This window comes from Sturnira hondurensis, unplaced genomic scaffold (assembly GCF_014824575.4).
Source record: "Sturnira hondurensis isolate 20B ecotype Veracruz unplaced genomic scaffold, ASM1482457v3 Scaffold0004136, whole genome shotgun sequence".
NCBI classification, from domain to species: Eukaryota; Metazoa; Chordata; class Mammalia; order Chiroptera; family Phyllostomidae; genus Sturnira; species Sturnira hondurensis.
Genome location: NW_028076767.1, coordinates 38,855,945 through 38,927,282, shown reverse-complemented (window position 1 = coordinate 38,927,282; position 71,338 = coordinate 38,855,945). Strand labels below are relative to the sequence as shown.

At 42.5% G+C, this 71,338-nt stretch overlaps 2 protein-coding genes and 1 long non-coding RNA gene across 7 annotated transcripts in view; 1 reads left to right on the top strand and 2 right to left on the bottom strand.

Moving 5' to 3' along the window:
• Positions 1-9,299, top strand: part of HNRNPA3 (heterogeneous nuclear ribonucleoprotein A3) — a 9,762-nt gene extending 463 nt beyond the window's left edge. For 2 of the 3 annotated variants that reach the window (XM_037044390.1, XM_037044388.1), the window contains exons 2-11: positions 1,973-2,095; positions 2,187-2,333; positions 2,436-2,646; positions 2,960-3,049; positions 3,133-3,228; positions 3,323-3,397; positions 3,872-4,006; positions 5,035-5,163; positions 5,259-5,328; positions 5,423-7,388. In XM_037044390.1, the coding sequence (XP_036900285.1) occupies positions 1,973-2,095; positions 2,187-2,333; positions 2,436-2,646; positions 2,960-3,049; positions 3,133-3,228; positions 3,323-3,397; positions 3,872-4,006; positions 5,035-5,163; positions 5,259-5,311 (1,059 nt within the window). In that variant the 3' untranslated portion in view covers positions 5,312-5,328; positions 5,423-7,388. Of the gene's footprint in view, positions 1-1,972; positions 2,096-2,186; positions 2,334-2,435; positions 2,647-2,959; positions 3,050-3,132; positions 3,229-3,322; positions 3,398-3,871; positions 4,007-5,034; positions 5,164-5,258; positions 5,329-5,422; positions 7,389-8,124 lie in introns of those variants that run through there. The other variant, XM_037044389.1, reaches the window with a different exon arrangement.
• Positions 9,300-14,696: 5,397 nt separating this feature from the next.
• NFE2L2 (NFE2 like bZIP transcription factor 2) lies at positions 14,697-46,556 on the bottom strand. 3 transcript variants are annotated; one of them, XM_037044385.1, is made up of 5 exons: positions 46,326-46,556; positions 18,573-18,839; positions 17,857-17,946; positions 16,798-16,986; positions 14,697-16,408 (listed from the first exon to the last, which is right to left on the bottom strand). In XM_037044385.1, exons 1-5 carry the CDS (start codon positions 46,368-46,370, stop codon positions 15,179-15,181), a joined length of 1,821 nt encoding a protein of 606 aa, XP_036900280.1. In that variant the 5' UTR covers positions 46,371-46,556; the 3' UTR covers positions 14,697-15,178. The 3 variants fall into 3 exon arrangements, with proteins under 3 accessions (XP_036900280.1, XP_036900281.1, XP_036900282.1); XM_037044386.1 differs by lacking the exon at positions 46,326-46,556 and adding an exon at positions 44,779-44,871; XM_037044387.1 differs by lacking the exon at positions 46,326-46,556 and adding an exon at positions 22,824-22,847.
• Positions 46,557-63,444: 16,888 nt separating this feature from the next.
• On the bottom strand, positions 63,445-64,226 carry LOC118985933 (uncharacterized). The gene is made up of 2 exons (XR_005066236.1): positions 63,865-64,226; positions 63,445-63,609 (listed from the first exon to the last, which is right to left on the bottom strand). It is a non-coding gene; the product is annotated as an uncharacterized LOC118985933 (long non-coding RNA).
• Positions 64,227-71,338: the final 7,112 nt, after the last annotated feature.

Sequence of the window (71,338 nt, the reverse complement as noted above, 5' to 3'; positions counted from 1 at the left end):
ATGGCGGGCCTGGGCGGGAGCGGTTAGGAGGAGGAGGTGGGGGAGGGGAGGGGACGAGCAGGCACATCCGGGAGAGCGCGCTGGCGGGCGGCGGCCACATTGACATTGATCCGCTGCCGCGTTACGAAATGGCGCATTGGCCCGCAATGGCCGCCGCCTAGCTCTGCCGCTGGGGAAGAGCGCGGGATTGGAAGGGAGGAGGAGGAGGTGGCCTGGCAGAAAGTGCCGCAAATGGCTTGGAATCTTAGGGCGCGGTGCTTTTCCTGCAGTTCTCTTCGTGCCTGCGTAGGCCTTAGAGACTTACGACGAAATTTTTTTGGTCAACATTCAGTTAAAATAAAAAAAATTTTTAAGTTTGCTGCTTTGTAATACTTCCTGATCTGTTCTTGCTGAAGTAATTAGAATGAAACATGTCTTTTCCCCATGGTAAAATGGGAGCTTGAAAAAATTTTTATGGGTTTTAGAGAGGAAGGAGAGAGATCGATTTGTTCCATTTATTTAGGCAATTCATTGGTTGAGTCTCTGTGCGTTGGGTCCAGCGCTGGAGCCCACAATCGTGGTTTGGCGTGTAGGGAGAATGCTCTTACGGAGCTACCTAGCGAGGATTGAATTTTGTTTTTTGATTTGAGGGAGAAAAACAACAATTTGTTGTTCCATTTACTGCTGCTTTTATTGGTTGATTGTAGTACGGGCCCTGACCGGTGATTGGAACCTGAAACCTTGGCGTATGGGGAGGTATACTCTAACCAACTGAGTTTCCTGGTCAAGGCTGAACATTTTAAATTTCCTCATGGGTCTGGCTGTAGGTTCTTGTGTGTTTATTTTAGACTACTGCAACCACAGATGAAGTTTTCATGTGCTCGAGATCATTTTATGTGGGGTATAATTGGGTGTTACTTGGTTTTGGTTTTTTGTTTTGTCAATTTGGTGTCCCTGATTAAATTCATTTAACCAGAATTTGAAAAGATAAAAAGTAAGAGAATTAATGCTTTAGGCTATTCATCTTTTAACATTTTTTTCTAGCAGGGGACAGTCTCTTCATAGTAAGTGCCTTAAGCTCTGTACCTTTAGAAGATACAAGAAGACGTTAGAATGTAAATGTGAGCCCCTTTATGTAAAGACTTCTGATGAATGCTATGTAAATAGATGGATTAAATGGGAATTTATGTAATTTATTTAAAAGCTGGCTAAATTGTATAACTGTTAAGTCCACATCTAAAAGGGTCTAAATTTAGATTCCGCATGAAATTCTTTTCATGCATAAATTTTAACTGCAGTTTGCCCTTTTTTGTAAACCTATACAATGTATGTGGAAATTTTGCCAAGTGATACAAGTGCACTTAAGTAATTATGCTGCACATAATTGGTTACAGGAAATCATCAAGAACCATGGATTTTTTGTCATGTTTTTTTTTTTTTTTTTTTTTTTTTTTTTTTTTTTTTTTTTTGCCGGGGAGATTAGTTTTTAAAAAAACAGGAATACTTATTTTAATATTGTCTTGATTTGCTTGTAACTGGTGGGTTTCTTTAAATTTGCCACTGAAGACTTAGGTTGCATCTTACACAGCTTTGTGGTTTAAAGTTAAATGGTGGACAGGAAAAGAAGTGGCATGGATGAAACACTGCTTCTACAGCACTTTGGTTTCTTATAAAGCAGTTTCTCAGCATCATCTGAAATCCGTCCTCGGCCACTCTTGTAGCTTGAAATTAAGGGACTTTTCATTCTAGGATTCCCTTGGACCTCATTTTAGTTGAAGTGGTGCTGATATTTGAAAGGCTGGTTATAGGTAGTCTTGGTATTTTGCTTCCTTTAATAAACGGATGAGATTTGTATGATCCTTTTTCAATTTTTAACTGAACAAAATATTAATGGTATAGAATTTGGTACTTTATATTTGTATGGAGTAAAGGCTTGTGCATCTTAACAATTTACCTCCTAAAATAAATAAAATACATTGGTTTGTTTTTTTAGGGCCACGATCCAAAGGAACCAGAGCAGTTGAGAAAACTGTTTATTGGTGGTTTGAGCTTTGAAACTACAGATGATAGTTTAAGAGAACATTTTGAGAAATGGGGCACTCTCACAGATTGTGTGGTAAGTAACTAAAGAAACAAAGATTCTAGAAAGGGGTATAGGACTTGTGGAGGTGTGTGTTGGTTAATGCTTTAAATTTTTTATTTTGTAGGTGATGAGAGACCCCCAAACAAAACGTTCCCGGGGCTTTGGTTTTGTCACTTACTCTTGTGTTGAGGAGGTGGATGCAGCCATGTGCGCTCGACCACACAAGGTTGATGGGCGTGTAGTGGAACCAAAGAGAGCTGTTTCTAGAGAGGTATTTTAAGTCCACGTTAAAATGTAAAAAATTGTTTTGTGGGGGGTTTTGTTGGTTTTGGGTTTTGGTTTTTGTTTTTACTTACATGTTTTGTACTGACAGGATTCTGTTAAGCCTGGTGCCCATCTAACAGTGAAGAAAATTTTTGTTGGTGGTATTAAAGAAGATACAGAAGAGTATAATTTGAGAGACTACTTTGAAAAGTATGGCAAAATTGAAACCATAGAAGTTATGGAAGATAGGCAGAGTGGGAAAAAAAGAGGATTTGCTTTTGTAACTTTTGATGATCATGATACAGTTGATAAGATTGTTGGTAAGTAGGAACTTTAATAAGAAAGTGAAAGTGGCTTTTTCTACTTCAAATTTGCTTTTTCTACTCTAATATTACATTGCATAGTGGCATATTAAAGTATATAGTTCAGTTTTCGTGAAGTGAGAGTACAATTTTGTGTAGCCAGCCTGCAGATCAAAAATAAACATGAACATCCTAGAGCATTCCCTCATCCCCACTTGAGTCACTACCTTCTTGATACTATTTTAATGGTGCATGGTGCTGAAGGGTATCGTTTATATGTGCTTTTTCAAACATCAAATAACTTTTGTTTGTTTGATTTAAAAAAATTTAGTTCAGAAATACCACACTATTAATGGGCATAATTGTGAAGTGAAAAAGGCCCTTTCTAAACAAGAAATGCAGTCTGCTGGATCGCAAAGAGGTGAGTAGTACCATATGTACTTAAATAGTAAATGTGAGTGGTGTTTATAATATTATTAAAGATTTACCTTGCCTGTGTTAAAGGACGTGGAGGTGGATCTGGAAACTTTATGGGTCGTGGAGGAAACTTTGGAGGTGGTGGAGGCAACTTTGGCCGTGGTGGGAACTTTGGTGGAAGAGGTAGGATGGTTATCTTAGTTCTAAGTGTGTGTCTACCTGAAATGTATTATAAGTTGAATGTTACACTTGTGACTCATACCTTGATTTTCCTCAGGAGGTTATGGCGGAGGTGGCAGCAGAGGTAGTTATGGAGGAGGTGATGGTGGATATAATGGATTTGGAGGTGATGGTAAGTTTTTGAAAAAAACTGATACTTTGACTTTGTTTCCTGTGTTCTGTGGAAAATTAGGTATTTTAATTTTTCTAGTTTTAGTCAAAACTTTGAATGGCTTAATGATTAAAGTACTCTGAGCTAATATAGTAGATGACTTTTTTCCTGTTAAGATTAACATGAGCTAATTATTTTTGGCTAGTTAGTTTATTATACTAATTAATGGAGCTGCCGTTATATCTCAGGAGACTTTACTATTTTCCTTAGTGAACTGAAAAAGAATTCAATATCAAAATATATTTTAGCGTTTAAATTCTTACTAGCTCAGATTTTTGATTCTGTTAACCAGGCTTTAAGTGCTAAATCAATTCATGGGCTTACTTTCCAGTGACTTACATGTAATATAGACCGTAGTTTAATAAACTGACTTTCTACACGTTTGTTTTGTGTGTATGATCCTCTTTTTCTTTTCTTTCTCTCTCTTTTTTTTAGGTGGCAACTATGGCAGTGGACCTGGTTATAGTAGTAGAGGAGGCTATGGTGGTGGACCAGGATATGGAAACCAAGGTGGTGGATATGGTGGTGGTGGAGGATATGATGGTTACAATGAAGGGGGAAATTTTGGTGGTAAGTTTTCACTTGTTTATATAGTTATATTACAAATGTTTAAAAGTGTTAAAATGTAGCATTTGGTGGGATTTCATGTTGTGTAAAATTAGAGAAAGCTCAATTGATAGGTAGTTAAACCGAATTTTTTTTCTTTCTTTTTTTAAAGATTTTATTTATCTTTAGAGAGGAAGAAGAGAGAAGTATCAATGTATGGTTGCCTCTCATGAGTCCCCTGCTGGGAACTAGCCTGCAACCCAGGCATGTGCTCTGACTGGGAATGGAACCCAATTGTGTGGTTTGCAGGCCCGAGCTCAATCCACTGAGCTACACCAGCCAGGGACTAAACCAAATTTTCTTAATGTGCTTGTTATATAGTAAATTGGTAGAATGTATTCAACTATTTATTTTGTACTTGGAATGGCCGTTTATTAGTAATATACTTATTGCCAGAATTTTACCTAACTTTTAGGCACTTCTAAACTGGACAAATGGGAACAAAATTGTTAAAATGAATAGGATGTCATCTGGAGTCTAACCGACGAGAGTGCTTTTAATCTGAATGTGTCATACTTATAAGGAAGACTGCATCATTACTCTGATACTCAATGATGAGTTTTGTTACGAATGCACTGAGTTTTGGACTGTATTAATGTAGCAATAGTAGGTTTTTCTTAACAGTTAACTTAGAATACTTTCACTGATTTAATGTTGCATCAGAATTAAAGTGAATTAAACTGACAATTTTGATGATGTTAGTGGTATGAAGGAGAGAACACATAGTAGAATGTAGAATCAAACAAAATTTGACAGCCGTCTAGATAAATGCTTTTGGGACCACCTTCCACTCTTTTTTTCTTACCAAGTCAGGTTTACTAGAGGACTTCCTCTGGTGAGGAGTTCGGTAACTCTGTAAAATCTCTTTTCAAAGGGTTGCATGTAAGTGTTGTAGAGTATGCTGCAATAATTGTTAAGATGGTGTACGTGTATTAGAAGAAGGAAATAATTATTGTATTAGTTAATCACAATTTAAAACTTTGTAATTTCAGGTAACTACGGTGGTGGTGGTGGTGGGAACTATAATGATTTTGGAAATTATAGTGGACAACAGCAGTCAAATTATGGACCCATGAAGGGGGGCAGTTTTGGTGGAAGAAGCTCGGGCAGCCCCTATGGTGGTAAATGATTTTTTCCATCAAAATTCATTGTAACTCTTTCAAATTTACAAACTCCCGTATATTTCTTTTAAAATTCTCTACATGTATATTTCCAGGTGGTTATGGATCTGGTGGTGGAAGTGGTGGATATGGTAGCAGAAGGTTCTAAAAACTCAGCAGAAAAGGGTAGGTATCTTTTAAATTTTTATTATGATGATAAAAACATATGTGGAACTGTTCACTGAGTGTAATAATTTTTTTATCCTGTATTATTCAACAGGCTACAGTTCTTAGCAGGAGAGAGAGCGAGGAGTTGTCAGGAAAGCTGCAGGTTACTTTGAGACAGTCGTCCCAAATGCATTAGAGGAACTGTAAAAATCTGCCACAGAAGGAGCGATGATCCATAGTCAGAAAAGTTACTGCAGCTTAAACAGGAAACCCTTCTTGTTCAGGACTGTCATAGCCACAGTTTGCAAAAAGTGCAGCTATTGATTAATGCAATGTAGTGTCAATTAGATGTACATTCCTGAGGTCTTTTATCTGTTGTAGCTTTGTCTTTTTCTTTTTCTTTTCATTACATCAGGTATATTGCCCTGTAAATTGTGGTAGTGGTACCAGGAATAAAAAATTAAGGAATTTTTAACTTTTCAATATTTGTGTAGTTCAGTTTTTCTACATTTTAGTACAGAAACTTTAACAAAATGCAGTTTTGAAGGTGTTTCCTTGTGAGTTAACAAGTAAAGAAGACCATTGTTAATCACTATTTTGTATGAATTTTGCTAAAGTTAACTGTAAAGAAACACCTGCTGACTTGCAGTTTAAGGGGAATCTATTCTCCCCATTTCCAAACCATGAAATGAATGGGCTCTGACATGTGGAGAGAATAGATATTTGTATGTTTGCATTGTGTGTTTTAGATAAATAGAATTGGGTATTTAAATTAGCATATTTGTGACTTTAATAGCATTAAGATTTACCTTCAAATGAAAAAATCTCAAAATTCCTATTTGGTTTTGTGCATTCCCCCCTCCCCCCCCAAAATGTAATCATGATTTTAGTGTGTTAGCTTTGCTGAGAGTCCTAGCCGTGTTTAGAACGTCTCCATTCTACATTCACCTTGGTCACATGTGAACTGCTGCCATAGTTTTATTTGGGTGTAAAGAGTGTCTACTGCCTTCTGTTTTAATTCTGCAAAGAGGTAGTGGATGTTTTTCCTTTCCTCGATTAAAAGTCATTCTTAAAAACTTATAAAAATACAGGACCACTAAGCCTCTGCTGTATCTGAGCAAATTGGTGGCTACCATTTTTTTTTTTTTAAAGCACAAGAGGCCCATAAATCTTCAGTTATTTTCTTTGGTTTAATATATATTTTTTTGATATAAACTCAAAGCAAGAGAATAAAAATCACACATTGTTGAACCCTTAACTGGCTGGCATGCTTTCCTGTTTGTACCCTCTACATTTTACTGGTTGGAACAAAGGACAGTCTAGATCAAACTGACACACATGACTTAATGTAGAAGTGTAACCACAGTTGCTTTAGTATAAACTTTCTACTTCCCAAAGACCTGAATTTAAATTTGGATCGTCTTGAGTTCTATTCGAAATCCCAAAGAACACACTGTTATTCTATGTGTATGCTTGAACCTAAACCATGTTGATATAAGGTCGTTTGTTTGGAAAACCGTGGGAGAGAAGATCTTTAGATGATAAGGTCGTATATATATATATTAAACATCAATGTCTACTGTTTGCGCCAGCCTAGTGCTTAAAATTTCATTCAAGCCTTCAGTATGTGCCCTGCTGTTATTATTTCTTTGGTAGTTGAACATTGAATTCAAGGTTCTTATTTTTGTTTTGAGAAGTACCAAGCAAAAGAAGCAATAAAAAGGGGAATGGGGCGTGCTAGTGTTTGCATATGCTCTCTTGTTGCTCTAATCTGTGCCTCTGTGCATTAATATCTGGATGCATGCAATGCCAGCATGGAAATCGGTTTTCACAGATACTACAGTTTTCCAGAAAACACTCACAAACCAATAAATGTAACAGACAACATGCCATTTGTTAATGGATGAATGTGAATAAGCAGCATAGAAAATAGGCAATAATAGAAAATGGTTAAGTCTTCAACAACTGCAAGTGTGGTTATTATATAAATGGACACTGTCAATGTTTATAACTTAAACCTGGGTACCTGGTCAAAATAATGCTTGGGAAAGATTTTATTAAAATTGAGCTAAATTGTCTCAAGTTCTTTTATTCATATAATACAGGTTGAAGGAATGGGGGGGAGGAGGTTAACATTTCCTGTTTCTGTGTTTGTGGAATTGTTTGACACAACCTTGACAGTATCCTTGAATGGCATATGAAGTCAATTGTACTGTTAACGAACTTTCTGTGTTCTGGAACTAGTTTAATAGTGAAAATATTTTCAGTAAGTTGATGTTTGCAACCTATAAGCAGGTGAAATTGTGTATGTAACCTGTTTATAAGTTGTATTAGGTTAGTTCTTGTGAACAGTGTGGAAAAGTAAGCCATGAGGAGAGCGATTTAACCAGCTTTAAAGGACCTAAGATGTGCTTTTTAAGCACAGTGTGGATCAAAGGAGAATCACTAAGACAGGACTTCAGCAGCCTTTGAGTATGGACAAGTCAGCATAAATAAAGAATGACAAGGCAGCAGCAAGAGCTTCAACTACAGAGAAGTGAAGGCATAAGATACTATGGTGATAGTGAGCAGCAACTTTTCAAAAGCTAGTTAAATCTGCTTATTACAACTGAAATATGGAAGAAAGTCTAGCAGGAAGGAGCTCTTCGCCTTTTGGAACATCAATGAGAGATAGTTGCCACAGTCACTAGGTCTAGCATTTAGACCTGCAAGGAAGGGCAATAAGCATTAGGTAAGGCTTGAATTTGAATTTTTTCACTAATTAAAGAGTAATTTTTTGTAAAGCAAGGTAAGAGTAATCTTTTTGATTTGCAGGTTGAATGAGAACCCTACTTGCCTAAAAGAGGAATGTCTTTCCTACCATCTTAAATACGAAGGTTTCTGGCTGGGTAAGGTTTGTAGCTCACAGTAAAACCTGATGACACCATTTGTTTCCCTACAAATTTCCATTATACACTTAAAACTGTTAGGTACATTAGCAAAGCTGTTCAGTTCAAACTTCATTTTGGAACCACATCCTAAATGATTTTAAACAGTTTTAAATTTTTCCCTGCAATAACCATGAGTGTTCATGTCGAGTGAGATGCGGCCCCATGTACAGAATCCATCATTGGTGTCTTTAGGTAGGGTAAAGTCAGTTTTTGACGAGAAAGGACGGGAATAACCAGATTTTGCAGGATTTTTGTAATGAGCGTGACTTAGTTGCAACAAACACAGAGCTGCCAATCCTTATTCTAGGAAAAACACCTTGGAGTGAACTTTTAAAATTGCCAGATGATGTAATACCAAAATAGTCTTCATTAAGGGATTTCATACATAAGTTCTCTTGAATATCAAATCGGGGAATTATTTGGACTAAAGGATAAATTGGTCTTTTTCTGTTTTGTTTTTTAATGTCATTTAACCTGATCAGCAGAAGCAGTGGGGACCTAATTATACTAACACTCATTTTTAAAAGACAATTTCCCAAAGAACAATTAAACTTTTACTGTTCAAATTAGATTCTGATTTCATAAGGGCTATTGCTGTCCCAAAAAGGCTTGACAAAAAATACTTGAGGGGTGTTTAAAATTAGTTTCTAAATTATACATAAATGAGATTCTTACATAAACAGGAGTAAGTTTGCCAGAGTTTTTTCTCACAGAATGACTGGTTGTGTCTGTTTATCTAAATTGGGACTAAATTTCTACACGTCACTGTAGAATTGAAGTGTTGAACAAGGTAATTTACTTAACAAATTTTCTTTATACCAGTTTTAGTGGAGCAAATTTCCTAAGGAAACATTTTTAAAGGCATTGTTTTCTGTCCATCTCATTTCTTAATGAAATAAAGTGATTTAATTTAAATGTAGTTACACTGTCGTTTATGAAAAATATGGTTCTCTTTAGTCACGGTACTGGTAAACAAAATTCATAAGGGAAGTGGTCAAGGCAAACTTCACTGGTTTTGTCAAAGCAGCTCACAGGTTACTGCCTTCTACACTATATTTTTTTTAAAAAAACATTTCTACCCGTCCTAAAGGTAATAGAGATCATTTGTTGAGGAACTGTTAAACAATTGAGATAACCTTGGTTTTAAGAGTTTGGCTATAGAAGTCACAATTTGATGTCATGATATAAGGAATAAGCATGCTAATGTACAGGGGTAATATAAGGATTGTTAGCTAAAAATACAAGTATTCACAGTTTTAAATTTCAATGTTTTCTGATTTTTAAGACGTAAGAGGTGGTCTGTAATGGATTCAAATGTTTCATTTGTAGGATACTGAAATGTTTACAGAAAGATAACTTTTTCATTAAAATATTTTTAGAAATGTGTGTGTTGTTTTGTCACTTCACATTGTTCATTTGACTTGAATGCTGTAGGTGAATATGATACAGTTTACTAGTAATAAAATAACAAAACTTGGAAGGAAGGAGCCTTTATGTGTCAATTTTAAAAGGGTTCTCCAGTAGAAAACATTGATCTGGGAAATTAGCATGGAAAAGAATCTTTAAAAGCTTACTGCCAATTAAGGAAGCCTTTTTAAAGAGATGCTGGGGGAAACATGTAGTTAAGGATAACTGCAATGTCAAATTTTAAAGACAGTTGAGCAAGTGGAAAACAATTTGGGAGAAGGATGAAGGGATTCGCTCCAGGTGCTGGAAGTACTGGGTTTAAGGCAGTGAATTTTTGTGCTTCATGCTTTTTAAATAAATGGCTATTAAAATTTGGTAAGTTTGTGAGGTGGGTTTTTGATAAATGAGAAACAACACATGGATTCTTAGCATTAATGGCTGTTAAGATCATGATAAGTGAAATAATTTGAACTGCGGCCATGTGGAGACTGCTGTTAACAGGATTGCAACACGTGACGTATTGAAATGTCAGTGCAGGCAGGGATTTCACATAGCTGTACCTTACAATTCCAGCAATACTTGAATTCCAAAAACTCAGGATTTGACTTCTAGCAAAATAAGTATTTTTTCAAGTGGAAATACATTTGTTGCGTGAAGCTAAACTATTTGGACAAAATAGATTAGAATTATACGTGTACTCATCACAGACCAATTTTTTTGAAGATTAGGGTTACTTTTGCAAAAGTGGGGTCCTGGTAGTTGACATGTAGAATTGAAAGTGCCAAGGGTTAGGGGAATAAGGTAATAGTTAAAATACATCATATTTGCGTGTCATTTTCAAGTAATGGCAAAGGTGTGTTGAGGCTCATACAAGTTAAATGGGTATGGTACTGAAAAGGAAATATGAACTTACCTATATTTGATTTCTAATACTGGTAAATAATGGATGTGTAATGGCTTTATTGCATTTTTCCATTGCCATTAATCCCCTCCCCATATCCTTCAGTTTCCACCCATGCCTCTCAAAATCACGTGTTTTGGTGTGTTTTTTTTCCTTCCTGTTCAATTCCTCCACCTTGGAAAGCAATTCTATGTATAAGGGTATTGAGAGCTTTAAAATATTTTAAAAGATGGTTAGATTTCACTAAAGTCATTACAAAGCATAGTTAAAGGGCTTATCAGGGATAGATTTGTGCAAATGTTAGCCATATCTGAAGATTACAAGGTAATTTATAGAAGTGCTAGTCCATGCAGTCAAATGTTGAATAAACCCAATTCTTTACAGGGGTGTCCAACCTTTTGGTGTCTGTGCCACATTACATTGCAGTACATGATCACAGAAAATCATAAATGTTTTAAATACATGATTTTGGGTGGCGTATTTGGGTTTGATCTGTTACCCTCTTTTACACCTTCATTTAGTAGGTACTGGGGGAAATGCTGCTAGGTTTTGCCCATCTGAAAAATTTAAAAGCATGACTTACGTAGTTCTGTGAGCTTGAGCAAGTTATTTGGGGCTTAAAATTTTTTTCTATGGCATGCTACCCTTCGGCAGTTTGATGATGCCAACCGAGCCCTTAGAATGTTGATTTTATATGTATTAAGTATGTAGATTTAAACATTGAACATCTAAAAACATTTGACTTAGGTGTGCCTTAAAACATGAAAGGAGGCTAGTGGTGAGTGGAATAACTTGGATACATACGTGGTATTTTGAGGTGTTTAGCAACAGTAATATGAATTGACAGTCACAAGTGCTGTGTATACTAGTGTGATTTGCTACCCATATGGAGAATGTTGACTTTCACTGATGTTATCAAAAGTAATTTAGTCCCCATCCAATTTCTCGGCCCTAAGTTCTGTCCAGGTAAAAAATGTTTCTAACTTTTTGTGTGTGTAAATGGACATAATACTCTCCCTCATTGAGTCTGTTGGTTAAATGTAAGAATGGACCAAAGAACTGAACTTAGTTCCTGGTCCATGAACTCTAAACATATTTTTGGTAATCATGGGTACTGTCTTATGTCCTGAAGCATTCATACACAACGTTTTAAAGGGTGACAAATGTAATTATGCCAGTGTCGTCTCCACCAATGATTCAAAAGTTTTTCCAGTTCTGAAAGTGAAAGCTGAAACAGGCCTGCAAGTAGCCTTCAGATAGGAAAGATAATTGTGTATGTTGGAGGATTAAAAGCAAAATGGGTATGGGAAGTACTACAGGATATGTTTACGCAGCCATACCATCCCTTGGAAGCAGGCTTGAGAAATCTTGGCAACAGAATGGTTTATATGAAATGCACTATCATTCAATTAAGGTTTCTAATAAAATGCTTGATATATATCAATGTAAAACGCATGGGTACATATTTTTGAATTAGAAACAGTTTAAGGTTTAGCAGTTAGCCAGATTTAATCTGAAGACACAAAACTCAAATATTTCAAATCAGGTCAAGAGGTGAGAGCTTTATTTTTTTTAGTCATGGGTAAATTAGGATTTGTTGCACACACGCAGACCTCAAATTTTGTGGGTTGGTTCCCCAGCACAGCAGTGAACTGCAAGCTCTGGTGGTGGAGGGTCTTGCTTTAGATTTGTAAAATATCAAGTACAATAAAGCAAAGCATGATAAACAAGGTGTGCCTATATTTAAGAGGCTTAGTTTGTAATACACAGTATGTCTAGTTGTTAAAAGTATATTTTAATTACATGAACTTGACAGAATATTTTGAAATTTGGTTAATTTTTTTTTAAATGGTGTGTTATGACCAAAGGAATCTGCCCTCAGGCTAGTGAAGTCTGTTCTGGTCTGTCCAGTGGTGCTCTTCCTTGAAGTAGGTGACAGCCAATTCCAGGTCCTCCAGACGGGGCTGCTGGGATGGCCAGCATCCCCCAGCCCCCTCCCACAGTTTTGTTTAGCGTACTTTATTCAAGATTTGAAATTTTTGTCTCTGGAGGTTGGAAAAGTTGTCTGCAGGGATCTCATCACCACCATTACAGGAAGAAACTCTTCTTATTCCCTCGTTCTGTTGCTTTTGGGGCAGAAATTCTTAACCATACAAGGAAAGGCAGCACAATTTTCACATTTGAATGCCTAGAGCCATTACCTTTAAGTCACTTTAAGCTTGAGCTTTCCAGTGATCAAAACCAACCTCAGTTAAGCTTCACTTTTTTCACTTGCAGCCAGAAAGCATCCTCATACAAGGCTAAAGGAAATGAGAACATGCTTATTTGTAAAGTGCGTAGGCTCAATAGTATCCTCTACAATCCTGGGGATCCAACCTTTTGGCATTTCTGGGCCACACTGAAAGAAGAGTTGTCTTGGACCACACATTAAATACATTGTGATACAGTCACCAAAAAAAAATCATATGCTTTTATGTGAATTTAGGAATTTGTTGGGCTGCGTTCATAGCCATCCTGGGCCATGGGTTGGACACACCTGCTTACAGATGAGGAAACAAGCCTGACTGCTTTGAGGTTCTGGAGGTCATTTTTACAGCAGCAACAAGTTTGGGTCATCTGGCTCTAGAGCCTGTGGACCTCTGCACTACATTTTTACTAATGGGTAGATAGCGGGCTCTGAATAGTTTGCACATAGTGCTTATTCTAAACTTGCTTAACCCTTGAATCATTTCTCCACTTGAAAACAAAACCAACCTAGACACATTGGTTTAGGTGAGGAAATAATGAATCAATGCCGTGAATGGTTTATTTGGCAGCAGAAAGAATTTCAGAGTTTTAAGGGAGTCTTGATTTTGTACTTGATATTTTTCAGTTTGCAAGCTGATGCTGAATCCACTGAGGTAGACCAGCCAGGGCAAGATTAAATGGATTTTGAGTGAGCTGACTTTTCTCACCTAGACCTCCCTCTAACTAGTCTCCATCGCTGGGCAACTCAGTTCTTGAAGATATTCAAGTCTTCGATTCCATTTTCACCCCACATAGAATCTGTCAGGAAATCCATTTAGTTACCTTTGAAATGTAGGATTCAATGCCGTACTATCACCCTGGACCTAGACACTATATTTCATATTTTCAACTAAATATTTCATGTGAGTATTGCAGAGCCTCTCCATTGGTCTCCCTGCGCCTACATTTAACCTCTAGACCAGGGGCGTCAAACTCATTTTCACTGGGGGCCACATCAGTCTCTTGGTTCTTCCAAAGGGCCAAATGTAATTTTAGGACTGCATAAATGTAACTACCCTTAACAGTTAAGCAAGAGCTCAGTGCTGCCGCCAGGTAACAAGGTGGAGAGCCTGCTTTATCGGCCCTCAGGCCTTGTTTGCGCCACCTGTGCTCTAGACTGTTCTCAAAACACAAGGCAGGATAGACTCTTAAATCAGATGTTATTCTATTTGACACCTTTTCTTCCCCTCTGTTGTCAGCCATATATAGAATATTTTTCTCAGGCCTCAGAGACTTTGGACTTGCTGTGTCTTGGGTAAAATATTCTTTTTAGCTAATAGCATGGGCTTCCCACACCTTCAAGGTTTTTCCTATTTACAGTAAGATCTTTCCTATTTACAACCCTATTGTAAGTCTCAATGACTTTTTTGCTGATCTTCCCAGACCTTTATGGCATAGTATAGTACATTTGCTGTCTTTGTCCACTAGTTCCAGGAGGACAGGGTTTCCATTTTGTCTTTTCCTTTATTTTTAACATTTTAGGAGGAGGGAAGGAAGGATAAGGAGAGAAACAGCAATCTGTGGAAGATTACATTGACTGGTTGCCTCTCACATGCTGCCAATTGGGGATCTGGCCTGCTGGGAATTGAACCTGTGACTTTCTGGTTCACAGGCCAGCACTCAACCCACTGAGCCACACCAGCCAGGGCTGTCCTCTGTACTTTAAACAATGCCTAGCACATAGTTTTCATGTCAAGATAGACCATTTTCCTTGGTTGAAATGTGCCTGTCAAAAAGATATTTTATTACATTTCAGTTTTCTGTATCTCTGAGAAAACATTCTGAAAATGCAAAACACCTAAATGTATTAAATATATTGTCATTAAAAATACTGTGAATAAACTCGAATGAATTACAAGCAATTTAACAATCATAATATTTATTAGTACAGCTTTTCAACTAACTTTTTTGCCAGAGCTAAACAATTTAATATAAAAAAGGCCATTTCTTTGTTCATATAATATTTATAAAAAAGTACATAGTGGTTAGTTTTGCAACAATTTGCTTTTAGCCAGATGTCAAAACATATAAATCTACGAATGTAACAAATGAGATAAGAACAGTATGAATAAGTTTTTGTAGTATTTACACGTGTACAGAAACTATCTCAAATGGTGCTCTAAGAAATTAAGTTTGCAGTTAAAACTGATTTCAGCATACTGATAACATTTAATGCTTTTAAAATTTTATATTCTACTTTAGTTTTGACTATAATTTTGCATAGAATTATAAAGTATTTCTGCATTTCACATCACAGTAGGAGCTTTTAGTATACATAACAGTACACACACACACACACACACACACACACAACTAGCTCAGAAAAGGTCAGATCTTCCCACACCTAGTTTTTCTTAACATCTGGCCTCTTGCTCTTGGGAACAAGGAATACATTGCCATCTCTCGTTTGCTGCAGGGAATATTCACTGGGAGAGTAAGGTTTTCCGTCTTCATCTCGTAGCATGCTGAAGACTTCAAGATACAAGGTGCTGAGTTGTTTTTTCAGTAGATGGAGGTTCTTGTCATTTTCTCCTTTTTCTTTGAGCAATTTTTCTTTTTCATCTTTTAAATGATCCAAATCTTGCTCCAGTTCCACTATATTCTCCAGTTTTCTTTTTCTGCAATTCTGAGCCGCCACTTTATTCTTACCCCGCCTACGTATATCTCGAATTAATGCAAGTTGAGCCTCGTTGAATTGCTCCTTGGACATCATTTCATTGAAGTCATCAACAGGAAGGTTAATGATTTTTTCTACAGGGAATGGGATATGGAGAGCCTTTGCCCTTAGCTCATCTCTTGTGAGATGAGCCTCCAAGCGGTTCGAGTGTTTGTCTTTTGTGAAAGGGTTTTTGCGATGACCAGGACTCACAGTCAATTCTTTCTTTTGTGTGTTTTCACACTGGGCATCACGCGTTGGAGCACTGTGCCCCCGAGATGGTGATAGGGGTTGAACTATATCCCCAGAAGGCTGTACTGGCTGTGTTTTAGGACCACTGTGTTTGACACTCGAGGGGGCACTATCTATCTCTTCCATTTCAGAATCACTGAAACCAAGTGGTGTGTCTCCATAGATCGAAGACTCCACTGAGTGTTCTGGTGATGCCAAGCTGGGGCTGGTGTTCAGTGAAATGCCAGAGTCAGAATCATTGAATTCTGTGCTTTCAGGGTGGTTTTGATTGAAGGCTTTACAAAGTAATAGATCAGAAACATCAATGGGCCCGTTGAGCAGTTCAGAGAGTGACTGGTTGAAAGTAGCAGAGGGGGGCATGCTGTTGCCGTTACTGGGCTCTGCTATGAAGGCAGAATAAAATTCATCACCAAAATCTGTGTTTACTGTGACGTTTGAATTTAATGAGTTCACTGCCAACTGACTGGGGTCTTCTGTGGTGAGGATGCTGCTGCTGAAGGAATCCTCAAAAGCACTGAGAAAATGTGGACCACAGTTACTTACTTCTTTCTCCAGTGAAGGGGTCAATGAGTAGAAATGGTAACTGCTGTCAGCATCTGCCTGTTTGGTTTCTGGACTTGGAACCGTGCTAGGCTCAACCAGTTTGTCATTTTGAATATTAAGACACTGCGTGGAAAAGAAGTTTATACTATGTAAATCAAGGTTAAATATTTTCCATAACTGATAATCTATAGCTGAGTAAAACTCCCCACTCCCATTTCCCTCCAAGCTGCTTTCTTCTCCAATTCAGAGAGAACTCCATTTCCAACAGATATTTATATGCTTAAGCATCCGCATTATTTTCAGAGTTTCTAGACCAACTTCAAGCCATCTGGCCCCTTTCACAGAATAGCATTTTAATGAGCATGGGCAGCTCTCCTGACTGGTTTGAAAGCACCCTCTAACCCTTCCTACGAATAGGTGGCATGTGAATAATAAATAACCGGAATGACTAATTTCAAGGCACTGAATATAAAATAGCATCTTTGGCATTTACTTTATTAGATCTTAGTTACCTGTAATTCTGGAATGGATAATAATTCCTCCCAGACTTGCTCAGTGTCCTGCTGCATGTTATCTAAATCGCTGATCAGGTGAAGGATAAGAGGTTCGGGTGACTGATTCTGATTAGGAGTAATAAAGACTGGGTTCTCCACATGGCTGGGAACTTCCGGAACAAGTGATTGAAACGCAGCCGAAGAAACCTAAAATTGACAAGGCATTGCTCTGCACGAGTCTGCCGCCAGCAGTGGGTGAGTGCCCCCCCCCCCCGACGCAGGCCCCACCACAGCTCCNAGTGGTCCCCCCCCCCCCCCCCCCCCCGACGCAGGCCCCACCACAGCTCCTGACGCTGACCTGGCTGCAGCTCTGCGTTCTACTTTTTTAAAAAATATATTTTATTTATTTACTTTTAGAGAGGGAGAAGGGAAGGAGAAAGCGGGAAAGAAACATCAATGTGTGCTTGCCTCTCATGTGTCCCCTACTGGGGACCTGGCCTGCAACCTAGGCATGTGCCCTGACTGGGAATTGAACCAGCAACCCTTTGCTTCACAGGCCCATGCTCAATCCACTGAACTACACCAGCCAGGGCTGCGTTCTTCTACTTTTGATTACTAAACGGCCCCCTATGTCTACATAAGGAAACATCTTTTTTTTCTTACCCAACTGACTCAAAATTTACTTCTTACTGTTTTGTTGTATCCTATATATTTGAAGGCAAACTTGAAACGGGTAAGAATAATCTTTAGGATTTAATCTGTATCTTTTAATAGAATATTAATAGAGCTTCAAACACAACAGGTTTACCAAAATTGTTACTCGAACAAGTTCTGGTGTAGAGCCCTGCTTGCTCTGCTCATCAGCAACTGCTTGTCGTGCTCCCAGCTCCACAGCAGTAAACATCCTCAGTTTTGTACTATGTTGGATCTGTGAAGTTATGTTTAGGCTAAGGTTCCATTAACAAATTCCCTTCTAAAATGCTTTCATTCTTTCTTTTAATGGAGCGACATTAAGGGGACGCACGTAGGATGTATTAGATGGAGCTGTGGAGTTCTGTTGTGAACTGAGTTCAGTACCTCATTGTCGTCTACGAACGGGAATGTCTCTGCCAAGAGCTGCATGCAGTCATCGAAGCACAGGGCGTCTGGTTTGGGAATGTGCGCAGCCTGGATGAAGGGAGACACAGAAAGGAGAAAAACTGTTTAATGTTCCACTCCCGAGCTAAAGGTTCATGGATGAGGTTCCTAAAATGTGTACAATCCTGTTAAACATTTCTTAGTTCAGAAACTAGTTTAATGTCATAGTTAAGCGCACAATTGAACCAAACTGGATGCAAATTGGCTCCCCCCATTTCTTAAATGCTCTGGGCAAGTTATTTAACCTCACTGAGCTCCAATTGCTCATCTGTAGGTAAAACGGGGGGTAATGACGCCTAATTCACATCATCGCTGCCTTGATTGACCAGTCTGTGTCACAGAACAGTCACAGTGCCCGTCACAGTCAGTGCCAACGCAATCCCTACCACTGGTCCCACTGCTCTGACCACCACTGCTGCTGTCTGATCCTCCCGTGTTGTTTCTATAGCTCACAAAGCCCTTTCCTGTGATTTTGTTCTCCTGATCCTTGTAACCAACGTAGGTCAGTCAGGTATCGAACGCATCAGGAGGCTGCGGTTGGGAGTGACCGGACATGGTCATGACGCCACAGTAAAAGGCAAAGCTGGAACTCAACTCCAGATGTTCCAGCTCCTGGGTCAGTGTTCTTTCCTTCCCAGGAGCTGAGTACTCCGCACCTGGGAGTAGTTGGCAGACCCACTGGTTTCTGACGGGATGTGCTGGGCTGGCTGAATTGGGAGGAATTCACCCGTCTCTTCATCTAGTTGTAACTGAGCGAAAAAGGCTTTCTCTTGCTCCTTTTGCAGTTGTTCTTGTCTTTCCTTTTCAAGTTTCTTCTGCTTTTCAAGCTCATGCTCCTTCTGTCGTTGACTGAAGTCAAACACTTCCCGGCTCACCCCCAGATCAATATCTTGCCTCCAAAGTATGTCAATCAAATCCATATCCTGTGTTCCAAAGAAAAAAGGAAGGACAGAGACCATGTTAAGATGGTTTTACATTGGCAGATACCACAGAATTCACCTTATGCCGTTGTTGCTGGGGGCGGGGTAGGGAGTTAAAAACAAAATCCAAATGGGACCCACTGTTCTGGAAGGGCACAGTTAACCACTCAATGAACCTATTCATTTAAAAGACAACAAATAACCTACAAACACAGCCATCCATTCTAATAATTTATTATTTGCATTACTAATGGTGGTAGAGGTCATGAAAGAGCATAGTTAACAGATGTTGCACATTAAAGTTCCTGAATTAAAAGAAATCCCACACTTGTTTAATGAAGTACAAAAAATTAGAGCAAGCACTCCAGGCCAATGGTTCATTATGAGAAATGGGATTTGGAAATCATGATTGAATACATAGAATTTTTTTCTGAACCTGCTCAGCAAATCCAGTTTACAGAGGAGGGGGAAAAACCCCAAGTTAAACCATCAGTCTAGTAGTTGTGAAAAAGCACCAATTTTCTGGGTTTTCCTACATTGGCTTCTCTTCCGCATTTCTTGCTACACTGTGGCTCACTTATTAAAACAATTTCACCTTGACCTGAGTTTTATCTTCTGAAGCATGAACAAATCAGTAAAGTCTTAGCTGATGGTCATCTTGTGACATGAGCCAAGTGAGGGGTTGCCTGTTGTCTACCCAAACAGCAGGGGAAGGGACAGTGCCCACTGGGTTCGCTCCCCAGAATTCATAAATAGCCCTTAAAGACGCACACACATGGCTCCAGGGAAGGACAAACGGTACTAAGTTTTGAGCTACTGGGAGAACCCCACAGTGAGTGAACAGTTATTTTGGTTCACTCGTATATGAGGCTAGACCTGCTTTACAACTTGTGCACAGCATCACACTTTGCATTTCAGTTCTGCTGATGGCTGGAAGCACCAGGCTGGCTCAGTAGGCCTAGAGCTCTCCGAATTTGCGCCTTCCAAGGACAAAAATAACATACTTGTGGCTGCAATGAGTAGCCAGGCTATTTTTACCCAACGAAGGAGGAGCAGGCCACCCAGTCTTGAGCAACACAGCCAGCTCAGTGGTAGAGGCCACCCCTCACTCACTGTGACTGGAAGTTGGCGCTGGAATCTTATGAAAGCTGCTCAGGGGAGGTCCTCGTCATTCTAGCCCTGAACAGTATGATGCGTGGTACAAAGTACACAGGGCAGGTAGGGTTAAAGCGGCACCTGGGGCTCTTCAGAACTGGCTAGAGTAAGCCTGTGTTTAAACCACCGCCTATTAAGAGCTTTCTATATGGCAGGCATTGTTCAAAATACTCTGCGTGTACAAACTAATCCTCAAAACAACCATATAAAGATCATGTATATCCCTACTTTACATGTAAGAACAATGAGGGTTAGAGAGAAGGGAGATCACTAAGAAGGAAGTGGCTGGTCATGGACATGTACCTGGGCAGCCTCAACCAGGGACCGACTCAAGCTTTTTTAACCACTAGCACACTCTAAACACAAAATCTGATCACTGACCACTGTTTCCTAAGTCAGGCAGGAAGTAAAATCAATCCACTCTCCCGAATACCTTGCCTTGACATGTTGGTGGTATGGTGTGAAGAAGCCAGTTTAGAGAAGGCTGGATTAAGCACATGTCACCTGGGTCATTTGCCTGGCCACAAGCAACAAAACAAGCAATGAAGCAGCATTCACAGCTATCTTTTCGGGGGTGCCCTGTTAAAATAAATCAAGAGAATAACTTCCATTTTTAAATGATTTGTTTCCGTTGTAATGGGCATGTTTACAAAAAGGTCATGTGAAAGACAAAGGCCCAGGTATAGAGAAATCTAGTTTAACATTGAGATTAGGTCGGGCCATATCTTCTTGGTGAATGTAGATGCAGCAGAGCATCTTTCCTAGACATTTTTCCAAACTGGAGTTCTCTGACCAAGGCATCAAGGAGGCGGGCGTTCAGTATACTCACATTTACCAAATGCTAGCACTAAAAATCAAAGGAATGAGTGGTTCTGCCATCTCAACTGAACTGTAGTCGCTGTAAAACAGGCAGTACCTCTCCTACCCATCTCAACAACTAATGCACAACGTGCAATGAGCTATTCAGAAGATCAATAAAAGAGAAACGCAAATACTTGTCCCAGACCCTGGGGACCACTCTGACACATGCCTCCCCTCACCCCAGAATGCCTAGGCCTGGGGCTTCTCCTGGTTAAGAGACTCCAGGATAAGAACTAGTGTCCAGTTTTGACTTTTTCATAGAAGAACTGAAACAGCACTGAAGGAGTTTACGCTGGAAACTACTGCTCACAAATCCAACCATTCCAGAGTTTCCCTACCTGACCAGTAGGGTCAGTTGGTTAGGTGTCGTCCCACAAAATGAAAGGTTGCTGGTTCGGATCCCACTCAGGGCACATGCCTGGGTTGCAGGTTCAATCCCCGGTCAGGGTGCATGTGAAGGGCAACCCATTGATGTGTCTCTCTTACATCAGGTTTCTCTCCCTCTCTTTCTCCCTCCCTTCCCCTCTCTCTAAAAATAGATAAATAAAATCAAAAAGAAAACAAGAACAGTTTGTCCCACCCAACACTCAGAGCTGGGGAAGCCCCACAGGCTCAGGGCTGCATTTGTCCTGTGCTAACCTAACACTAGCAGACAGTGAGTGTTTCCCGTCAGGAGCCCTGTGACTGGGCGCATGACTTGTTCCACAGATGACCCATCCCTGCAAGGCTGAGCACCAGCTAGGAGGAAATGGTCCGGGTGGAGTGCCCAGCAAACACCACAACAGTGGTCAGCGGGGAGAGGAAGTGCGTAAGGAAGAACTAAAACTGCTCTGCTGCGCACAAATCCCAGGCGGTGAGGAAGTACAGCCGCCTCACCCCCTCCGAGGCCCCAAGGAGGAAGGCTGCTCTGCACACTTGCAAAAAGGGTGGGACAGGTTGCACAGCATCCTGGCGGGTACTTCCTTAAGATGTTAAAGTTTTCAGAGGGCAAGGCGGGCACTGGCTGGGAGCCTTCACGTGCCACATGGAGCAAATGCCGCGGCGACTTAGCATCTGAGTCCTTGTTGTTGTTGTCCCTTTGTGATTCCTTGACTGTGTTTCAAATTATGTTACTGGCTTGGCTTAGACAAAAGACAATTTAATAAGAAACATAAATGTTAGACAATTTGCATTAAATCACCATCTGGCCCAAAGGAAATACTCATATTTAAAATGTATGTATCATCATTTGCCATCTGGGTAATCTGTTACATGTTTTATGGGAACTCGGAATTTGGACAAACCATTTTGAAACAAACACCTTTGTTCCAGGATAAACAAAGAAGAAAAGGCCTTGCACAGAGAATCCCATATTAAATATGTTTTCTTGCAAGCTAATTTCAGTGCCTAAACAAACCAGCATTATCATACTCAGAAGATAAGAAAAAAACAGAACATACAAAGCAAAAGTGAAGATACCAGACATCACAATCTTTTCCTAAATTAAAGCAATTCAGTAAACTGAGGCTTTGACAAAGTATGTGAAATGGAAAATAAAATGCCTACTATCATAAATTCCAATGTGTGAATGAGGGCTGCGCCCTCCAATACCCTTTCCTTCTCCTCTCCCTCTCCCATCCTCTGCTTTGTCCAAAGAATGGCAGGAAGGTGGTGGAAGGTTTCCTTCTAAAAGTAATTTCACCAATAAACTGCTAGAAAAAAATAAACTGCAGATTACTAACTTTGTAAACAGAATGAAAACTGATCTTCACTTCTAATTTAACAGCATATGAATTTAGACAATATCTCAAGTTACTCCTTCTTAAAATCAAGTATTTTCATTAAGCAAATAAATCTTAAAATTTACTCCTCTGACATTTTGCCATCTCAATATTAATTAACTAGCACTGAGGCTAAGTTACACCTGGGTAAGGTTTTTCTTCTATACGTTTCAGTCTTTATATTATGCCCAGGTGATTTTATATTACTTACCTAAAAAGTTAAATCTGATTGCATATTTTTTCCATAGAAGCTGCTCAAATATTTTTGAGCAGTCCTGACCAATGTGGCTCAGCTGGTTGGGCACTATCCTTAAAGCGAAAGGTCGCGGGTTCGATTCCCAGTCACAGCACATGCTTGGGCTGGGGCACATACAAAAGGTAACCAATAGATAGTTTTCTCTGACAGTAATGTTTTTCTCCCTCTCTTCTCCCTCCCTTCCCCTCTCTCCAAAAAAGTAAGATATTTAAAAATATATTTTTGAGCAAAACCGATGGAACATGAATCACATGCTACCTACCATGTCAGGGTATAAACCAAATGAAGAGCAACAGACTACAGAAACAACTGAGGGCGTGCCTGAATTCTGAAGAACTAACAAAACAACGAAAAAGATCTCTTGGATCCACAAGGCTGGTCTTTACAGTTACAATCCTTACTGAAAAGTAAAGAAAATGACACTAAGCAAGTATGTTTTTAAATGTCTCATTTACAGCCATTATGTTTCATAAATATTTATCAGCTGGTTTACTTCTCTTTGCGTCTCTCCTACTTCTTCATTACAAGATACTCAACACGATGCCTGTTGTTTTCTCAGTGAGAAGGCAGATGACAGGTTCTTATTCTTTATAGTTTTCCCATATTCACATACTTTTGATTCTACTGAAGTGATCTGCTAATTTAGCATACATTCTACCATAACTGGGAAGTGGGTGATTAAAAACAAAGAAATCATGATGGGGAGGAGGGTATAAGGGAGGTAAGTGGCGATGGAAGGAGACTTGACTTGGGGTGGTGAACACACAATACAGTGTACAGATGGGTTTTGGAATTGTGCACCTGAAACCTGTATGATTGTTAACCAGTGTCATCCCAATAAATTAAAAATAACAACAAAGATACCCCTCAAGACCAATATACAGAATCATAAAATGTTATTGATGGTTAAGGGCCTTCCAACGACCTACGCCACATGTAAATGGCATGGGGTTCATTTCTGTGTAACAACAGCTCCATTTTAAAAATAACTGACCTATGCTGTGGATGGTGTGGCTCAGCGGATTGAGCAACGGCCTGCAAAGCAAAGGGCTGCAAGTGGGATTCCCTGTTTGGGCACATTCCTGGGTTGTGGGCTAGGTCCCCAGTAGGGGGTATGCAAGGAGCAATCAATTCTTTCTCACCGATGTTTCTCTTCCTCTCCTCCTCCTCCTCCCTCCTCACACTCTGAAAATAAAGAAAGAAAGAACTGGCCTAGCAACTAGTTATACATGTCAGCAGAAACTCCTAAAGGTAGTAACAGTTACCACTAATCCAAGTTTTCCTTCTAGAGAAATCTCACTAAAGATTACTTCCCTAATCTTCAACAACTAGTGATTTTAAACAGCATAAAAATGGTCAAACACATACCAAAAGAGGAATTAAGCAAAAACCCTAGATGACAAATTTGCTATTCCCTGTCTACAGAACCATCCTTCTGCCCTTTTGTTTCTCGGTGAGAAAGTGGTCCAGTTTCCTGAGGCTGACATGTTACTTTGTACAGACACTTTTTTCGTGGGCTGCTTCCTGTTCACAAACAAGTTTCTTAGCAATGACTCAATCTATGAAATATGATACCGCCAGCTTACTGGAACTCACCCATTACGCTAGTCTGCAAACTGCAAAGCATGATGAAAAGATAAAGCAAGACTGGAAAGTGACTAGAACAGGAACTTGGATTTTTTATTTTCACAAGAGACACACAGGTATTGGGCAAAAAGGAAATCAGAAAGTTATTTTCCAAAATAGTTGGTAATCCCACCCACTACCAGAAGTTCAGGGATCCAACTTCTCCATGAAAGGGTTCACACCTGGCTCCCAACCGAGCAGCGATTTGCAACGCCTTTCATCTCAGGGCACACATAAACTAATTATTAAAACTGTAGCACACTGAAAAAAAAATTTTGCCAATCTGACAAAATTAGGTATAATTTGATTTATTCACACCGGACAGCTACTGGTGCGTTGGCTGTTGTCATTTTTTATTTTATTTTTTATTTTTTTAACTTTTTTAAATATATATTTTATTGATTATACCATTACAGTTGTTCTATTCCCCCTTCATTCCCCTCCACCCGCACCCTCCCTCCCCCACCATTCTGCCCCCCCTTAGTTTATAACCACGTGTCTCTAGTTCTTTAGATTCTATATTTCCCCCACTATTCTTGCCCTCCCCCCTATCTATTTTCTACCTACTGTCTCTGCTACTTTCTGTACCTTCTCCCCTCTTCTCCTCCTCCCACTCCCCTGTTGCTAACCCTCCATGTGTTCTTCATTTCTATGGTTCCACTCCTGATCTAGCTGTCCTCTTGGTTTGCTTTTGTTTTAGGCGTGGTTGTTAATAACTGTGAGTTTGCTGTCCTTTCACTGTTCATATTTTTCATCTTCTTTTTCTTATATAAGTCCCTTTAGCATTTCATATAATAAGGGCTTGGTGATGATGCACTCCTTGAACTTGACCTTATCTGAGAAGCACTTTATCTGTCCTTCCATTCTAAATGAAAGTTTTGCTGGATAAAGCAATCTTGGCTGTAGGTCTTTGGATTTCATGACTTGGAATACTTCTTTCCAGCCCCTTCTTGCCTGGAAGGTCTCTTTTGAGAAATCCGCTGACAGTCTGATGGGTACTCCTTTGTAGGTGACTGTCCCCTTATCTCTTGCTGCTTCTAGGATTCTCTCCTTCATTTTAGTCTTGGCTAATGTAATGATGATGTGCCTTGGTGTGTTCCTTCTTGGGTCCAACTTCTTTGGCACTCTCTGAGCTTCCTGGATTTCCTGGAAGTCTATTTCCTTTGCCAGACTGGGGAAGTTCTCCTTTATTATTTGTTCAAATAAGTTTTCCACTGGTGGCTGTTTCTTTCCCCTTCTGGTACCCCTATAATCCGGATGTTGGAACGTTTAAAGATGTCCTGGAGGTTCCTAAGCCTCTCCTCAGTTCTTTGAATTCTCATTTCTTCATTCCTTTCTGGTTGGATGTTTTGTTCTTCCTTCTGGTCCATTCCATTGATTTGAGCCCCAGTTTCCTTTCCATCGCTATTGGTTTCCTGGACATCTCCCTTCATTTCAATTAGTTTAGCCTTCATATGTTCCTCTAATTTGTGACTATAATCAGCCAGTTCTGTGAGCATCCTGATAAACAGTGGCTTGAACTGTGCAACTGAGAGGCTGGCAATCTCTTGGTCGCTTAGAGTTATGGGCTCTGGGGCTTTGAGTTCTTCTTAAGCCATCTTTTGAACTGTTTGCACCTGTTACATATCAGGATCGGAGCCCTAGGTGTTCACTAGAGCAGGGCAACTCAGTTGCTGGGTTGTGACACTGTATGTGGGGGCGGGGTCAGAGAGGAGCAATGGCGGTCCCATCTGCCTCCTCTCATCGCCGCCACGGCCACTGGTGCCGAAGCTGCCACCGTCACCGGGGCCCGCGCGTTTCATCCCACTGCACGCGAATGTGCCACCACTGTCAGCCCTCCACCACTGGGTTTGCTGCTGGGGACTTCACGGTCCGTCTCACTGTGCGTGAATGTGCGACCGCAGTCAGTCTGCCCCACACCCAGACTGGGTCCCGGCTACTTGGGCGCCTAGGTCGGGGGATCTTTTCTGCCCAACCCTGCTCCGCTGCTGGCTCCGCCTCTCTTACCGTCCTGGTTGAAGGGTTCATTGTTGTCGGACTTCCATGTAATTCAATTTTCTGTTCTTTGGCTGTGTCTTAATTCTCCAAACCTTTGTTGTATTCAAACTTGGTTATGGGAGAAGGCACAGTGTTTCCACCTATGCCTCCATCTTGGCGGAAGTCTGCTGTCATTTTTTAAATTGGACAATCTCAGGGCAAAGAGCTCAGTGCCCTGCATGTTTTAAACATCCTGGCAGCACACCAGCTGAAAAGTGCTGCAATGGAGTTATTTCCTGGTGGTTTGTGTCCGTCTCAGCAGGATGCTGCTGCTGGCCCTCAAGGGATTTATGTGAGGGACATCACTGCTTTGCCAGGAGAACAGCTGGGTTTAATAAGCAAACAGTCATTTTTCTAATGTTTTCTCCATGTTTAAACAAGCTATGTATGTATTCAGTTCTGAGTGCTATCCTCCACATATGAAAAGAACTTCTCACCCTTGTGAGTCGGTCTTCCATCACTGTAAGAACTGACTCTACAAGGAAGCACACACACAGGCTCGCACCATAATTAGCAACAGAACCTTCAGGAGCATTGGATCTAACTCAACTCCCTAACCTGCTTTACCTTGTGTGAATCTAAAATCATTGGGTGGACTAACGAGGTGGCTCAGATATCCACTTGAGGTGAAAGAGCCCTGCCTACCCACCCTCCTGAACCCTACTCCTACAGGGCACCCAGGGAGGGAAGGCAGGGCTCAGGCACTCTCAGACACTTCTGAACTCCCTGAGTGATCCTTTCCCCACTTTGGGTCCTGGGCTTGTAAAAAGCAATTATTTATTTCAATCTTCAAGGTCATTTTTCAGATTTAACTGCCTAGAATTAGCTTTCAAAATTAAAGAACAGGACAGTCATCCAGGTAGGGGGCCAGGTAAGCCCCACGTGCTGTCTGCTGCTGTCAGCCAAAGACCTCTGCACCCATGGTGGTGGCAAGCACTGGCAATGATGACGATTGTTAGGTAAGAATATCATACACTGTGAGGTAGAGAGAGCCTATTTAAAGTACATAGCTTCCTTTTTTAAAAGGAAAACTTCCTTTCCTTTTGCAGTTCCCATTAAAATATATCCCAAGGGATCTGTTTAATTTTCTTAGAGTGAACTTTTTAAAGTATGAGTTATTTTTTAAAATAATAAGCTACCAATGGTTATAACTTAATTTTTCCAGAATGGCGGTAATTACAATAAAGATGGTGGTCAAGATCAGCAAGATTAGTGTGCATACCACCCTAAAGGGACCATTAGTCCACCCTTCCATCTAAAGCACATATCACCTCTCCCGTGCCATGGGCTGTGCCAGGTGCCAGGCACACGAAGACAAAAAACAGTCTCTGATCTTAGTCTTGACATGTGATCAGAAACATGTAGGAGCCCAGGCATCACTAAACTGCACAGGAAGACTTCATACAGGAGCAACAACTGACATAAAGGACAGTCACAACTATATGAGCATCCTACCCAGTAAACAAAGGGTTAAACCTGGTTTCCAAGGGAACACAAAACAATGAGTACCATCCACCCCATGCATTCCTGGTCTCCCCTTCCAGTGGGGGCAGTGTTTTCCCCACAGAGGCTCAGATGTCCAGTGTGAGGAAAATTCTCAGATGCAGGGACCTCCTCCTCCCATTTGAACTTTCAGTCCGTATGACTCATCCCCACCAAGATGGGAATTACAGCTAATGCAACACTGTCACGGAATGCTACAGCTGGAGGGGTCACAAGACTGACACGGAGAACTCCTTTCATTTTTCAAACAGGGAGACAAGTCTGGAGGATGAAATGAGTTGCCCCAAGAGGTCTGAGGTCAGGGACTTCTAAAGTACCTTCGGTCTACTTTCCTACTTTTACGTCTCTTGCCAAGTTATTTGGAAGAGGGAAGATTTAGCTTCACTTTAATTTCTGAATTAGCGTCTGTTGCTCCCACTTGCCAGCCCCTAGGCACCTAACAGCTTTATGATGGCTGGCGTCTGCATGGTGTACAGTGTGCCTGGGCAGTCCCTGTCTCCTCTGAGTCTCACGGCAGTGGCACAAGGGAAGGTGCTTCATCATTATTGACTGGGGAACACGTTTAGGCTCTGGGCATGGAGCAACCCTGCCCCAAACCACATGCCCAGCAACCAGCAGAGCCAGGACTTGAACCCAAAACTGTGTCTGAGCCTGGCAGGCCTTTCCCACGCCGTGCTGCTGCTCCTTGGTATTCATTCACACAACAGCACAAGGTCTGGAAATTGCTTTGGTGCCAGTGCCCTCTCCCCAGGCAGGACACGAAGACTTAGCAGGACGCCCTCTTGACACTCAGACCTGCCTGCCCTGAAGACTCACGGGTAAATCAGGCCAATGCAACTGCTCGAGGAGAGCTGAGCAGTGAAACTAATCCTTTCACAAAGACAGTGTTTTATGCTTTGAGTGTCTTATCGGGGCTTTCTTACAAGGGGCTGATTAAAGTGTAAACTCCTGACCAGGTCTTCTGTATATACGTAACACAGGTATGCGGTACAAAACTTTAAAACTGCAGAAGTTACAGGTGATATCTTATAGACTTGTATGCCTGAAAACTACATATTTTATTAACCAGTGTCACTTCAATAAATTCAATGAGTAAAATTTTAAAAAAATGAAGTTTGAAGAAATAACCTCCCAGTTACCTTCCTCAGAGCAACCACTGCATCAGTTTATTTTCTTGGGAAGATATTCTGTTAAACCCGCACACACACACACACACACACACACACAGTAGCACGCATTCACCGTGTCCCACACTTACTCCTCCTTATTTAGTATATTTTAGAGGTTCTACTTCAGGGCAAAGTCATCCCGCTATTTTTAATGGCTGAGTAGTATTTCATTATAAAGAGGTCTATAATACTATTACTTAATAATATAAATACGTAATCAGTCTCTTGTTGGATTTTAAGTTCTTTTGAATCTCTGCAATTACAAATAATTCTATAATGAGTGTCCTGTACATAAATCATTTCCTCAGTGTGTGAGGACACCTGTAGGGCAAAAATGTGGAAGTGGAACGGCTGGGTCAAAGAGTATATGCCTTTTTAATTCTGACTGTCACCGCCAAGCAGTCTGCACAGGGGCTGCACCTTTCCCACCAGCCCTGGGTGAGGGCACCCGTTTCCCTGCTCTCTTCCCAAGTTATGTGTCCTTCACACCTTGCATCATATGGGTACACGGTGCCCACTCAATAAATACATATTAACTGTTTGTACGAGGTCTCCTACATTAATTCCAGAATCGTCTCAAAATTGGCCTTTCCCACTAGCTTTTCACAATACAATTAAGGCTAATGAAGACAAAAAGCTTCACATACAGAAAGGTCAGCTGGCCAGGGAACAGCATCATTGTTTAATGCACCATTTGATGCCCAGCCTCGGGCATCAAGCGAAGCTCCAGCGAAGCGAAGCTTGGTTGGTGCCTCGGGAGCAGGTAGAACAGTGGCAAAGGCAAGGCATGTAGAGGCCGTAGCACACCCAGATAGGACACCAGCTGGGCAAAGTCTCAATGAGTGAAATACTGAATCAGCAACCTCAGCCTTTCTAACAGATAAGGTGAACTTCAAAGGAAAAGCAAGTTCAGCCAGGCTGACCTATTGACCAACTCCTTAAAGAGACATTCTTTCTAGGCATGTGTCTCTCGGGAACAGATGTGTGTTAGCCATTAAATTGCATTTAGAAGACACAACTGACTAAGCAGAGCTAGCAGGGATCTTGCACAGTCCAAACCCCAGGCTGGTAAGTGGGGATCCTGAGGTGCAGAGATGCTAAAGGGAAACTTGCCCTAGGTCTCATCTGATGGAGCAGAACCCAGGAGGGGTCAACTGGTCAACACCTTCAAATTAGATTTTAAACCAGACTTTCCTGTTGCAATTTCCATTACTTAAAAATTCATGAACTATTAGGAATTACTTTGAAAACAGACTTTTACAAAATTAAATCCTATACAACAGCCAAATTAATGGCCTATGAAACTGTTCTTAGGAGAAAGTAACCATTCTGACCTGCACTTTTCTGCAGAAAACTTTCCTTCCCCCACTCCAAGCTCCATGCAATCTGACTAAGAGCCTCCTGGTTCCGAGCCCCTTCAGACAGATCGTTTCTGCTACCAAGCATAATCCAAAAGGACTCATCCAAAGGCTCACTAAGACAAGTGCAACCCAAGAAATAGTTCTACAGCTCCTCGGAGAAAGACAGCCCTTGGAGACACCAGCCCTTACATTTCTGGCTGCGAGAACACAGAACACTTGTGCCTGCATCGTGATGTGGCGTCCGCAGCAGAAGCAGCCCTCCTCGACCTCTGATGGACAAACCCACGAATCAATCACCACTTACTGAGTTGTCACGCCCCCCTTTCCTCCTCTACTCAAAATGCAAGTACGATTCTGCTTTGCTCTAAGGGTGTTCACTGTAGTTGTTGGTGGCTGTTTCCTTTACATCAGTTTTGATACACTCCCAAGGAAACAAGAGAATAAAACAGGCCTGAACTTTTACCAAATGTTCTCAGGCAACCTGACTGAACAACAAGCACATGAAGGCAAGCTTGCAGTCTTCTCAAGGACAAAAGCTGTGGGTCTGTCTGCTTTAAAGTCTAAAGCTTAAGAGGAAAAAAATGCCTGAAGTTAAAATCTGAAAGCCAGCTGTATGGCGTTTGCTAAAGCCAGTGCTCACACAAAGCGCGGGGATTTTTACCCTGTTTACTATTCCCTGTGAAGGCACCATCACGCCACCCAACAAAAACACACAGCAGATACATAAACTGGTCACGCCGTCCACTGGTCGGCACAGCACAAAACGTTCTTTTCATTTACCATCTAAAATAATGTCTTTAGTCTGGATCTGGGCAAGTTTACGTTCTTTGCAGCCCTGATGCCCACCACATTTCTAATGCCAAGTAAACCCGGGAGAAAGAGCAACAGCCTAGAAAGAACAGCGGGTCCCAGTCCCTGTCTGGGGCGAGGTCATGACAGGAACAGTTAGCCTTGGTTCCTTCATCTGCCAAAGGACAGGGTTGGGTTAGGTGACCCCGAAGATCCTTTCCTCTAAGTGTCTTTGACTCTACGAAGTCCAAAATATAAGTTTGAAAACTAATTCTGAAATTAAAACAGGTTAATTGCAGCTGCCTGTAACAGGTGCTCAGCAACAGCGCTATCCAACAGAAATATAATGCAAGCCCCTGTAATGTAAAAATTAGTAGTAGCCTTACTTAAAAAATTAGTTCTAACAATATTTTTAACTCAATATATTAAAATTGTTTTAACATATAACCAAAATTCAAATTCATTAATGATATTAGAAATGATGAACACATTCAACATATGCTACAACAAATCTCACCCGACACCCGGAAATGCCGTGCTACCAACACAAAAGTTACACTTAACAGAAAAATCTCTTATACCGCTGTTCTTACATTTAGATCAAAATTCACTGCATGTAGAATTTTCAGGTCCTCAGTTGCACTTGTCCATTTTGAGCACTCAAAGTGACCAGTGGCTGGCCAATTCTGAGGCTGGACTGAGCACCTCTGCCCGAGCCTATGTAGAGTGAGCCCTCCACACTCCGTGGACGGGGCGGAGTGTATTGAACTCCAACTCTCCTGCTCTGCAAACTACTTCCTGAAGACACACTGGGAGCGTTGACCCTTCCGAACTGCACTAGGTAGCATTTATCCTTTCAGCAATCATTTGTAAAAAGCTACATCAATGACCTGGAAGTGCTGCTACGAATCTGAGTTATTAAGAGGACGCAGAATGACTAAATGGGACATCCTGACATTATTCAGCAAAGTTACCGTCCAGATGCCACAGAATCACCACGGTCGTTGCAAAAGCCATCTGAAAAAATGGGTAGAAATAAGGGGCCTCAGGCGATGGGAAAGTGTTATCTCTTCCAACTAAGAACATGAATAATCCTGATTTGGGAAATACTTTAGCTGCTTACAGATGTCCACATTTGAAAACGCACAGTGCCCACTATTGGTGCCAATTGGCCAGCATCAACTTGGACCTCTTAAAAAAAGAAATTATAATTAGTGTATATATCCTATCACATTCTCTTCCAATCAGTATAGGAATCTTTTTTCCCTTAATGTAAATCTTTTCAAGCAACCTACTAAATAATTATGTAAGGACAGTGGTCACTACCTGGGGAGCCCTGACATGGAGAGTTGAGAATGAAAGATCCCAGGCAGACATGGCACGGTCTCCGTTGTAACAATGGCCACCACGTATCGTGTATGTTCTACGCACTCAGCACTTGTGTTCGTTATCTGTTTGTGCTCACAGCAATCTGTGAGGTGGGTAGGAGTAGTATCACCACTCTTTGGGAGCAAGGGAACCGAAGAATGGTGAGGTTACGTAATTTGGCTTGAAGACCTCTATATAATAAACGGCGACAAAGAGTTCCAACCCAGGATTATATTACAGGAGCACTCAAATAACACAGTCTCTTATTTCAGAATAACCTAGGCCTCTCAAAGGGAGGCTGCTCAAAGAACACTGCGAGGCGCCGGTTGGGGCTCTGCCGCCAGCCAGCTGTGTGGGGTGGCTGCGGCCTAGCCCCCCAACCTCACTCTGCTGTTCCCGTGAGGGAAATTCCAGGCAGAACACCCATCCTTGCAGGATCCTTTTTCATTCGAAAAAACAGTATGTGAATGCCCCTATGAAATACAGGACAACTCAGGGGTGTGGTATTAATGTTCTTAATAAACTCAACTCCTATTGCAGATGTTGGATAAACAGGAGAAGCAGCTAATTTCAGGCTTCTGAGTCTAACCACCACACAGAAAACAGAAGGCGAGTTCCTAAGCTGCAGGTGTAGGGATCAGACATCTGCATGGCGACAGCACAGGGTGGCAAACAGGAAACGTTCTCCCAGGTCATCTCCCGAGGGTATTAGAAGGTTCTTTTCCTTTGCCACTCTGTCTTTTTATTTTTTCAAGGCCAGTTACTTTTAGGTAGTTATCACTAAAGAAATATTTTCATCTTTAAAGACTAAAAGGAGGGTGTGGGCTTTGGAAGAAGACAAGGCCACGGGAGTCAGTTGGTCATGTTTGGATTTGGTCTTGCGCTAACGCACTTCCACTCCCCAAGCTCCCTCTGTGCCTGTGGACATGGCTTGTGTCCAGGCCCAGAGCCCCAGAGTAAGAGAGTCTGCTACAAGTGAAGGAATGCATTGGGGAAGGAGTGTAGTGAGGTGGCCGATCAGTCCATAGACGTACAGGGGATCCAGCAGACAGGCCAGGAGGTCCCACAGAGAAGGTGGGCAGGCCGTGGCCTCTGCTGTCCTAGGCACAGCACACATTAAGGCCTCGCTGTGGATCAGTTTTCAGTCCCAGGAAGCGTCACTCGTCACAACAATAAGGCCCTTACACATGAGCAGGGATGCACACGAAGACCACAGGAGAGTGAGCTGGTAACCAATGGCAACGAGAGGCCTGGCGTCTATGCTGTGAAACAGCTAGAATGCAAGGTGATTTTCAAGCGGGTGATGGACACCTCAGATCCCCACACACTCACACATCCCTGACAAAGAACAAATGTAAGGATGATCATGACCAGAGCCACAACTTGCTGAATGTGTACTGCGTGCTCCACCTTGTGCTCAGTTCTTTTCTTAATTTAGGAACACTGTGATGTGGGTATCAGCCGTGTCTAGGAGAGGATGAAGCGAAGGCACCACCAGCCTCTCAAGGCCTGTGAAACAGGGACAATGCTCCTCACCTCAGAGGGCAGGACAGGAGTGCACGTGGCAAAGCCAGCTCCTTTATCCACTTAGCACCAGCCCAGCCTTGGGAAGAGCCTGAGGGCCGGCAGCTGCCATCACCAGCATTGCCGGATGCCCACCTCTGTGAGCTCTGACTCACAGGAAAAGAGAAGATACTGCCTGTTTTTTCTTGTCTTGGGTGAATGCTGCCAATCACTGAAACTGGCAGTCTAGGATGGGCCTGATCCAGGTGACTGAATATAGTCAGAGTAAATTGATCTTAGAAAGGGAGAGAAACTCCTCTTGTACCATCTTGATGAAAACAATCCATCCTTACAGCAAGACAGCAGCTTCTGGCTCATTTTCCTCTCCTGGTATCAATGGAATTAATACACTGGCAGATGAGTTCTATTAAAACACTGGAATAACAGGGCATACAAACTTGAGCACAAATGGTTGCATCCTGGGGCCAAAATTAGGAGAAAGTCTACCCATCTCCAAACTAAAAAAATTCTTTTGAAATAGTTAACAAAGGTACAGTTGAGAGTTACAACTACAGATCCCCAATACACATGCTGATGCCAAACCAACTCCATCACACTCACGCTCACACACACACACGCCCCCTCACCAGCTCTCTGCCTCCAACAGTCTGACCTCCCATTCACAGGCCAGAATAACTTCCCCTCCACACCCACCTGTGTGTCTTGCCCTCTCCAAACCCTTCCACCATTTCCAGCTGCCTTGTAGACTTGCAATGCCCCACACAGGCATGTGAAGGTATGCTAGAGTCCCCAAATTAATCTTACCAGCCCTCGCCACCCAACATGCAGCCCAGGTCCATCCAGCTCTTGTCTGTACCTTCCCTTAAGCTTCCAGCTACATCCTGAGCCAAATGAAACCCATGTTAACGAAAGTGTCTAGTTAAAATGCTACCTCTCCTCTGCACTGTCATGGAGCTATGATGTACCACAGAGGAGCTTATATAAACACCAAGCTCCTAGAGCAGTAACAGACTCATTATCATTTTTATTGAGCAACTCCTATGAAGTAAGTACCAGGCATGGTGCCAGATATGTTACAAAATGAATAAAAGACAATCTCTATTCTAGAGGAAGTCATAGTTCAAACAGAAGGAATAAACATGTAAACTAATTTATACTCATTATGATATGAATCATGCCATAATGCAGGTGTACAAAGAGCAAAGGGACCAATTAATTAGAAGGGGCAATTTAAAAAGCAAATGTCCTCCAATGAGGACAGCACAACTGCTGCATTATCTTCAAGGAGAAAGTAACTTCACGCCCCACAAGTCCCCCAGACTGTGTAAATACCTAATAAATATTTGTGGGATGAGTAAGTGTACATTTACCCCCAGAATTCACTATTTTCATTGTATACCTAAGATATCTGGGATTAGAGAATTCCAATTACCAAAGTGACAAAGGTATCATGTTTAATATCATTTATGAACCAACTATTAGTCATAGGAAAATTCCTTAACTTCATTCACAGCAACGATACTTCTAATTACTCTTTGCGTATTCTACTCAAAACAAAGTATTTTATCTAAAGAACTATAAATGCTCACTCCAGGTTAACAATATAATTGATTTCTTGAGAGAACAAACATCATAATATCACCAAATATCCATTAAAAATTTTGCAATTTGGATAATATAACAATCAATGCAAACGCTGATTAAGTGTTCTTTCTTAGAGAAGAGTAGTTATTTCCCTACCAAGAAAGATAAGAAATGAGCGACCTCTGGACTTTTGTCCAAAAGCATCAAAGTATCACCACATCTCACCCTCTTCAGCATTCTGCCATTCCACACTTTCTCACCTCAGTTCTCAGACAGCTGCAGAAAGCACCCAGTAGGAAAGGCAGTAAGGACCCACAGAGATATGGCATATGGTTTTTAACTTCACCTTGAAAATTAAAAATAATGTTTATCTGTTTCAGACCAATTCCTCCCAGCTGCAGGCCAAGAAATGGTAAATCACGGTAACGACTACCATCAAATAATATCGCTCTCCGTTAAGGAAACTGGACTAGACACACTACCTGAATGAATGAAACGTACTTGGTCCCTCTGGTTTCTGTGATCTCTCTCACATTACCCGCTTTCGGACTAGAATATAAGGGTCAGCGGGCTGCCATCTGAGGAGACGGTGAACTCTCTAAAAAGACCAAAGAAGTAATAGCCTGGAATTTCCGGAGAGCAAGCAGTCATATACTAGAAGTCAGTGCATCACCGTCATTCCACTGGGCTCTAATAGCCACCCTGGAATGTCTGGAATTGTGTGGGGGCAGACAGGTCCATCTCTGGTTGTCCCAAAATACCCTGTAATGTGGGACTGTCCTCCACCCCAAAGAAAAGTCCATCCAGCCCATGGCCAGCAGCACCCCCTGATTAACACACAGTGAGCTCCCACAGAGGCTGGGACGCCGTCTTAATTCTTGTAAAGGAGCCCCTTATTCTTTAGCATCTAACAAAACACCCAAAGTCATCAGACAAAAGAAAGAAGACAGGGAAGGAGAAGCACAGGGAAGGGAGAGCAGGGATCATGGACAGACATCTCAATCCCCGTCCTGCCACTGTGAGTGGCATGGCACTAGGCAAGTCACTCTACTTCACTGAGTAGGTTTTCTTGTCTGTAAAGTGGAGGTACTAGCCCCCACCACATAGATTTACTGTCCAGATCAAGTAAGAGAACATGTCTAGGACCTGCTACAGTACAGGCAGGTGTTCAGTAAATGTCAGTCCCCCACCCTTTTCCTCCCTGTGAAATTTACTGTTCTCACTATTCAGATGTAACAATGAAAGACTGGTTCTCTCAACAACTTGTTTTTTTTTTTAATTTTTTTATTTATTTATCTTTAGAGGGGGAGGGAAGGAGAGAAGGAGAGAAGGAGAGAAACATCAATGTATGGTTGTCCCTTGCAGGTCCCCTTCTGGGAACTGGCCTGCAACCGAGGCATGAGCCCTGACTGGGAATCGAACCACGATCGTGTGGTTCGCAGGCCTGCACTCAATCCACTGAGCTACACCAGCCAGGGCCTCCACAACTTGGTTTTGAATGAAATGAACTGGTGACATGAAGCAAAATGAAGAGACTAACTTGTTCCCCCCCATCTCTGTTATTACCTTTGCCAGCGCACACAGTCGCTGAAGCTTTACAGCACGGCTGGACTCCAAGCAAGCGAACTTTGGGAACCTGTTGCACAGGGCAGGAGACGTGTACTCCCCAAGACCCAGACCTCCGTGGGTCAGGGACAGAAGGAAGGGAGACGAGTGAATTTCTGCCTAGCGGAGTTATTTCTACCCACATCTCTGTAGGGAGAAAAGGCTGCGGTGTGGTTCCCTCAGCTCTTCTTATGATGCTTTACATCCTCTCTGAACATGCCGCCCTAGTTCAAGAGCCAGGGGCCAACACCCAAAATATCCATGTATAATCAATCCTGTTCTGGCATCCTAGGGGTACTTCAAGGTGGGTGGGGCACAGAACCTACCAGCAATGGAAATACTTTTCGAAATTGTGAATTCTCACAGAGCCTTCATCTGCACTCTTTAGGAGAATTCCTGAGACTGCATCATTACTGAATTACTCTGTGGTCACATACATGCACTCCATGAACTGGAGGGAATATGGAAGTATAAAATGTTCCATGGAAGTCAGAATAAAATGGGTATTGTGGTCTTACTCTCCCTGCAAATGGAGAAACACGAATCCCATTCGGTGTGGGATTTCCATGTATTCACCCACAAAGAGAACAAGGGTGCCCCTGCTCTGTTCCCAGGCTCCCTTGCAACTGGCTTCTGACTACATTGCACTAAGGATTTGGTGCGGAGGGGAACACTGGAGAGATGCTGGAGGGTAGGGAAATGGCACCTCTCCGTGGTCCCAGCTCCTGAGGTCACATATTCCAGATCCTGGTATTCTGCCCTCTCCCTCAGCCCCTCCAGCCCCAGTGGCTTCCTGAGGTTGCTAATCTCTGGGCTGTCTGGCTTCTCAGCAATTCCATCACCTGCGTAATTAATTTTCTATATTATATTTCCTCTGTTAGAAATATCTTGCATTGCTTCTGGTGTTCTAAACAGAACTCTGGATTATTTCTTAACCATCCCAAAGTTTTTTCAATAGAGATAAGACCTACCAACAGGGTGGTTAAAAGAACTAAAAGCCCTGGCTGGTGTCCCATACACTGAGAGGTGGCTGAGTTTGATTCCCAGTCAGGTCAGATGCCTTGGCTGAAGGTTCAGTGCCCCATTGGGGAGCCTGTGAGAGGCAATCAAGCAGTGTTTCTGTCTCACATCAATGCTTCTCTCACACACTCTCTCCCTCCCTTTCCCTCTAAAATCAGTGAGCATGTCCTTGGGTGAGAATTTTTTAAAAATCTGTAAAAACAAGGTAACAAGCGTAAAAACAGTACAAGTAAATAAATACTCAAAAATGCTTTCCCTTTTCTCGCACAGAGAACTTAAGTGGAAGAGCAAATCAAGCATTATAGATGTAGGAGACCTTCGGGTAAAAATTCTGGGTCAACCTGAGGCTTCTCTCAGAAAGTATCCAAAAAGGCTGCATTCCTTCTAGGTTCACTGAAAAGAATCCTGTAAGCTAGTTTTCTTTTTCCTCTCAGGCTCTCTCCTTCTAATTGCAGGCCCCATTTTCCAAGTGAAATGCAACCTGGAATCTCACGTTTCGGAGTCGCCACCCTCACCTCAATCCACTGGCCCAAGGATTCTGCCAAACATGCAGCCTGGTAAAGACATTTCTAGCAGAGGGTGAGCCTCTGCCTCTGGGGTGGTAGAAAAAACCGGAACACACAGGATATCTGGCCCGGTCTCACTTGGGCACCAGTGGACGGAGAGCACACAGGCCAGGGGGTGAGGGGAGGACCCAACGAGCACAAAGTAGAGCAGCCCTGTCCTTTGGGGTTGGTGTCTTGATGTAGATTTTGTAGGTCTCAATGTTTTGCTGAGAATTACCACAAACAGAAACAACTTCTTGCATAATGTTTTCCTACTGCAAGTAAAAAAGATAGTTTTAATTTTGGGTGGTTTTCATTACCAACATTTTAATGTTTAAAAAAAATTGGGGGGGGTGGTTTGCTAGGTCAGAAAACTTGATGGTCCCTCAACACTCTCTATACACAGCAGCAAGACGTCCAGGTGCTTGGCCCTCGTGCTGAAGCAGCAATGTCGCCTCATGTGTCATACCTCTGTCCCTGTTCTGGTCACAGAAGGCAACAAAGCAGGGTGATCATTTTTCCCTTTACTTTACCCCCATAGAGTGGGCACAGACTGGGTTCTGTACCCACGTGTGACAGTGTGACTTCGTGCTGAAGCAGAGCAGACAAAACCGGAAGAAAGCAAAATTCCACACTTGTCTATCAGTAGGCCACCCACACACTGAGTCAGGATCCGCAACCCTGCTTCTCACACAGACTCTGCACAGTCGGAGGGGAGATGATACAAACCCACCCTGCATGTCAGCTACCTTCCAGCAAACAAGGGGGAGGGCTTTTAATGGGGGGAATGGTTCATTAAAATGCAAGTACGCATTGCACAGAACCTAAATGTTGTCACTGAAATCCTTCTGTTTTGATGTAAACATGTATCATGTACATTTTTTAGCACAAAATTCATAAGAATAAGTGAAAAAAAAGAATACTGTTTTTTAAATCTTGAAGCAATAGGAAAAGATGGGTTAACAGAATTCCAAACTACTGGTGACTAGTTAGAAAAGCAGGCAGCTTCCCAGGGGAGACTAAATATACCCCCTCCAAGGGCAGGATGGGGCTGCACGAGCTCTGCTTGGCAACACTGGAGACAGTCCTGGCTGGCACAGGGGTGTGCCGCTCCCTTCTGGGCCTGTTCCCACCGTGTCAGCAAGGTGTGGCTAAGCCAGCTTCAGAAGGCACAGAACCACACCCTCAGTTCTCTCCTGTGGGACTGCCGCTGTGCCGTACATCTCCCCTCCCTCCCTCCCGCCCTTCCTTCCTTCCTCTCCTCCCTTTCTCCCTCTTTCTCTCTCAAAAGTAATTCAGAAGTTAGCCCCAGTCCCCAAATGTGTAAACCGGAAAGCCATTCGGGTAAGTACAAATGGCAGCGACTGTGGTCACAATATAAAGTCAACTTTGCCAGGCAGATAGAGAGAATCAAAAAATTAAGTCGCTGCCCTGACTGGTGTGGCTCAGTGGATTGAGAGCCAGCTTGAGAACCAAAGGGTCACTGGTCCGATTCCCAGTCAGGGTACTCACCTGGGTTGCGGGCCAGGTCCCCAAAAAGGGGCACATGAAAGGCAACCACACATCGATGTTTCTCTCCCTCTCTTTCTCCCTCCCTTCCCCTAAAATAAATAAATAAAACCTTTAAAAAATCGAGTTGCTAAAATTCAATTTAAAACATGCCCCATAGATTTAAGGATTTTTTTTTTTTAATAGGAGAAGACAATGAGGCTCAGAAACGCAGAGCACAGAGCTTCCTAGGGTAAGGCCAAGTTCATCCTGGCTTCCAGAGTCTATACCACCCATTCCACCCCCCCCACCCCCGTCCTCACTGCCTTTTCTATGCTATTCCCAAATAATTAGGCCACAGGTTATCACTGGCCACATTCCTGACAAAACATGAAAAAATTCTACTGACTCACTTGGGGCAAATCTTTTGATAAAAAAATTATCACCCAAATCTCCAGGAGGTATTAAAGAGCTCAAGCTGTATTTACTGAATATCAAACATTGACCAGGCATTTAAAACACAGTTCTCAGATTTAGATGTTGATCTTAAGGCTGTGAAGGTCATAGAACAAATACCATAACACTTCCTTTCATGATTTAAGTGAGATCCTAACCATGTTTTCTAAGTTACTAGATACCAATGGCTACCAAGCACTGAGCTCAGTTCTCTAGAGCAGGGAGCTCAGTTCTCTAGAGCAGGGGTCCCCAACCCCCAGGGCCCATGGCTGACCCAGATCCAAGGCCTGTTAGGAACGGGGCCACAGAGCAGGTAGTGAGTGGTGGGCCAGGGGAGTGAAGCTTTGCTCCCATTACCGCCTGAGCTTTGCCTCCCAACCCCACAGTCCGTGGAAAAATTGTCTTTCACAAAACTGGTCCCTGGTGACAGCCACAAAGGTTGGGGACCACTGCTCTAGGGCACTGATTCTCAAACCTAAGCGCACACTGGAATCCCTCCAGAAACTCAAACAAATTATCGTGGCCCAGGTCCCAACCCCAAAGTGTTTGATTTAGTGAGGAATAGGGCTTCGGCAGCAGTATTTTTAAATACTGATGGTGATTCTGATAGACAGCAAACCACAGCTATAGGGAAAAAGGGAAAGAAATATATAAAGTGGAAACAACCCAAATATCCATCAACTAATGAACGGATAAATAAATTTCTGTGTCTCTGCACAACGGAAGAGCATTCAGCGACAAAAGGGAACGGAGTCCTGCTACATGCCTCAGCACGGCTAAATGTTAGACACGCTGCGTTAAGGGAAAAAAGCCAGTCACATACAACCACACGTGGTACAATCCCATTACATGAAATATCCAGAATGGACAACTTCGTAGTGATAGAAAATACATGAGTGGTTAGCAGGGACTAGAAAAGCTGAGAGAGGGCTGTGGAATGACTGCAGTGGGCATGAGGCTCTTCTCAGGGTAACGAAAATGCTCTAAAATTGAGTGTTGTGATGGACACATAGCTCGGACTGTGCTAAGTCACTGAACTGCCCACTGCAAAGGGGTGGACTGTATGGTATTAGAATAGTATCTCCAAAAGCTGTTAAAAAATAGAGAGAAACCTAAATTCTATGCCCAGCTCTCAAAGGACTTACAATTTAGTTATAGCAAGAGAGAGAAAAAAGATAAACAGATGAGACGAACATTAAGAGAATTTAAAAGACCATTAAAGAGAATTGCCTAATGCAGAAAATAAATACTCAAATTCAGAAGGAGGCTTCAATGCCAAAATAATCTGAGATTTTTCTTCTCTAATTTGAAAAAAAAAAAAGGAGTTTGGATCTCTGGAGTACGCTGCTAACACTGCAGGCCCCAAAGTCTCAATTTCCAAACCTGTGAGAGAGGAATGGCTACTGAGAATTGCCAGTATCTATATATTCAATATTTCAGAATACAGGCTGTTGAAGGATTATGATGACTCTCAAGAGTCAATTATCAACCAGGGCTTTTTTTGATATTACCCTCCACATGTGGTAATTCCACTGACAGGTTTATTTGCTCTCACTCTGTGGAAGGAGGTCCACCTCCCCGCTCATGTACTCAGTGACTAGAATTTCTTGACAAGTGGAAAAGGTTAATCTCTTTAATTCCTGCCTCTTCTTTCCCCAGTTTTTCTTAAAAGTGTGAGCTTTTCCTCCTGTTCGAGGATTAACTCATCCTGCTCCAGTTTGAAATCAGTGATTAAGAACTATGGGAGTTGGACTACTCGGATGTGAATCCCACACATATTGTTCAATAGTTGGATAACTTTTAAGCAGAACTTTGGCCTCTCTATGCCTTTTTTCTCACCTGGAAACTGGTGATAATAGTATTTCCTATGGGGTTACTGTGAAATTATGCATGTGAAGCAATTATTGCACTGCCTGGCATGCAAGGAAGTGGTCAACAACTCATCTATTATTATCTCAGGGCTAAATTCGCCTACATCCAAGTCTGTACTGAACATTTGACCCCAGATCGAACAAAAATTAAAGAGGAAATATTATTTATGCAAAAACTCCTTTAAATAATTGCCTTCGGCCAGCAGACAAGACATTCCCAGGGGAAAAACGTTCCTATAGTTTATAGAGAGTTCCTTTTCCTGTGCCATTCTGTAAATATAATTCATCCTGAATAAAAAGTAAATATTAAGAAAAATAATGGATTTGGCTTCCAACTCTTACTGGTAATCCTAAAGGCAGACAGCATTTTGTTTCCCCCAGCATTGCTTATACAAACCCAAGTTAACAAAAAAGAGACTTCCAAATGGCCCAAGTTATTATTTTTTTTTAAAGATTTTATTTACTTATTTATCTTTAGAGGGGACGGAAAGGGAGAGAAACATCAATGTATGGTTGCCTTTCGTGCACCCCCTGCTGGGAGTTGGCCTGCAGGGAACCAGTCTGCAACCCAGGCATGTGCCCTGACTGGGAATCGAACCGTGATCCTCTGGTTCACAGGCCCGCGCTCAATCCACTGAGCTACACCAGCCAGGGCTTGGCCCAAGTTATTCTTAATGCACAAAGACTGATACAAATACTGTGCATTTCTTTTCCTACATACTGCTTCCACAATCTCTCAAGAGACTTTTCTCGTCTAAAAAGTCAAGTTGGTCTCTGGTTAACATTCATTAAAGAGATGAGAGGCCTGTCACATTTTTCTTTTAAAAATAATCTTATCGGTCTTGTCCAAGATCATTTTCACCCCTCACAGGCAAAAGTACTTTATCTTTCTAAGACACCCTTGAAAACAGTAACAGATGGTTCCTTCCACCTATTGGAGATAAAGAATCTAAGGCTCTCCTTGCCAACCTGTTCATCAACCACCCCCCTACACAGAGGATGAAAAGCCGTATCCTAACACCACATCGTTTCTGGAATTTCTTTGACAAAAGGTCACAATCCACTTTGACTTTCTGTTCAAATCTTCAACTATAATGATGACTTCATATGACTCCATTATAGACATGAACTTGATTCTAAATTTTACTCCATTTTCTTTTTTTCAGTTTTTAAATATGCTAATTGGTATCTGATTACAAAGGTGGAAAAGGAATTACCTTATCAAACATAACTAGAAAATTCACATTTAAATGGGAAAGTAGTATTAAGCTTTACGCATTTCTATATATAGAATGTTAAATTACACACTAAGGAAAGAGAAAAATAAAGGACTGAAGGGTTCCAGGCCACAATTCCTGAATTTAGGAAAACTAAAGTCCATTAGCATCACAGATCCTTTGATCACAGAGATTACTCTCAACCAGCAGCTAAATCTGAAAACATACTTTTTCATACCAGTGGGAACCAAGAGAATACAATCCCAATCATTACTGGGGGGAAGTTCAAGCCAAACAATTTGAAACAAAAAAAAGCACAATACATGGTTAATAACTTATAGCCTTACTTTAAACCACCAGGATCAGTCTAAAACATTAGGTTTTAAGAGCATAAGCATACTGTACTTAAGTTACACATTTCCTTGAACCAATTTTCCCCTAAGTACCCAGTTACAAAAAAAATAGAAAAATATAAATATCTACTCCTTTAAAAGTACCTACAAAGTATGAACAGAAACTTTTCACTTATTAAACAATTTACAGAACTTTATAGCAAAGCATTATGAAACAAAGGTGTCCCATCCTTAGACTTTACAAAAGCAGCAGCATGCTAAGAAATTGACGCAAATCCTCAAACAGAAAAAGAAAACTATATAAAACACCCAAGAGAGAAATAATATATGAAAGACAAAAATTTAGCAACAGCCTAAAGCAACAGAAATTCTAATCTACACTCATAACTCTTACCCTTGACCGCACAAAGCAGAATATCCTGCCTTACACATTTTGGAATTGCAAGTCTGAAACGCTAAATCCAAAGACAAAGCTGCCCTGGGGAAAAATAACAATTGCGCAACAGATCAACAGCTCCAACTTGTCCCTTGGCCCTAGCACCGCAAGGCTTGCACGCTACAGAGCAGGAAAGGGCCAACCGAGGGCCGCCGTGACAGCCAACCAGCCGCTGTCACTGATGCAGAGGCCAAGGCCACGCACTGGGCAGTGCACCACCAGCAGACACCTCGGCAGAAAGGAGAAGGTTGGGGCATTGCCAACTTCAATTGCAAAGACCCCGCCCCACCAGCTCTTCTCCGTGGGTCCCGAGTGATCAGGGTTCTTCCAGTCGAGACTTCCCCAGTGTGCGAGGCCCGGTTTAGGGGCAGCACATGGGGGCATCCTGGCACACAGGGCACCTGGGTACCTCTTCTTCCGCCCACCTGCGGGCTGGGCTTTTTGGCCTAGCTCCCTGAATGATGAATCCCATTGATGGACTTAGCCTCTAACAGTGAAATGCTTCCACTCTCCACTGGTGGCCTTCAGGCTAACAGCTCCAGCTACAAACATAATTAACTAGAGGAATTCTGCTTGAGGAACCCCTTTATCAGCAGAAGAGGTGGGGATATATGCACAAAATAATGACTACAGAACTAGACTCAAATTAATAAGCAGGGGTACACCACGTAGATAAGGATTTAGAAATTTTGCCCTCTTCTTTGGACACCTTTGGATGCCTACCTGTATACGCCACCCCCACACCTCGCCCCTCCTCCCTTCCCTAGACAGAGAAAGATGCCTGAAAGGATTTGAGAATTAGTTCTCCCGTCTTCCCAAGCTGGACCTTCTCATCAGTAAGCCTTTCCTTACTCCAAACTCTGATGTACTTTCTTTTGAAGCTTGGTGCACACGAATCTTATCTGGCCCAGCGGGATGAGCAAACTACTCGTGCAATTGTGGGGAGGAGGACAGTGCTGGCACGGAAGGGATTCCTGGTCCCAGCGAGGAGAAGACCTCAGCTCCCCCACGAGCGGCCCCGTGACTAGGCACATTCTTGCCGGCTCCCAGGCGGGGAACCGCTCTGCCCCGGAAGTGCCGGCCCGCGCCGGCTCAGACCGCCAGTGTCCGCCCCCTCCTTGCCCCGTAGCCTTGGGAGCGGCTCAAATGTGGGGGGCTGGATGGGGCTTCGGCGTTCCAACCTGGCTGCCAGGGACTCAACAAGAACGCACCCCTCGCCCCATGCATGCGAGTGTATCCTTCAAATCGCCCTCTGGGACGGCGGGCATGTTGTCGATGGGACCACCCAGGCGCGCCCCCACTACCCTTCGCGGCCCCTTGGGTCCCTGCTCCTCCATCCCGCCCTGCCCCAGACGCAGCGGCTCCAGTACGCTGCCGCTGCAGTCCAGGCTCCGGCCACAAACGGTGAGATGCCAGTGGCTGCTGTCCCTCCTGGACCACAGCTCCCTCGAGCCCCTGCCCCCCGTCTTGGTACTACAATGGGACCGAGAGGGCTGGGGCAGCACCTGCTGGGATGGCATTCCCGGCGGCGGCAGCTCCAAGTCCATCATGCTGAGCTGGGGACGGTGCTCTGAGGCTCTCCGACGGCAGTCCTGTCTCAGCTGCCCAAGCACGGCGTGGACCAGGAGGCGCTGACGGCGGCGACTCGTACGGGCTCCCCAGTACTCGCTCCTAGGCGACAAGGCCCTAATCGCCTCCTGGGTTCCAGCCCCGCCACGCCTCCCGCCCTCCGCCCCCCGAGGGCGGGGCAAGAGCCCTGGCCTGTCCTTCTCAGACAGGCCTCTCGGGTAGCGCTGCCGAAAATCCCCCACCCACGCTGGGCCTGACGCGGGAAGCTCACGGTCCCGGGGCTGGAAAGGATCTTGGCTGGGGTCCCAGTGGGCGGTGGTGGACGCCCGCGGACCGGAGGAGGGCCGCCCGAGCCACCAGGTCCCCGCGCTCAATTTGCCCTCCTCGCAAATGAAACTAACGCTGTCCGCCCGAGAGATTAGGAATTGTTTGCCGAAGGTCTCTCGGGTTCAAGCGCTTTGAAACAGTTTAAACACTTGGAACAAACACGGCTGGAGACCCGGCAAAGGCGCCGGTATCGGAGCTGCGCTTCCCGGGTTTGGACTTGCAGAACATTGCCCCGCTTTATCTCACGCACCATCTGAGAGTGGCGCCAGCTCCGGGACGCGGGTAACGTCTCGGACCCGGCTGTGCGCACCGCAAACTGCCCTCTTGCCCTCGGTCCCCTCACGGGTTGGAGCCAGTGGGACTTGCCCAGGGGAAGTGTGGACCGCGCGGGGAGCTCGTGCTTGCAATCACCCTGAGTGCCCTCCACCTACTCCCACACGCTTTCAGTTCGGCTAGGCTCAGGACGCCAAGGGCAAACGAAGAAGTCTCTTCGTCGCAAAGTAGTCTCTACAGCCCACTTGAGACCTTTCTTTCCTTGCCAAAGCGCACACACCGTACTCGAGATGGTGTCCTTTAACACTGTGAAGTACTACGACATGCCATAATCTTTAAAAGTTTCTTTTCACGTACTCACGGTATCCTTTTAAAAATAAAAATGAGAAAAGCCAAGTTATGAAATAGTTTATATAGCACGGGTCCGTTCCATAAAAACATGTGCCCAGGGAAAAAAATCGAAAGTTGTTCACCAAATATTAATAGTCGTAGGATCATAAATGATTTTAATCTTTCTGTTAATTTAATCATCTTTTCAATTTACAATGAGTATACATTACGTTTTACATTAAAAACAAGTACTTAAAATTAATCATTGCTCACAGAAAACGTCAAGTTCTTGAAAACAGGAATATTGTGAAATCATAAAGATTTTAAAAAGAATAAATAAATTGGGTTTTTTCTCTTGTGTTTTAACAGTCTAACTCTTGAACTGGTTTGAAATTATGAAAAAACAGGGGAAGTAGTGCCTGCAGTGGTTTTACTATAATTTCATTCAAAAAATCCCTTTTCTCACACACACCTGATTAGAGCAGGTTAACACTCAAAGAACTCAAACTTTCTCTTGGTTGCATAATCTGACACTCCCAGGATTTATCTGTAAATTTAAACGTTCAAGTATTCCTTGAGGTAAATGAAGCCTAAGTTAATCACTTGTATTTGAAGCAAGTTTCTTCAATTTGAATTAAACCCTTTCAGCTGTCATGTGAAAAGCCTGTAAAATGATCTGCAGACTGAAAAAGAAGCCTTAGGAGAAATTATTTACAATGACCTGATAGGAACATGCAGAAACATAATGAAATAACATTCGTCTCAAAGAAGGGCAGAGAGTGTATTGTTAACAATTCGAGTTACTTATTACACCTACTACATCCGAGAAGGCAGACAATGAGTCCAGGAGGGAGGAAATAGCAAAGTTGTGTATGAAATGCCAGCTGTCCTCAAGGAGTTTGTAAAATGTTTGGGATTTCCTTGTTAAGCAACAGATACCCATTGAGTTTAGACTGAATGAAATAACCTTTACTTTGATGAAAAGGCAGTTGCTGGGAGTGTATTATTTCAGGCACCTGCAGAGTACATATTTTCAAAGGGAGTAGAACAGTATCATATCAGTCTGAACATGTTTAAGAAAAATAAACACTAAGGGAAAACTGTTGGGCATTGAACAGTAGTTCGGCACAAAAAAAGAGGTGGGGGTGGGGAACCCTGATCTCAGACCACTCATGGCAAGCAGACTTCCAGTCTTTGCAGACACTGAAATGAGATTGTCTTCACGTGGGAACTTAGGCCTTGTACTCCAAATTTACACAGTGTGCTGTGGGGACATGGCCACTGTGCGCAGAGAAGCTCCAGAGGAACAGGGAAGATGATGCAGGTTTACCTCTCTTGTCCTGGTGCCCTGGGCGTCCTTTTTACTGCCAGGCCCTCCCAGCTACTATCCCCCGGCCACATTGGTTTCACATGCTACTAATCTACATTTCCGTTGATGTCTGAATTCTTGGCTGTGTTTGGAAAGACAACCCACCATATATGCTCGAAATGTGTCAGAACTGTAATATTTGCTCTAGGGTTCTCATAAAAAATAGCCATCATGAAGTAAGCCTTCTGAGCATACAGAGTTTGGATCATGGTAATGCAATGACCTGTTTATTTCACCTTCTTGTCTGTGATCTAAGCTGCCAAGTTTGCAAGGCCAAAGAAAGGACCCACGTTTCAAAATTCTTTATCACCTTGAGGTTTCTTTCCTCTTCTCTTCACTTCCCCTTAATTGTACTCTGTGTTTGAGCCAGAAAATATACGGACTCTGTTGGAATTATAGTTGAAATTCTAAATGTGTCCAGTTTGGTCAATTGGAGCATATTGGGTAGCTAGTTTTCAGAGATGGCACCCAGTGAATCACCCCTTCCCTGATAGTTATGTAGTTCCCTGACACTGGACCAGCGGCGACCCTGTGCCTTGCTTTCACTTATGAATGGAGGCTGGAAGTGACACAACATCTGCTTTCCACCTTGCAAAGGTATGATTGCTTTTAATTTTACACTCTTAGAAGTCAGCCACCATGTAAGAAGTTGGAAATCTTCGTGGGAGGAGAGGGCATGTGGAGTAGCCCTGGGGGATGAGACTCCAAGGGGAGAGAGGAGCTATGTGAACAGTCACCAGACATGTGAGTGAAGAAACCATCTGGGACCTTGCAGCATACCTAGCCATGCCCCAGACAACCCCAGCCCCGGATGCTGTCCGACTGCAACCATATGTGGAGACTCCAAGCAAGACCAGCCTGCCTGACTGGGCCGAGTCAGTATACAGAATTGTGAGAGACCAGAATAAATTGTTTTTAGCCTCTCAATTTTGGTGTGGATAACCAATACAGCATACTGGTTATCAATTGATAACCAAAACACCATATATTGAACATCAAGGGTAAGGTTTCTCCAGGCTGCTTTTTGATTGTTAACCATCATTGGGAATACATATAGGGATGGTACCTTGCAATTTAATAGAGTCTCAAACCCTCAGGAGCAAATTGACCTCCCTGTGAATAAGGACGTTATCTTCCCTATAATATATGCTTGTTGCTACAAAGTAAATTGCCTCATCACAGCATGCATCAGTCTCATACCATTAGATGAATGATGAGGAGATAGTCTCCTTATCAAATACCCTTAAGGAACTCAGGTGTTTCATCAATTAAGTAGATGGAGATAGGTTCTGCACCTGACAGGACCTAATTTAGACCAGTTATGTAAGACACTTTCAGAATATCTGTTGAGGGAGTTTGAACTTCAAGAGCAGCATGCCCAGTGAATAAACTGAACTCCAGGATAGCAGTGCTCAGAATAATTTGTGTATTAATTTCAAAACACACCCATAACCTTGGTTCCTTGGTGTGCATACCTCACTATGCACACTACGGCCACAAAGAGCTGTAAATCTCCAAAGCCAGTTTTAACTCGTAATTTCCTGCTTGTAATACAAACAGCGGTCTGTAAGAACTGCGATGCAGTGCACAAAGAGAAAAATCCAGAAGTTTAAAAAAGTGGTTTGAATAACATGTGTTGATACCTATATAAATATGCATGTACAGGAAAAAGGAAACTGAACAAATATAATCAAAACATTAACCATAATTATTCCAATTAGTGATGGTTTTATTTTTCTCATTTTGCCCATCTGCATTTTCCTAAATAAACACATATGCCTTTTATAATAAGCAAAAAATGTGGGGGTGTGGTACGTGGGAGTATGGGAGGAACGCTGGCTTTTGTACAAGCTGCAGGGTCAACTTCATTTTCAACTTGAATTTTAATAACAAGCTTTGCACGTCTTTCCATTCTGTATCTACTAGAATGGAACCTGGAGAATGTGACCACATCTTTAAGTGTGGTTTTGGTAAGGGTCTAAAAATCCTTTGCCCTTCCGATCTACTCCTACATTTGTAAAGTTTCACTCAGCAAAATCGGAGTCCCCAGCAAAGATGGAAGTTTATGAGGACGCTGAGTAGAGCCGAAGAACTGCAGCTTTGGAGTGATATGCAAAGTTGCCCATACATAACATTGCCTTAAGGGGAAAATAAACAGTACAGAAAAACACTTAACACCTAGAGCTGTGTCTGCAAGGCCGGTTACCAAATATCATTAATAAGGGGTATCAAATATCAGGTCATTTTCACTTTCCTCTTCGTACTCCATTGCTCAGATTTTTACAGCAAGCATTTTTAGAATTGGGGGGAAATCAGTTAAATTTCATTCATTTTGGACAAACCAAAAGCAAGATGTACTGATAGAAGGACAGAGCATCTCCACACACAGGCCGTGGTAAATGTATGCATTCACTTGCAAACTCGCAGGCCGTCTTTAACACTCTCAGAGGCTGGAATGTGAAAAAGGGAAGTAAGATTTGCCGGAATATTTGTTTTCCAGCATTTGCCCTACCATGTACTCTCACTTTGGCCTTTGAGTAATAGTAAAATTAAAACGACCCTTAGAGGCGTTCTTGCTCAAAGATAGCAGGGAGGTTTTCCTCTGAGGGGCAACTTCAGTTGATGGGTAGTGGCTGCCCACAATACTTTGCTGAGAAGAATTCAGAAGTAGTTTCCTAATTCAGTGGAAAGTTTTTGGTGATTAACAATGGCTGCCCTGGGCACAGAGTGAAAGGAGTTGGTGGCACATATCAGGTGTTCCCTCCCCTGATCTGGTCTGACTCTAACACTCGAGGAAGCTGAGCGGGGAAGTGGTTCCCAAGGATCACAGAGCTAGCTACTGGCAGAGCCAGGAGTAGAATAATATTTCCTGACTCCTGATATGATATTCTTCCCATACAACAAACTGACTTGGCCTCTTAAAGGCAAATCTAATACTGGGCCAGACCTCAAGGGCCAGGTGTGAATTTTGTTTACATGTCAGCACCTTATTTTTGGAGATTAATAATCCAGTTTATTACTGATAATAATTGTTTCATGCATTTTATAAAAATCCCCCACAAATCATGGAAATGTGAGTAGGCCAAGTGTTCTAAATCAGAAGGCTACAAAACAATCGAGTTGCTCGAAACTCAAGAAAATTATTACCTGAAACTGGCTGGTTCTAAAACCCAAGCTCAGTCCGGTCCAGGAGGAGGTCTCTGTAGGCTCCCTCATCTGTGCGATATTTACCGAGAGTGCTCAGAGCAGAGCTCCCTAAAGATTACATTTTTCCACATTCTGTTTAATTAACTCCCCATGGACAGGATGATAAAGTATTTTTCACTAGGCAGAAAACTTGCAAACAAAGAACAGGATTCTACATCGAAGAACCTCAAAATAAAGAGTAGGGAAAAACTAAATGGGTTGTTTGCACCTTCAGCCTCCTTGCCTAATGGTAGGGTGTTTATCTTCCTATTCTAATGAAGAAGTCTTAAGAACAAGGTATGAAATGTACTGACAAGACTGTAAGTCATTTAACCCTTGCACTTCTTCCAATAATTAAAATTCTCTGGCTATCTGTTTCTAAAAGGCCTAAGATACAAGTAACTCTAATGTTGGTTTAGACCTATCTCTTCTTGTAAGTTTCAATCGCCTGTTCATCTTGTTTTCTTTCTCCTGATGCAAGACAAGGATTTCAGTCTTTGGGGTTCATAAACTGTCAAAAGTTTGTGATGGTAAATGTATGAATTCTCATGCCTTTTGAAAACTGAGTTTTGACTATGGACCACGCACTTTATATGGATTATTTCATTTAGTCTTCTCAAAAAACCAGTGACATAAGTATATTATTACCCCTTTAGACATGAGGAAACTGAAGCTTGGAGAGGCCAGCTCGTTTTGTCTGTGGCCAGGCAATGAGTAAGTAGCTAAGCAGGTCACTCTGGCTTTAAAGTTCTTAAGCAGGAAGATTTGCTGACTCCCATGGATGTTAAAAACAAAACAAAAAAGAAAATGGTGAGGGTTAGTTAGGGAATTCAAGTAGAAATGTTTTGCCAAAAATTATCCAGGCAGTTTATTCACTTAAAAAACAACAGTTGATGAGGGGTACCATGCTGGGGAAAGACCAAGATGGATTCAGTTCTCAAGGTCCTTATGGTCCAGTAATGACACACCACAGGAGCCCACATCCAAGGCGTGGTGAAAGCCACTGAGGAAGCGAGCCTGTGGTCTGCCCAATCTAATGGCAGAGGACCAGAGCGGTCTCTTAATTTTTATGAAAACTTGACACAACGTTTTTTTCAAACAGCCTTATTGAGGTATAATCGACATACCTTGATAATGGCACATGGTTTTAATTTGCCTTTAATTTTCATTTCCCTAATAACTAAAGATGACTATCTTTTCATGGCACAGTGAAGGGGGGGTACAGTAAGAGAATATTGTTAACTATTGATTTAGGTGGCACATGTTTAAAGTATACAATTTGATAAGTTTTGATATATATGTGTGAAGCCATCAAGGCAATCAAGGTAACAAACATATCCATCGCTCCCCAAAGTTTGCTCGTGCTCATTCTAATTCTGCTTCTCCCTGTCCCCCATTCCATCCCCAGGCAACCACTGATGTACTTTCTGTAACTATGAATTAATGTGCATGTTCTAGGATATTAGAAATGGAATCACATGCTACCTAATCTGTTAAAATCTGGCTTCTTTCCTTCTGCATAATTGAGATTCATATATTTGCTTGGATGGATCAATAGTTAATTCCCTCTTATTGTTGAGTAGTATGCACTGTGTGGATATACCACAACTTGTTTATCTATTCATGTATTGATAGACATTGTATTGTCTCCAGTTTTTAGCTATTACAAGTAAAGCTTCTGAACATTCACGTATAAGCCTTGTACAGATATGCGTTTCATTTCTTTTGGATAAATACCTAGGAGCAGAATGTCTGGGACATATGATAGGAGTACGTTTAACTTTATAAGAATCATGCCCTGGCTCACGCGTGGCTCAGTGGATTGAGAGCCAGCCTGTGAGTCGCCTGTTCAATTCCCAGTCAGGGCACATGCCTGGGCTGTGGGCCAGGTCCCCAGTAGGGGGCATGTGAGAGGCAACCACACATTGATGTTTCCCTCTCTTTCTCCCACCTTTCTCCTCTGTCTAAAAATAAATAAAATCTTAAAAAAAAAAAGAATCAGCTAGACCTTTTCCCAGTGGTTACACCATTTACACTGCCACCAGCAATCTATCAGAGCTCCAGTTCCTCCACATCCTTGCCAGGGTGACTTGGTATATCATTCTAAATATATATATGCATATATATAAACACATATACATATATGCACATACACACACTACTGTGGTTTTAATTTGCATTTAATTTCCATTTCCCTGATGACTAAAGATAACTATCTTTTCATGGCACAGCAAAGAGGGGGTACAGTGAGAAAATATCATTAACTATTGATCTAAAAGACATAAAAACTCCAGAAAATATATGCACCTTCATGTATATTTGAGGTCTGAACAAAAGAAACTAAGCCTTTACTTTCCACAATGCCTCAGAATTTCTTCTATACATCATGCTTTAATGGACCTGCTCACATTTCCTGAACCGCATTGAGAAGCAACAACCATTACCTGTTTTTCTCTCCTTGATTCCTCTTCCTTTGAAGCTCTAGTTATTACTAATAAGCAATTTTAATCAACTTGGTTAAAATTACCTATTAACTACCCTGACAAGGTCACTGCCATTTTATTTACGTCTATAAACACTGACTAAATAGATATTTTGTGATAATAGTGATTTATAAGACAGAGGAAGTTTTTATTGTACACTATAGACTTCTCCATTATGGAGACATTTCTTGCTAAAGTTTGCGTCTCCTAGTCTCTTGAGGAAGTAAGCACTGTACTATCAGCAGCAAGAAATACAACCTTTCGACTTTGTGCACTCCAGGAAAAAGGTTGTATAATACTAACATTTAATTTGCTTATAATCAATTTAATTTAATAAAAAAATCATTGTGTACACTGTGTGTAGTGCCCTATGTGAGACTTGAGTTTATTGAGAACCCACCATATGTGAGGCTTTCCTTCCAAACACATTATGTGTGTTATTACTAACCCTCACAACAACCAGTTTTCAGGTGATAAAGCTGAGTTCAGTCTGGTTCAGTAACTTTGCCAAGGTCACACAGCTCCATGATTCAGTACATTGCCTAAGATTTCAAGGCAGAGTTCACATGAAATCATCAGCTTAACTAATTCCAAAACCTTTGCTCTATTCTCTGTGGCAAGCTAAGTCCCAAGATACCATTCAATGCTTTGTGAAGAATTAAATAATATAGGAACTATAATCTACACTTAAGTTTTTGCTATGGACCTTATTTAAGTGAATGACAAGCTTTTCTTAAACTTTCATTTCTTTATCTTTACAGGGTAAGGGAAGAAGAGAGTGAGAGAAATATCAATGTATGGTTGCCTCTCATACATCCCCCACTGGGAACTGGCCTGCAACCCAGGCATGTGCCCTGACTGGGAATCGAACCTTGATCCTTTGGTTCGAAGGCCCACACTCAATCCACTGAGCTACACCAACCAGGGCTTTGAATGACAATCTTTGAGGAGTGAAGCAACATAAACTGTGCCATAATTTCCATGTTGAAATTCAATTTAAGATTTCCATATACTTGCTTTTTTTATCATTGCTTACCAACCCTCTACTATTGCTCCAAATATATACTTAGAAAGAAATTATAATGGCTGCTAGAAACCTGTATCTGATTGCTAGTAGCTCCTGAATAAGTTTGAAGAATATCACTCTAAGGAACATGATTCAGATTTTACAATATGATTGCATGGTCCGTGGTCTCAAAGTCAATTGCCAATCAGTGCCAGATTTTATCATGGGACCTTACCCAAATTACCTCCTTTATTACATACAGATCACTTTCATGGTTGAAATAACCTACACCCTGCTCTGAGTGAGCTATGTACTGATAATTCACTGTACAGTAAGTGTCTTGGAATGCTTAAGTAGAAAAGTATGTGTGTTAGGAGGAGATTTGCACCAACATGGCTAAAAAGAAAAAAATCAGGTACCTCTTTAAAAAACATAATGATACAATATAAAAATATTACAGTATCTTTATGATATGGTAGCCTGGGTATGGATATTCAAAAACTGTAGAGCAAAAGAGCTCAAATGAACAAAAGATAAGGCTATTGAAAAGTTCAAAGATTATATGATCTCACCTTTAACAGGAACCTAATCAACAAAACGAAGAAGCAAGCAAAATATAACCAAAGACACTGAAATAGAGAGCAGGCTGACAGTGTCCAGAGGGGAGACGGAAGGGAATTTCGGGGGGAAAGGAGAAGGGTTTGCAGGAACAAGTATAAAGTCCACATAGACGAAAACAAGGCCCGGGGGAGGGGGTGAACGGGGGGGGGGGCTGGGATGGGGGTAAAAGGCAGAAAACTGTACTTGAACAACAATTAAAATTAAAAAAATACTATAGAAAAAGTTCAAAGATTAAAAGGTAAAGGAATATCATGGGGGGAAAATAGTAGTTTCATTTATACACTGATCATCTTAATGCAGAGTATTCTGATAATGGAAAGTAACAAATACCTAGTATCATTCCCTGGTCTTCATGAGCTAGCACTAAGGTACTCAGAAATACACTGCACTTACAGCTATTCAGTGCTTTTCTTCAAGAAATTCTTTGTGAAGCGGAAGATTTAACAGTCAAATGACAATCATGTACTCTTAAAGTATTAATACAAATTACAGTTTCTGTAGCCTACATTTCAGCAAATCCCTCTGGTACTATTGCAGAGAGAATATAAGCACTAGAAACAGGTGAATCTGTGTGTTTCTGGGAAAGCTGGTTAATCTCACTGACATCAATTTCCCCATCTGTGAAATGAAGGTTGTTGTGAAGCTAACTGGCATAATATATAGAAAGGCACTCGTGAAGATGAAGAGCAGTTAGATCTTTTGAAATGTTAACTCAAGACTAAAAAATTACTATGTGAGAAACACTGAAGTAAAAATAGACCACTGTCAATCCATAAACATAAACTATTTAGTTCTTTTCATAAATGCTTGATAGTTGGCATAATGAAAGCAAGTACTAGTCTGAACTTGACAGGCCTAGAGAGTCTTAAAATGAATGAATGAATGAATGGATGAATGAATGAATGAATGGATTGGCTTAGATTTAAGCTTCTTAAGGGCCAGGGACTGTGTTATTCATTTTATCACAGTGCTTTTTACTTTACACAATATGTAGAGACACTAAATAAATATTTGTCAAATGAATGAATAATTGCTTCAGTAGACTTGTTGATTTCTAAGACTCTTTCCAAAATTAACACTGCTTTTAAAGAAGATGACAGGAAAGAGACTGCATTTTATAAACACTTTTGTTGTGTTATATTAGGGCACATATTAAAAATAGCAGCTGCTAGTTTGGCCACAGATGTTGGTATTTATGTTCAAATAAGGAGGCAGTATAATGTGATTTTATATAAGGCTTTGTTAATAGATTTATAACAATTATTTTCTACTCATCAAGGAATTATTCTGAGTCAAGGGAAGATGATCTTGAAGGGGTCTTTGTTATGGGATGTTTGTTTTATTGCACTAGTAGAATGCCAAACTTCTATTAGAAATTATTTTTATTAATTTAAAATAATGGCAGTGGAAATAAGGAATAATTCTTGGTGTTCTTTGTAACCTTTTATGTTTGTAACTTAGGAGCCCCTGCTGACTGAATTCTGTGGTACTACTGCCAAGAATTTGCAGACTGCAAAACATTTTCATTTGCTGAAATGTCAATGTCTTCATTTCAAATCCACGTGCTACTTAGTATATTAGAGCTGATGACCTCTGCCATCCACTTTTATGTTGCGACTTAATTCGGAATTATTTTCCAGTTCCACTTTTACTTATACCCAAACTCACATAGGATTGTGTGTGCTATATAAGCCCACCGCCTCACTGTGAGCCTTCAGAAGGGGATTGATATTTATGTCAACTGCTTATCTTTGGTGTAAGCCAGTGGTTTTTAACCAGTGTGCTGCAGCACAAAATTTTTAAAACATGAAATACATGACTATCTAGTCAGGGGCACTGACCTCTTTTCCTTTAGATTGTTGAATTAAAAAATGACAACAGCCAACCCAGCAATAGCTGTCTGGTGTGAATGAATCAAAATTATACTTATTTTTTGTCAGATCAGCGAAAAGTATATTTTTTGGTGTGCCACAAAAATTTAAGTAATTAGTACATGTGTGCCATGAAATGACAAAGTTTGAAAATTTCTGTTCCAGGCAAATTTGGCATTGCCACAACATAATTTCTGGAACCTGGAAAAACAGGGCACTCCTTGTTTGATATATAACCTTTTTTTTGAAAGATTTTATTTATTTATCTTTAGAGCAGAAGGGAAGGAGAAAGGGAGAGAAACATCAATGTATGGTTGCCTCTCGTGGGTCCCCTGCTGGAAACTGGCCTGCAACCCAGGCATGTGCCCTGACTGGGAATCGAACCTCATGATTCTCTGGTTTGTAGGCCTGTGCTCAATTCACTGAGCTACACCAGCCAGGGCTGATATATAACTTTTAAATCTCTTATTGTTTGTAACACAGCAGGAAAGCAGACAACCCAGACATAAGGACTGATGATCATGGACTTTCTATCTGAAGACAGAATCAGTAACCAATCACATGTAGCTAGAGCACCTCAGTGTAACAGCACCAACAGGAATTTTTTTCTTCTTTTCATGCAGTTAATTATTCCTTTTCATTTTATCATGAAAACCCCTTACTTCACCCTATAATTGAGACTCTTTTTGTTTCCACCTAAATGTGTATACCCCAAATTGCAATTCTTTGATCCCAAATAAATGCTTGGCCTCGAACTAGGTTCTTGGTTTTTTAGGTTGACAATGAGAAATACATATTTGTTCTTTGCCCCTTGCTAGCACAGAGCTCCTAAAACCCTTGGAATTTCTCGAGTGAGGAAAGCAGTAAAAGTGTCTTTTGTTATGTTAATGAGGTGGATTTTCGAAGGCACTCAAGGATCGGGGGCTGATTGCCTGAGGAGCCAACTGTGTGATTACAAGTTAGAACTTCCAGTCCCACTCCCAACCTCCTGGGAGGGGAGAGGAATTTGAGCGTTGAGTTCAATCAGCAATGGCCAATGATTTAATCAATTATGCCCGTGTAATGAGGCCTCCTTAAAACCCAAAGGCAGAGGGTTCAGAGGACTTCTGGTTAGCGGACAGGTGGAGACTCAGGGAGAGTGGTGCACCTGGAGAAGCCATAAGGACTCTGAGATCTCTCGCTGTACCTTGTCCCATGCATTTCTTCCATTTGGTTTTCCCTGAGTTATTTTTTTTATAATAAACTGTTAATCTAGTAAGTAAAATGTGTCTCTGAGTTCTGTGAGCCAGTCTAGCAAATTAATCAAACCCAAGGAGGGGGCCATTGGAACTTCTGATACATGGCTCCTGATTAGAAAGAAGCACAGGTGACAGCCTGGACTCATGAATGGCATCTGAGGTGGAGGGTGGGCAGCCTCGTAGGACTGAACCTGTGGATGAACCTGTCAGTCTCGTAGGACTGACACCTTCTTGAGTGGATGTCTGCACTGAGTTGGGTTGTAGGCCACACAACTGGTGTCTGGGAATTTGTTGTAAAAAAACTCTCCTGCCCACACCTTGGAATTGGTATCAGAACACTTAAATCATTTATTCATTTGCATTGACATTTTAAGAATTGCATTGTCAATTTTCTTTGTCTTATTTATTTCTAGTAGTACTTAGTATGGGGTATCAATACTTTGTTATATTAGTTGAAAATACTTTTTCCCAGTTTGCCATTTTAAAATTACAGTTGACATTCAATATTATTTTATATTAGTTTTAAGCCATTTGTTTTTTAACTTATGGTGATCTTTTTGTGCTACACAGAATTGAATTTTTTTTTTACATAATTGAGTTTATCAATTTTCAATCAGCTTCTGGATTTTGAGTCCTCATCAAGCAGAATGCTGGCTTTGGGATAATATTAATGTATTTTATCATGTTAAAGAAGTACTCATCTATTCATAATTTGGAATGCTTTTTATAAGACTGTTGACACCATGAGCATTTTAATAATCCTCAACCACAATAAAATTACTCTTTTGACCCATTTGTCCTCCTAACCTCCCATCTCTTGCTGAAGTCTCCCATTGGTGTGAGCTAGCGGAAGGCAGAGGAGAAGGGAGTCCTCAGGGTCAGCTTCCAGAGGGCAGAGCGGGCCAGAGAAGGAAGGGCAGAGGGCAGGTCTGGAAGAGCAGACCTGGTATAGCCAAGGCAGAAGCCAATGACAGATGGCAAAACAGCCTTTCTCTTCATTAGCTGAAAACAAAAAGATTATAAGTGGTAAAAGTAATTTTCTTGAATCTAGTAGTATCACCTTTGCTTATAAAAAAAAGATAAAAAGTGAAAAAAAATGCCCTGGCCGGGGGACTCTGTTGGTTGGAACATTGTCCCGTACGCCAGAAGGTTGCAGGTTGTCCCTGGTCGGGGCACATACCTAAGTTGAAGGTTCGATCCTCAGTCAGGGTATGTATAGGAGGCATCCGATCAATATTTCTCACATTGATGTTTCTCTCTCTCTCTCTTCCCAACTCCCCCGCCCCATCTCTCCTCTCTCTCTCAAATCAGTAAACATATCCTTAGGTGAAGACTTTTTTTTTAAGTGAAAAGGAGTGTGGGATCTCAGTCAGGAATTTTTACACACAAAGCTGCTGGTACTAACCTTTTCTATGTGTAGTGCTAACGGGCCCATGGATTGCATTTCCTGGTCAGAATTGAACTTCTTGAATGTAGTTTACCCCCGTATCTAGTACCTTATTTTTTAAAAACTTGTCACTGCTTCCTCAGATCTAAAAATAACGTTCCAGTGTGATGGGTATCAGACAGGTCAGTTGTCAGCACTGGAACCAGACACTGCGTCGTTTGGGAAGGATGCAGCAGAACACGCCCTCGTTGCTGGCACCTGGGCCAGTCTCCAGGGGCGTCCTGTTCGGGTCCACCTCAGGTGCCTCACGCCTCAGCAGGCCTGGCTTGGAGGACGGAGATTTCACGTGACTGTACCACATGACACCCTCTTGGACAGGCAGGCTCCCTTCTGCCAAACATTCGGAAACTATTCCAAACTCCTCAGCAACACTATCCCCCTACCACACAGGCTGTGTGCTTGCGGGACATTTTACGTCATGGGGTTTCCAGACAAAATACAGGACACACTGTTAAACCTGGATTTTGGATAAGCACTGAATAATTTTTAATATGATTATTTCATAAATATGGCAAGGGACATCCTTATACCAAAAAAATTATTCATTGTTTAAGTGAAATTCAAATTCAACTGGTCATCCTCTATTTTTCTTTGCTAAATCTGGCAACCCTCCTTACAGGGCTCTGCCCGAAACAATCTATCACTATGCCTCCTGCCCCTCCCCTAATTTCAAAATCCCTCCACTGGAGTTAGGTTTGTTAAAGTGTTAAGACAACCTAGCAGGAGTGTTACCTACCCAGGTCACAGTTAAGCTTCATTTATCTAATCAGTAAATTGACTTGGGCCCTAAGAAGAGCATCTCAGTGGTGTTTGAAAACGGGGGTGGATCACGAAAAATTTAAATTCTAGCAGGTGTGTGTAGGCAGAGGGGAATCTTGTACTCTGACAGTTTTACTCCATCCTCTCTTCCCCCTTTCCTTCCCTTCCTTATTCAGCACATACTCATCCCCAGGTGCGGAGTGTGAACTAGAGGCTGTGTCTCAGCAGAACAGAAAGCGCAGAAGGCCTGGTAGAGGAAACAACTGCCAAGCAACCAAGGGCTGGGCGCAAAATAATCCAGGAAGAGAAATAAAACCAAGACATAATTACAAATTAGGGGCTTGACATTTAAGTAAAAAAGCCCAAAATTAGCCAATAATGACTGCCGATTGCAGGACTCAAAACCTCTGAATGACATAACTTCTGAAAAAGGAAGCGATTAGCACGAGGCATCCTGCTGACCCTTCTCCAGCCTGGGTACTTCTCTTTGCAACCACAGGGAGCAGAGACGAACTGCAGAGGCCCTTCCCTGGAGGCTCTGAGCCACATGTTGTGGCTGACACAGTGGCCCTGTCTCAGTGAAGTGAATAAACCAGACCACAGACTTACTTCCTGAAACTGACTCCATCTAACCCACTTTCCCAAATGCTGTGGCCCAAGAGTCTAAGAGTTCCGCCGGTCATGAGGCAGGCAAGGCTTTACGTCACGTGGCTTCCGTGTGGCACGCACTTCATGCCTGGAGACTGATCAGGGGAGCCAGGTGTGGTTAAACTGTGAGGTGTAAATTTGTGTTTGCTGTCATTTCCCCGCCTAGAGTTTTGTCCAGCCTGTGAAGGGAAACAGAACAGTTTGGGGCTTCCATCAAGCAGAGTGGCCAACTCACCCTGGTTTGTCCAGGACTTTCCCAGTTTGGGCCCTGAAAGTCCACACCCAGGAATTCCTCTGTCCCAGGCAAACTGGGGTGACTGGTCAACCTAAAATTAAGCCGCCAAGGCTGTGGCACCCGGATATCAGTTTCCTCTAGTGCACAACTCTGGGATTGGCCAATACAGCTTCTCGCGTTGCTGCTGCACCTAACAGCCCATGATTTATCAGCCTCATGCTCCTGAGCTTACCCATCAGCTCCCAAATAAAACTCACTTGATCCAAGTCCTGAGCTCACTGAACCTGATGATAAACAAATCCTTGGAGTGCTGACAGGAAAGGCCGATAGGGTTCACAGAGGAATTTTAGCGATGGCTTGGGAGGAAGGCATGTGGCCATAGCCAGGTGGCTCTACCGGGGAGAGTTCAGCTGGGGAGTTGGGGTGTGTGGCTTTGTGACACCCTCGGGGGGGAGATATTTCTGGGCAGAGGGGTTCTGCAGCAGCCACCCTGAGAAAGAGGGTGTGATGGGCTGGCTCCAGCATGGCAGTCTTGTCTGACTCAAAGCCAGTTTTCATAGTATGACATGAATAAAGTCAGTAGTGAAACCATAGACCACGGAAAAAAGGAAGTAGAGTATGCTGATAGCACTGTTTATTTATTTTTAAATGCATTTGCTCCAAGTTCTGGGCTGTCATCTGAAAATACAGATGCACAGTTATTATTTTGGGATAGTTGAGAGTTCAAACTGTGGGATCAGCACCTACTAACTCTGTGATATTGGGCAGGTATTAGGTGGAATCACATGCACTTACTGATATTAGACCTTTTTTGATCTGCAAAAGCAGGAATGTCACCTGGTTAAGCCTGATAACTTACTCTTTCTTTTCCCTGAAATGCAGATCAACACCAATCGTGGGAGGACAGAGAGAAGACAGTGAAGACCAGTGTCTCCCCGCTCACAGCCCCTGCTCAGTGGTATCCATTACACTATCACTGCCTCCTCTGCGACCACAGGCAAAGGAGCACACAGGGCCCAGAGACTCTGTCAGCGGAGGGGGGCAGAGTCTCTATTATTGTTATTATTATTTTATTTAAAGTCATTAAATTAATAATCTAATTACTGATTATTAATTTTATTACCTGGGGGGCCAGACTGCTTCCAGGACATGGGGCACCGACAAACCAAGGTGGATCGGTCACCTTAGCTGAATGTAGAATTTCCTTTTAATACGGGGTTAGGAAAGGAGAATAAGGTATATACCACCGATTTTTCAGGTTGTTCTGAGAAGTGAAGATTTTGTGTTTCCTCTCAGTACAGAATAATCCATTCCAAAGCATAGCAGAGGGCTTTTATGATGGAGTTTTGCTCCAACAAAACTGAGCCTCATCGTTAGCTGTACATCTGTGTTTGCAGCGACCACACACTACGGTTGTCTTATGCAATCTAATTACATAGACACACACACACATACATTGAGAAGCACGTGCAGAACAAATTAGATAACCTCATTATGACAGAGTACAAAAAAGTTACATTGGATTTCTTCTCTCAATAATGAACAGGAAGCAATAAAAAGAGAAGAAATATAAAACATTTTTGCTTTGCGGTATTATCACAATAATTCAATAAAATTTATTAACTTAAGCAAATGCACTTAGCTTTTTATACTTCAGGGAATCTAGGAAATAGCTTCCTTACAAATAATGAGGAAGTACGTCTTTAAGTCTCTTACTATGTTTCTTCCTTATAACACTCCTGGGCCTTGTCTGTTCTTTCCTAGTTCATTTCCTCGGCGCAAAAGCAATCTGCTTACAGCAGAGTTGGGAACACTGCAATCCTTAGGTCAAATGATAGGTGGGGGAGTCTTCGGGCTCCAAGGCCAGGACGCCCCTACTGTGCCTGTGCCAACAGTAGGGTGTGATATCAGAAAGCTAAGAAAGAAAACAGAAGAGAAGAGAAAAGGAAACAACCTTGAAACTGGCTTGGTTCAGATTCTCTCTTGAGCTGGCCTCTTTCAAAATGTGAGAAAGTTCAGCTCTCAACATGTATTAACAAAAGGTGTTTACAACAGAAATGCCTGGTTGTGCCTAATAATGGCTTTGCTCTTTGAATTAATTCCTTCCTGGTGACAAAGACTGAGCTTATAAACTACTGGGTATGGCTAGGCAGGGCATTTTTGTTTGGCTTGGCTCTCTTAAATGAGTAGGAAAGGCTTGGTTAGGCACCTGGTATTTTGTGGCCGGTAATTATACTATGATTGTTACTGTGCATTACTGAAACTTCGTATTTTGACCAAAAGCCAACTATACTCTTTAAAACAAATGTCTTTGAAAGATCAGTGTGCTTGGAAGTGATTTTAAAATTCACTTTGTAATTGACTGTGGGAACAGGTGTGGGGGGCTGGGGAGAGCAATGCTGGAAATTGTGACCACTGTAATACAACAAGAGAAAAAAAAAAAAACTCCCTTTGCAAATGGGATTTGGTACAAGTCAGATTTTTGTAAGCAATATTTTGCTTTAATGTACCAACTCTTTGCCTGTCATTTGATCTGAGTTCCTTCAGCTCTTACAGGCAGTATGGGATCTCTCCACTCAAGGCATCTTAATGCTCCCTCTTCTCTTTGTCACTGTGGCTGTACAATAACATGTCCCCCTGAAACAGATTTACTCTGGGGTGGGGGTGCCCATAACTCAGGTGGGGGAAGTGATACACACTTAAAACACCCAAAGAAGCAAATGCCCTTTTCCGTACTTGGAAGATGAGTACGTCATCTATGGTCAGACCTTCACAGCTGTGGGTCTTCCTCTGAGAAGACCAGGTCCCCAGTTCTTAAGTGAGAACTTAATCACCAAGATTGAAAGATGAAGCCATTGGGGGTGGAGCCATAGAGAGTGAGGTGGGGGAGGGGAAATCATACCTTTAAATACCCCAAGGGCAGCAGGGGCCTCCATCTACTAGTTCCCAAATGTAAAAATTCCCATCAGTGCCTCTTCCCCTCACTGTTAGTTTCAGGAAAAGGACAGACTTCACCTCACAAGGACCCGAGAAGTCAAATGGGATGGATACACATGTGATGGAGAAATCGTTTTTTTTTCTCAGTATTCCCCTTCCCTAGCTCTATACATGGACAGCAGGCTTTTGTCTCGTTCCCTCAGGTGGGGAGTGATGTGGCAGAATACAAAGCAAAATGAGAACAAAAAACTTGTGTGAGTGTGTTTGTGTAATGAAAGCTCTCAGAGGACTGAAGAGGGCTTAGAGGGTGGCCAGAGCGTTTGGAAGAGAATGGTGTGAGGAGAGGGGCCGCCTTGAGAGGCTAGAACCACCGGCCTCCACCAGAGTCAGAGGACAAGTGGGCAAAAAGTTCAAGTAAGGGCACAGGTGGGTCCTCCCCTCTTACCGTCCCCTCCTACCTCAGTGAGACAGCAGGTCTGGGGAGAAGGGTGGCTGTCCCGTGTGGGCCTACAGAACCTTCCAGACCCTGGGCTGGCCCTACAGTAGCAGGGAGCTGCTGGACTCGAAGGGACCATGTGAACTGGAAGAAGGCACAGACATATCAGTATCAGTAGAGGAAGGTCAGAAGGAACTGTAGACATCTTGGTTGGGGCCTCCTCAAAGAGTGGATGAACAACAAATGGATCTCCCAGTACCTTGGCACTAACCTTGTACCCCACCTAGTCCCATCCCAAACTGAGATGCACCCTCAAAGGTGGAGACCAAAATAATGGAAGTATTGCTGACATCTCTCAACATAGAGCCACAGCATTAAAAGATAAGTTAGTTGATTTATAGTGGAATAAAGATATACATCTTTGTATACTGAGATCTGTGCCTAATTTAGTGTGAATTTGTGGGGAAGACAGGGAGCTCCACTATAATGGAGAGGCCACTAGTCTGAAAGAGTGTTGTCCCTTAATAGTGTGCGACTCTGGACAAGTCACATGGCTACACAGGACCTCAGGGTCCCTGATCTGTGAAATGTGTGTAATGACACCCATCCTGACCACTCATAGTGCTGTCATGAGAACTGGGTGTTGTGTGTGGATGTCAGAGAACAGTTCAAGGCAAGAAGGAACACTAAGTTGTATCAAATGCAAAACATAATTCGAAGGAAAATACTGTGGAATAACTCCAGCTTGTATGCACTTGGAGGAAGGGCTGGTTAGATACCCATTAATTCCACACTCTTTTCCTGACGCACAAAAGGCACCACTTCCCTGGCCACCCCCCAGGGTTAGGATAGGGCCATCTGATCAGATTCTGCCGGTGGGACGTGGCAGAAGTCATGGGCAGTGCATGTAGACCACAGATCCCGCAGTGTGTCCTTGTACGTGATGTGCTCTCTTCACCCTCTGCGGCAACTGCTAAGGCCAAATGTTGACACTGAGGGCATTTCAAGATGAAAGGAGCATTTGGAGGAGTTGCTCAGGAGAGCCCCCTGCCTACAGTGGATTGTGAAGTAAGATGTAAACTTTGGTCATATTAAGCCATTAATATTTTGGGGTTAATGTGTTATCTAGTCCATCCTGACTGGCAGAGTAGGATAACATATTACTACAACATTATATATATATATATATATATATATATATATATATATATATATGGATATGGATCGGCATACCACATTTTTGGACTATAAGATGCACCCCTCAAAACTTTGGAGGAAAATGGGGGTGCATCTTATAGCCTGAATGTAGCTTGCCTGGCTCACTGGGGGCAGGGCAGCGGCAGTGGAGCTGGGTCACAGGTTATTAAATATTTTACTACACTTTTTGCCTCAACTTTTTTCCTATTTTCTCCTCTAAAACCTAGGTATGTCTTACGGTCTAGTACATCTTATAGTCCTAAAAATATGGTATCCTATGAGATGTCATAAGGCATGAAGAAGTGGCTCAGTCCGTATCTTTCCTTCAAAAGTATGAAGAACATAAATGTTCAATTTGTGTTGTTCTTGGGCAAAGATGTCACAAGCACAAGTTAGGATGATGTTCAAGTCTATGTATGGCTTGCTCAGGGGAGAACATTTACCCATAAACCTGAGAGAAATCTCTCACCTGGAATTGACAGGCCCCAGGCCCTCCACACTCACTCCCTTTCGGCAGCTGCTGAGGTTTGCCTTGTGTGATCGTCTTAGCCGGGCCCCCCCCCCCCCTCCACTCACACTCTCCCAGGACATTTAGACTTCTAACGGAGAGGACCCAGGGGATGCCCTTGGATCTAGGCAATGAGGAAACCCACGCTGTAGGGAGCACCGCCATAACAAAACCTCTCAAAGCAGTACGTTTTGCAGGTTTGCTTACTGCTATTTCCATTCCCCAAACAGATCAACGTGCACGCACTTGCGGCTTACCTTCTGTTCAAGTCACCAGAGCAGCTGGTACTAGTGACTGCACTCAGAGACCAAAACATCCCTGCAGCCCGGAGGCTGTCCAACTGCAGACAGCAGGACAGCGAGGCTTTCCCCAGAAACCACACTTTCTTTGTCCAGGGCTGGCGCAAAAGCCCTGTTATCTTCAAGGTCCTGGGCTTCATATTTCCTCTGTGGCATGCCAGGTCACCACCCCTTCTGTGCGCAAGGCCTTATTCTAATGCCTTTGGACCCAAGGGAAGGATCCTTAGGGATTGCTGATCATTCTTTCCTTAAGAAGAACTGCCTCTTTTGGACCAGTTAGCTGGCCTTGGCCTTGATTCACAGTGGAGAATCCTGCTCCGTGTGCACGCAGACTCGAGCTGCTGGTCACACAGGGTGAAGGAGGAACCATGAATGCAATGGGGAATCTGCCAGCATCATTGAGTAAAATTTAAAGGGTCCATCCTACTGATGAAGACTGGTAGGTGCAACTGAATTTTGAATAAATGGTACTGACTTTCAGAAAAAGATATTATTATTATGATTCTGAGAATGGGTAACCTGGAGAATAAAGATACTTTAACTCTTTCTAAGTGTCGATTTCTAAAATAAATGTTTTGAAAATAACATTACCACTATGTGTTTACTGTAGTAAACTTGCCAAATACAGACAGGCATATAAAATGTTTTAATGAATTTACCAGCTTCTGCCTTGTGATACAGTTAGCCATGTGCATGTCTATCTCTCCTCTGCATACTGTGCTTCTTGAGGAAAGAAGTCATAGCATCTCTTTGTCTTTGCGTATCTCATAACACCCAGGCACAGAGCCTTTAACACACTAGGTCACAATAAATGTCTGGGAAATGAACATCATTCGATTAATTTAGGAAGGTCGTGTTTTCACCTACCTTTGTGGAGCAAAGTCTCCAAGGTTGAAAATGAAATGAAAAAAGATGCCTGCAATAAGGTTTACCTACACCTGGTTGAATGGTGCCTGACTCTGGACTGTGTAGTGTGGACACAGGCAGGTCATTTCCATGCTCCAAGCCTCCTCAGGGGGTGGGGACCTGCTTCAAATCGCCTCCACTCCTGGGTCCAAGCTGGTGGAAACATCGCTCCCTGAAGTGTTGATGCCTGGAACTGTCCCAACTTTAGCACTGAAAATTCCACACCTTGGGAACTTCCTCCGTCTTGGGCAAGCCAGGAGTGCTGGTCATCCTCCAGAAATGTGAGACAAATCACACACTGGCTCTTAATGCGCCTGTTTGGAAGCCAATCACAACACTTCTCGCTTCAACAACTCAAGCACGTCAGACGGCCACAGAGAGCTCCAAGGAGCGGGGATGCATCTTCCCAACTGCGTCTGAGGGAGGGGCCAGGAAACGTGTGGTTGCCAGCTCGAATAATACCGCACCTGCTTCCCCGTCCTGCCTCATCTGGGTTTCTAGTCCCTCAGGTAGCATTCACCTGACCCCAGCACCTTTATTGTCAGTGGACTTTCGTTCCCCCCCCCCGCTCCACTCTAAAACCGGCATTGGTAGTCAGCTGTAAAAAGTGGACGCTAACGACAGAATCAGCTTCTCCTTCAGTGATATGCACTCATTCATTTGTTGATTAGAGAATTCATTCATTAGACAAATGCCAACTGAACCCCCACTGTGCTGGAGATGTGCTATGTGATATGATGTCATCTTCAATACGCAATATATAAGCCCAAGAAATAGCTGGTAATACTGAGCTTTTACTATGCCATTTATAGATATCATTTTCTCTACTAAATTATTTCCTATTTTCTCCCATGCCTCTTCTCCACATTTCCTAAGACTGCATTGGGAGGCTTAAAGTAAGTTATGTGAGTAAAGTGCTCTAACTAACAAGCTCCTGCCTGCTTAGCCGCATAGCCCCACCCGCCGTGGCTCCGCCTCCCGGGTGCGATGCCGGGTGTGAGGAAGGGGACAGGGCCCCAGACTGAGAAGTCGAGGTGCCCTTGCAGTTTGGTTTTATGCCATAGTATGCCACTATGGCAGGTGGCCCAGGTTATCCCATCTCGGTTCGGGCCTCTGCTTCCATGCGGTACGACGGTTCCCAGCGATCCCACGCTTAGGCTGTCTGTGTAGGCCGCACTGATGGGGCTTGTGTCAGTGGCCTGCAAGGCCTAAGGGGTCTGGCAGTCTCACTGGGACCGACTGACTTCCCTGACGCTTAGGCCCTTGCCTCAGCTTTGAGTCCTGCACAGTAACTAACAGAGACTCGGTGTGGGGTTCTGACACTATAGCCTTCAAAGGAGCAACGTCTCAGGAGTGAGATTTAATGCTGACAACAGATACAGGAGGCTTACTGGGAAACCGAAGCAGAAAGAAAAGTGACTTGCCAAGGATTACTCAAAAGGCCGTGATGGAGGTGGAATTAGGAGAAAGCATTGTCTTTCCATTGTGTGAAGGAGTCTCCAGGTCTCTCTAACTAGAGGCACAGGGTTGGCCACGTAAAGCAGTGACGGCGACAATGAGGGTGACCGTGACAAAGTGCTGATGCACTCCAGCTGAACGCCGTGGGTCCGCTGGCTGTACTCAGCATTTCCCGTGGATTATTGCACTCAATTCCCATGACCCTGTGGCTGAGTGTTCACCACGTGCCAGCTGCTCTTCTAAGCACGTTCCACGTTCAGATTTATTCAGTCTCACCGTCCCATGAGATAGGTACTAATATTATCTCCATTGCACCGACGGTGAATGAGGGAGGGAGAGGTTAGCTAACTTGAAAAAAGTGAGTAGGGGGTTCACTATTCAGACCCCGATATTCTGCCTGTTTTTGTTGGTTTTTTACTTTTTTAAAATTATTTTATCATCTTTAAATTTTTTTCAAACTCTAAGAGAATTCTTATGTAGAAAGTCACAGAGGTCCAAGAAGTGAGCCACAGAAGAAAAGGGCTCAGGAAAAATGTTAAAGAGCCAAAAGAAGGGCCCTTGGAGCCTAGAGAAAGCGAGGCAAGGAGACACACCTGGGGGAAGCGGGCCTGGAAAGGCACGCTGTGCTCCATGGAGAGAGCTGCCTTTTGCTGGTTTTGTCAACTTCAGGCGGAGGAGGTTGCACTAATCACACCCTTCGGTCCATAGGACCCTCTCCTCATTGGCATGTGCAAGGCCCCTCTTTGGTTTTGTCTGTCTATCCATTATCTCATTTTATTTGTGTCTCCCCCCATTCTGCTCTCTCTCCTTCTTCCTCTCTCTCTAGAAGCAACTGTTCTCCTGTGTTTAATTTAATGCATATCTCATTGTTTCTGTGAGTTGTTGTAAAGTCTGTACTGTAACACTGGTGTGTTGTTATTTGTGTGCAGCTTCTTATCTGTCCTTCCAAGGGCAGCGAAAGCCTGTGTTAAGACTGCTGCTGCCGCAGGCTGCCCTGAATGCTTGAGCTTCTCTACTGGAACACTTAACGCACACACTGACCTCACTCTTGATGTGGATGGAGCCAGCAAGTGAGTCTGAGTGCACGCCAGTCATGTAGCCTTGGCTCCACCCAAAACCAACACATTTGGGTTTATAGTTACAACAGACCGAAAGGCCAGCAAGATGAAAGAATAAGCTAGAGACCAACAAGTATTGTCGGAGGTGCGGCCTCGCGTTCATCTGCTCTCCTAACCCCAGGTCATCCCAAAGAGTAACAAACCCAGTCATCCCGGTGGGCTCGCCACCTAACACAGCATTAGGAAAATCCCTCTCGCCCTGCACCTCCAACCAGACTAGCACCCCAGGCCTCTGCAGAGGACCGGGTCCGCCAACGCTGGAGCATTAGCAAAGCACCTAGCTCACAAACCCAAGTC

Excerpts from the sequence above, each read along its gene's own strand:
- NFE2L2 (XM_037044385.1), bottom strand. The coding sequence starts at position 46,370 with ATGATGGACTTGGAGCTGCCGCCGCCGGGAATGCCATCCCAGCAG. Across the intron at positions 17,947-18,572 it reads GGTCTGCCAACTACTCCCAG|GCTGCGCACATTCCCAAACC; the intron begins GTGCGGAGTACT and ends CCCTTCATCCAG. Across the intron at positions 16,409-16,797 it reads TATCCATTCCAGAATTACAG|TGTCTTAATATTCAAAATGA; the intron begins GTAACTAAGATC and ends TTTTCCACGCAG.